Here is a 72,089-nt window from a genome sequence, read left to right as displayed (position 1 = left end):
GTTGAGTCTCTTCTGGTTGCCTCCCTCTCTGTTTTTATCTTATTTTTCCTTCCCTTTCCCTATATTCATCTGTTTTGTTTCTTAAATTCCACATATGAGAGAAATCTCATACTATAGATATTCTTTTGTGTTTGACTTCTTTTGTTCAGCAAAATGATTTTGACATTCACCCATGTTGTTGCTTTTATCAAATGGTTTGCTCCTTTATTTCTTTTTCTTTTTTTTTTGCATGTTTTTGTATCTCTTTCCATATATCCATATTTACATGTGATTTTTGCACTTTTATGAGGCTTATACTATAAATTAGTATTGAACATATTGATATATGATTTTTTTGGCCAGATATATAAACACAATATAAATGCAGTAAAAGTAATGCTCAGAGTGTTGATTTAAGGTGAAGAAAGGCCCAGGACCACAGAACCCAGAGGTTCACCGAATGTTTCTGACCACCTGCTACAGAGCCCTCGAGGAATCCCCAGGATGGAAGACACACAGACATGCAAACAGAAAGCAGGGACACAGAATGAAGTGTGTCATCTGGGAAATGTCTACAAGGAGAAGGGGTCTCTGAAGAACCCCCTACTGAGAGTAAACTGTCAGTGGTTTTTTTTATGATTTTTTAAATTTTTTTATTATGTTATGTTAATCACCATACATTACATCATTAGTTTTTGATGTAGTGTTCCATGATTCATTGTTTGCATATAACACACAGTGCTCCATTCAATATGTGCCCTCTTTAATACCCATCACCAGGCTAACCCATCCCCCCACCCTCTCCCCTCTAGAACCTCAGCTTGTTTTTCAGAGTCCATCATCTCTCATGATTCATCTCCCCCTCCGATTTCCCCCCCTTCATTCTTCCCCTCCTGCTATCTTCTTTTTTTTTTTTTTAACATATTATTTGTTTCAGAGGTACAGGTCTGTGATTCATCAGTCTTACACAATTCACAGCACTCACCATAGCACATACCCCCCCCCCCCACAAATGGTATTATTTGGCAGTTTCTAATAAAGTTAAATGGAATTCCATTGTATGAATATGCCATGTTTTTTTTATTCTACAGATGGGCATTTCTATTTTTGGCTATTTTGAATAAATCTACTATAAATAAGTCATTTCTCTTGAGTATATACCTAGGAGTGGAAATCCTGGGATATAAGGAAGGTGTATGTTTAACTTTATTAGAAACTGCCAAATAATACCATTTTAAACTCCTGTCAACAATTCATGAAAGTTCTGGTTTCACCATCCACTTCAAAAATTGGTATCGTTATGTTAGTCTTTTTAATTTTAGCCATTTCTGTGGATATATGTAGTGTATCTTCCTGTGATTTTGATTTGCATCTCCTTGATGAGTAATAATTTTTAGCACCTTTTCATGTGCTTGTCAATCACGTGGATATTTTGTTTTTTTAATTTTTAATTTTAATTCCAGTTAGTTAACATAGAGTGTTATATTAGTTTCATGTGTACAATATAGTGATTCAACAGTTCCATACATCACCCAATATGCATCATGACAAGTGCACGTTTTAATACTATTTAAGCCATCCCCCCACCTCCCTTCTGGTAAACCATCAGTTTGTTCTCTATAATTAAGAGTCTGTTTCTTGATTTGTCTCTCTCTCCCTTTCCCCCCATTGCTCATTTGTTTTGTTTCTTAAATTCTACATATGAGTGAAATCATATGGTATTTTCTTTCTCTGACTGACTTATTTTGCTTAGCACAATACTCTCTAGGTCCATCCATGTTGTTGCAAATGGAAAGGTTTCATTCCTTTGTATGGCTGAATAATATTCCATCATATATGTATATATATATATACATATATGATGTGATGGAGAAAGGGGATATATATATATATATATATACACACACACACACACCACATCTTCTTTATCCATTCATCAGTCAGTGGACACTGGGCTACTTCCATATGCCTTTGAATTAGTGCTTTTGTATTCTTTGGGTAAATACCCAGTAGTACTATTAATTACTACTATGATTGTAGGGTAGTTCTATTTTTAACTTTTTGAGGGACCTTCATACTGTATTCCCAAGTAGCTGCACCAGTTTGCATTCCCACCAACAGCACATGAGGGTTCCCCTTGCCAAAGGGGGGAACATCCTTGCCAAAACCTGTTGTTTCCTGTGTTGGTAATTTTAGTCATTCTGACTGGTGTGAGGTGATATCTCATTGTAGTTTTGACTTGCATTTCCCTCATGGTAAGTGATGATGAACATCTTTTCATGTGTCTGTTGGCATTTGTATGTCTTCTTTGGAGAAATGTCTGTTCATGTCTTCTGCCTATTTTTTAATTGGATTATGTGTTTTTTGAATGTTGAGTTGTATAAGTTCTTTATACATTTTGGATACGAACCCTTTATCAGATAAGTCATTTGCAAATATCTTCTCCCATTCTGTAGGTTGCCTTTTAGTTTGTTGATTGTTTCCTTTGCTGTGCAGAAGCTTTTTATTTTTAGATGGTCCCAATAGTTTATTTCTGCTTTTGTTTCCCTTGCCTCAGGAGACATATCAAGAAAAAAAGTTGCTACAGCTGATGGCAAAAAGGTTTCTGCCTGTCCTCTTCTCTAGGATTTTTTACAGCTTTCTGTCTCACATTTAGGTCTTTCATCTATTTTGTATGTGATGTAAGAATCATTTGGATATTTTCTTTCATGAAGTCTCTCTTCAAGTCTTTCCCCCCCCCTTTTTTCTGTATGGAAAAGTTCTTTATGTCTTTTGGATGTGAGTTCTTCATAACACATGTATATATATATTGCAAATTTTCTCCCAGTCTGTAGCTTTTCTTTTTACTTTCATAATGGGTGTTTTTTGATGAGTGGAAGTTTTTAGTTTTGATGAAGCCCATTTTTTTAATGGTTATTGCCTATGACATGTTTAAAAAATATTCACCAACATTAAGGTTCAGGAATATATCTTCCTATATTTTCTTTTAGACACTTTATGGTTTTAGCTTTTACATTTAAGTGTATGATCCATCTCTAATTTATTTTTGTATGGTATGTGAAAGAGTAAAATTTCCTTTGTTTTCTTTACAGATAGCTAGTTGTTCCAATACCACTTACTGGGGAAAAAAATCCATCCTTCTTTCACATTGAATTTTATCAACACCTTTGCTGCAAATAAGTTGACTATGTAAATGTGGGTCTGTGCACTTATTATTAAGTGCCTTTTCCCCCTGAGGGCCTGGTGAGCCAAGAGAAAGGGGAAAGACAGCAAATATCAGGTATCTTGCCAAGGAAGTCTAGATCCAAAGAATAAGATAAGTGGAAGGAAATGGTATATGGTTGTTAACTTTGTCCTTCTCTTGCCCCTAAGAACAATGTTCCTATTATGTATATAGGTCTGCTGTTGGTAAAGGCATTAAATACCATGCTTGTAACCAGTTATGTGGACTTAGAAGTGCTGTAGCCAAAATTGTGTGGCTCTCAGATTTCCATCCCTCCCTCAATCCCCTTAGATGTTACTGTACTCACCTATTTTCCTTATCTCATCTATTAAAACTTACTCTTACAAAAGAATCTGCAAATCTTTCACAAAAAAGTATAGATGACTAATAAGAATCACCCATAAATATTGACATTTTGGCTGAGATGAAGAAATATGATGGTGAAGTTTTATGTATGTGATAAACAAATACATTTTGGGAAGTAGAGTGTTCTTAGTGTCCATTGATCACATCAGTTTGGTGATCACCTATCTTGTTTACATGTTAAAGCTGGTGTTTCCTTGTTTCAAAAACTTATTCTGACTTTGTTAGACCCCATGTGTTTCTTCTACCACCATCCTTCCTCAGGGACCCATCTCTATCCGTTCCAAAAGTCTAAAGTTGGCAAAAGTTGCTCACAAGGAAGGAGGTAGTTTTATATTATAGAAAAAACAATGTTGGATTAAATAATTTTAGAGAATAGTTGAAAACTTAACAAAAAATGTATCTAACTGTCCCCAGGTGTTTATATTTACTTACATTTTCTCTAGATTATAAACTCTATTTAAATATACAATTTAGGGCGCCTGGGTGGCTCAGTCATTAAGCATCTGCCTTCGGCTCAGGTCATGATCCCAGGGTCCTGGGATCGAGTCCTGCATCGGGCTCCCTGCTCGGCAGGAAGCCTGCTTCTCCCTCTCCCACTCCCCCTGCTTGTTTTCCTGCTCTTGCTATCTCTCTCTCTCTGTCAAATAAATAAATAAAATCTTAAAAAAAATATATACAATTTAGTGATTGGTAAGTGTCTGCATTAAATCTTCTTTAATGGTTCTTGCAGCTTTGTTGAGGTATAATTGACAAAATTATAATATATTTAATGTGTTCATCACAATGATTTGATGTACATATACATTGTGAAAGAATTCTCACAGAAGTAATGAATACATCCAACTATCCATCACCTCAGACACACCTTTGTGTGTGTGACAACATTTAAGTTCTACTCTCTTAGCAAATTTCAGTTATACAATACAAAATTATCAACTAGTTACCATGTTATTCATTAGATCCTCAGATCTTATTCATATTATAACTGAAAATTTATAGCCTTTTACCAGCCTTTCCCTATTTCCTCCAGTCTCAGCTTCTAGCAACCATCATTTTAAAAAAAGATTTATTTATTTTAGAGAGAGGAGAGAGAGAGAGTAGGTAGGGGGCAGAGGGAGAGGGAGAGAGAGAGAGAGAATCTCAAGCAGACTGGCCACTGAGCATGGAGCCCAACTCAGGGGCCCGATTCCACAACCCTGAGATCATGACCTGAGCCAAAATCAAAAGCTGGATACTTAACCAACTGCGCCACCCAGGTGTCCCATCTAGCAACCATCATTTTACTGTTTCTATGAGTTAGACTTTTTTTTTTTTAGATTCCACATGTAAGTGATACTGTGCAGTATTTGTCTTTCTCTGTTTGGCTTATTTCATTTAGTACAATGCCCTCCAAATTCATCCATGTGCAGGGTTTCCTTCTTTTTAAAGGCAGAATAATATTCCTCTGTGTGTGTGTGTGTGTGTGTTCACATTTTCTTTGTCCATTCAGTTGTCAACAGACACTTAGATTGATTCCATACTTTGGCTATTGTGAATATTGCTGCAATGAACATGGGAACATAGATATCTCTTTGAGATAGTGATTTGTTTTCTTTGGATATATATCTAGAAGTTGGACTGCAGAATGATATGGTAGTTCTATTTTTAATTTCCTGAGGAATCTCCTACTGTTTTCCACAGTGGCTGTACCAGTTTACCTTCCTACCAACTGTACAGGGTTACTTTTCTTCACATCCTAGCCAGCATTTATTATCTCTTCTCTTTTTTCCCTCAGCTTTATTGAGATATTATTGACATACAATATTGTGTAAGTTTAAGGTGTGATGATTTGACATATGTACATATTTCAAAATGAGTATCACAATAAGTTTAACACAACCATCACCTCACATAGTTACTTCTTTTTTGTGGTGAGCATTTTAAACATTCACTCTCAGCAACTTTCAAGTATACAATAGAGTACTATTAACTATAGTCACCATGCTGTACATTACATTCCCAGAACTTACTAATTTCATAACTGGAAGTTTATACCTTTTAACTATTTTCATGCATCCACTCCTTCCCCCAGCAACCACCAATTTACTCTCTGTTTCTATGAGTTCCATTTTATTAAGATTACACATATATTGTCTTTCTCTATCTGACTTATTTCACTTAGCATAATGCCCTTGAAATCTATCCATGTTGTCATAAATAGCAGGATTTCCTTCTTTTTTTATGGCTGAATTATAATCTATTGTATCTCTTGTCTTTAAAAAAATTTTTTTTAAATAAGCTGTATGCCCAATGTGGGACTTGAACTCAAGAATGACCCCAAGATCAGGAGTCACATGCTCTACTGACTGAGCCAGCCAGGCACTCCTCTTGTTTTTTTGATAGTAGACATCCTAATAGGTGTGAGATGATCTCATTTTAGTTTTGATTTGCATTTCTCTCATGATTTGTGATCTTGAGTACCTTTTCAAGTACCCGTTGGCTATTTGTATGTCTTCTTTGGAAAAATGTTTATTCAGGTCATTTGCCCGTTTTTAAAATGGGTTGTTTTTTTGCTATTGAGTTGTACGAGTTCCTTGTATATTTTGGATATTAGCTCCTTATTGGATGTGTGGTTTGCAAATATTTTCTCCCATCCTACAGGTTACATTTTCATTTTGATAATGATTTCCTTTGCTGTGCAGAAGCCTTTTAGTTTGATGCAGTCTTATTTATTTTTGCTTTTTTAACGTTTGCTTTTGGTGTGAAATCTAAAAAATCATCACTCCAACCAGTGTCAAGGAGTTTACCCCCTATGTTTTCTTCTGAAAGTTTTACAGTTTCAGGTCTTATGTTCAATTTAATCCATTTTGAGTTGACTTTTATACATGGTGTGAGATAGGGGTCCAATTTCATTCTTTTGCATGTGGCTCTCCAGTTTTTCCAACACCATTTATTGAAGAGACTATTTTTCCTCATTGTATATTTTGGCTCCTTTGTCAAAAATTAATTGACCATGTACATTTGAAACTAATATTATACTGTATGTTAAATAACTGGAATTTAAATAAAAACTTAAAAAATTAATTGACCGTATATGTATGGGTTTATTTCTGAGCTCTCTATTCTGTACCATTGACCTGTGTGTCTGTTTTTATGCCAATACCATACTGTTTTGATTATTAGCCTTGCAATGTAGTCTTTAATTAGGAAGTATGAGCAGCTTTGTTATTCTTTTTCAAGATTGCTTTGGCTATTTGGGGTCTTTTGTGGTTCCATACAAATTTTAGGATTAAAAAATGCCATTGGAATATATTTTTTAAAGATTTTATTTATTTATTGACAGAGAGAACAGGGGCAGGGAGAGGGGGAGGGGCAGAGGGAGAGAGAGTAGTAGACTCCCAGCTGAGTGTTGAGCCTGATGTGGGGCTTGATCCCAGGACCCTGGGCCAAAGTCAGCCACTTAACTGACTGAGCCACCCAGGCACCCTGCCATTGGAATATTGATAGGGATTGCATTAAATCTGTAGATTACTTTGGATAGTTTGGGCATTTTAACAATATTAATTCTTCCAGTCCATGGAAACAGGATATCTTTCCATTGTGTCTTCCTCAATTTTTTTCATCAATGTTTTATACTTTTTAAGGTGCAGATCTTTCACTTCCTTGGTTAAATCAGTACCTCAGTATTTTATTCTGTTTGATACTATTGTAAATGGGATTGTTTTCTTAATTTCTCTTTCTGAGAGTTCATTGGTAGTGTATAGAAATGTGACTGATTTTTGTATATTGATGTTAAATCCTGCAACTTTTCTGAATTTGTTTATTACTTGTAACACATTTTTTGATGGGATCTTCAGTTTTCTCTATATATCATATCATCTGCAAACAGAGACAATTTTACTTCTTCCATTCCAATCTGGATGGTTTTTTTTTTTTTTTTTTTACCCCTAATTGCTTTGGCTAGGACTTCCAGGACTATATTGAATAAAAATGGTGAGAGTGGGCACCCTTGTCTTATTCCTGATCTTAGAGGGAAAGCTTTCAGCTTTTCACCATTAAGTATGATGTTAAATAATTATCATGAATTGAGCTGATAGTTATTCTTTTAAAAAGTAGAAGGTACAGGGATGCCTGGGTGGCTCAGTTGGTTAAGCATCTGCCTTTGGCTCAGGTCATGATCCTGGAGTCCCAGGAATGAGTCCCAGGATTATCAGACTCCCTGCTCAGCGGGGAGTCTGCTTCTCCTTCTCCCTCTGCTCCTCCCCCTGCTCTTTCTCTCTCTCTTGCTTGCCCGCTCACTCTCTCAAAAATAAATAAAATCTTTAAAAAAAAAGTAGAAGGTACATATGAAAGCATTTCTTAGCCAATCACATCCTAATTATTAGATTCATGGCATTCTAGCTTCTTGGAGTTTCCTGGACATCCCTAACTTCTCTGCCCATGGAAAATTCTTGAAACTGCACGAAAAATCTTTCCATTGCAAAAAGTAACAAAAATTCTAGCCAAGACAAGGCAAAGGAAAAAAATTTCTGGCCACAGAGGGCTCTGGCTTTCCATTGGTGGTGGTGGCCAGTAATGAGCAGAGAGTGAGATCCCCTGTAGAGAGCAAGATGGAGTCACTAAGGTCAAGCAGGGGCCTGTGTCAAGCAATGACTCAAGCAGCTAAGGGCATTGCAGCTAACACCAGATATCGAAGAGACCAGCACCAGCTGATGACACACTCAGAAGTGATAACTGGCAGAAATGGAAGAGGTCTGCAAAAGCCAAGATTGATTAAGTCCCTTTAAAAAAGAGAAGATTTTTGCAAGTCAGACTCCTCAGACACTGACCCCTCTGTGTCTGACCACTTCAGAAAGGGAGCTGCTGCCGAAGGCTCTGCCTGACTTCCGAAAAGAACAAAGATCTTTCAGTGCTTGAACATAAGAAGCAGTAAGTGCCAAGAGCTGATCCGTACCAGACTGAGGCCTTACATCAACTGCACGTCACAGACTGACTTTGCGTTTGGTTTGTTAACCTCCTATCCTCTGATCTATCTTGTTTGTTGTGTGACTTGTCTTGTGCTTTGCTTTGTGTGACATGTAAGAAGCCAAGTTAAACAGGTGGTAAAATGTCATTGAGTTTAAGATCCTGAACCCGCTTTATCATTATGTTAACTTTGCTTTACGACTAAATAAAGCAGACATTGTGGAGAGACACAACTCATGTGTGTGCCTTCACAGCATGTTCATGACATCCCCCAAAAGGTGAGTTCTGAACTTCATGAGTTAGAGGTGAGTATCTTGCGGTGGATTAGGCATGGAGATGCACTGGGGGTAGGGAAGGCTGGGATGGTGATATAAGGTGGCCTTTGACCCATATCTGCTTTTATGGTCCCTGACTTGGCTAACTTTGAAGAGGCTTATACAGGTGTGCTGAGACTGAAGGTGGGACTGATGCACTTAAAGCCAACAAGTCCGGGTGCCGTCCTGGCCCTGGGCACCCCTCTTGGTGCCAGGACACTAGGTGAGGTTGGGAACATAGTCTGGAGGGTTGTAGAAGCAAGGTTGTCATCCTTCAGGAATAAATCTTTCAGGAACCTACAGTTTTTCTCACTTCAAAAGTGAGTGTAACAGCAATCATTCTCCTCCTCCTTCTCCACAGGATAAAGGAACTGGTGATCTCAACAACCCCGGTGGCTTTTGGGTAGTCTCCAAACAATGCAGAAAAGCTTGTATGACTGCAGGCATCGTTCAGACTTTTGCTCAGTAGCCCAGTCTATGAGTTGGGTTGCACTTTTGCCCTTTGAGTGGAGAGGGAAGTGAATTGTAGGGGTCTACTCACTGTGGATATTCATAAAATGAACCGCGATACTGCAGTTGGCTCAGTCAATTTTTATGACTAATAATAAATGCCAGGGTGGAGTAGTATTAAGCAATCAGTGTTGCTGCACCTCTCCCTAGGGAGAAAATTCTGCCCCTGCCCAAACACACACTGGGATCACAGGCATCTCCCAACATGACTTTGTGTCAGTTTACACCCTGGGAAAAAGCGACTCATGCATACGCATAGGGCCATGTCTCAAAGGATTCTTGGGAAATGTTAATTTATGAGTTTGGCTTTGTGGATTGTATGGCTGGGTTCAACTTAGCAGTATTTCCCAACATATGATCTGAATCCCCTGGGACGCTTTCCGAGCCCTATCTCACATTTATTAAATTAACAACCCATGGGGGTGAGCCCTAGAATCTGCATTTTAAAGAAGCCCCCCTAGATGATTCTTGTGTGTCCTAAATTTAGAGTCCTAGCAACTTATAATGTCGGTGTCCTGAGTTTATAGATGCATTAGGGAGGTGCACAGTTGGAAATCCGGAAGAGCAGTTCATTGCTAGAAGGCAGCCATTTTTACAAAAGAGAAAACAAATGAAAACAGCCCAAGGAAAGAGTTAAAGCAAATGTTGGCAACATGTGGTATTCATATCAAGTTACATGCACGGGTTCTGGGTTCGTGTTGTGGAACATCCAGTGGGGGGCATGTAATGTGCCAGTACTTAAAAGTGTTTGTCTTAGCCCTGTGACCATGCCTCCAGTTGTAGCTGGAGATTTTGTGCCTGGGCAGGTGGAGCTTTTAATCAGAAGAGGACAGATGATCCTTACAACACTACCATGTCATCTATTAAAAACCAAACTGATCAATATTTCTCCACAACCTGGGGAGTCCTTTTGCCTTCTGTGTCATTTCCATTTGTTTTTTGTGCCCTATAGATAACCAGTGTGTGGCTGGATCAGTCCTGTGGTTCTTTCTCTTTTTTTCAGTCTGTGGTTCTTATTATGATGGCAAGACACCCTCAGCAACAGCATACTTTTTTTGGGGAAAAAGTATACCATTTATATATTCCAGTATCCTGGGAATTACATGACACGTGTGGGGCCGCACAGGAACGTCACAGATAGAGAGGTAGAGAGGGGGCATGAGAGAGTGCAAGTGTGTGCCTGGGGTTCTGCTTTTATTAAGGTTGAGCGTGAGGTTTGGGTCATTCTTTATTAGTGAATTTAAAACATAAGAGCAGGAATTTAAAGTGTGGTAAGAGAAAAAATAAATAACCCAAATGCTCAGTTGTTGAAACCAACCAAGATCTATAAAACAGAGGAGCTTTGGTGGGGGTGAGGGGTGGGAGGAGTGACCTGGCTCTTTATTTAGTCTTGTGGCTGGCAATGAGTTTATTCAAGATAGCCATCTTTGAAGTGGATGTTTCTTTGAAGTGGATGTTGCGGCAATCAAACCTTCTGTCAGGCACTTGCATTACAAAAAAAGAAAAACCTACTTTGGGGCTTACACGACACCATTTTAACCTTTCCAGTATTCCTTTTCCTTTGCACGGATCCAGCCACCCTGGGAAGGAAGGGAAGGCGGAGTTAAACTTTAAAACTCTTATATTACATTCATTGATATTTGGAAATACTATATTTTGATAGAGGGACCTTCTAAAGACTGAAATAGAATATTAGTAATATAAATCTTACATGAAACTGAATAAATGAGGTCTTGGCATAATACTTCTGAGATACTAGAAAACTCTATCTTCAAGGCTCAGTGCACAGAAATCCAGGGGTGATGTTGTAGGAACCCCTCAAATATACTGGCAGTTATGATTTCACAAGGTCTCTCAAATTCACCCTTCCTTGCTGTTTCATGGGTGCCACTCCATCAAAGCTTTCGTCACACCCTTACCAGATTATTGCTGACACTTTCTGGCTGGATCCCACCCTTCTAGATCCTCCGGAAAATGAAACTCTTTCTCAAACACTTAAAAAAAAAAAAATGTTGCTCCACAACTTGGGAACTTCCTGTAGTTTATCCAGTCAATCACTTTGCCAATAGGTTGTAACTCCTTCTGGTGTCCATCTACCTATTTGTGTCTCTGTAATGATAAAACACAATTTCACAGATGCAAGAATGGTAAGGGTCACATTTTTCTTTTCTTTCCCCTCTTTCCTTTTCTTTCTACAGGTAAGCAGAGCTTATATTTTCCAGATAAGTTGAGAAATATTTTCTGTATTTTCATACGGAAAATGGTTGTGCTCCAGAGAGACAAGCAGCTTACTGGCAAGAAAAGCAGGGCACCCCTGCCAATGGTGGGGAGCCAGAGCCTTGGCAATCTCTGTTATGGGTAACAACTGTGGACAAGCCAGGGACCTGGCCAGAATTGAGAAACCTGGGAAACAACTAAAGTGGGGTTTGAAGTTGCAAACAGAACCATTATTTGGCCCTGGTTATCTTTTTTATATATCTGTGTTTAAATATAATTCATACAACCCTAATCACAACCTTTGACTTTCTGTCTTGAACTGATTTTCTATTTTTACCCTGCAATATTCTAAAAAGGATTTGAATCAGCATGCCTAGGTGCTTCAAACACAGCAACAATATGAACTTGTACTGTATGTAATTGAGGAAATTGGGAATGGAGGAGAGAAGGAAAATAAGAGTAAGAAGAAAAAAAAAATTGAAACCAAGGTGTGGTTATTACACTAAATGTGGACTTTTCTAAGATAGGGTTAGTTGTCAGAGGCAAGCTACAAATTTGGATTTTAAGGTCGTTGGAGCCAAAGCAAAGAGGGAAACAAGATTAAACAATTCATGGAGGAGAGAAAGCAGTGACGCAGCTGTCTTTAACATATCCCTATGGTAAATGCAAGTTGTACAAGACTTAGAAATCCTTTATATACTGGCTGAAGGGCAGTTCAGCAAAAGCAATTTTGAGTAGTAAAATGATCAACATGAAAATCCCTTCAGCTCACTTAATTCAGAGATAAAATCTAAAGTATCCAGAACACTAAATTAATTGGATCTCCTTTAGACATTCTTCCATAAACATTTCTCACAGATGGGCAGCCTTGACGATCAGCTGGGCTTCAGATTCTCTGCTCTGCTGGCCAAGGACTGGTCCAGATGTTTGACAGTTTGCTCAGTCACTCATCTAATCTGTTCTTATAAATGAGTTGTTTGGCAGTCTGTATGCCTGGTCTGAATTCAGGCCGAAGGCCTAGTAGTTTGATCTAAGCTGGTACAGATATGAGGATGTGCCAAACAGATATGAGGATGCTAGGTTACACAATTCCAGGGGCATTATTCACACTATATTCTAAAATGGAGCTCAAGTCTGTGGGATATTTTTACTAAGGATACTTTTATTTTTCAGTAAAAATGTACATCATGGGCAAGAAGGCTTCTATGAGATGGATTTAAATTCATCCAAGTTTTCAAAGGAGAGCTCACTGGAGGTAGAAAGTGTAGTGGTTAATACAATGGGCTTTGGAGTCAGAGATGGCTGGGTTCAAGAATCTGTCTGGTTCTGTAGCCCTGGGTGTGTGACTTCACCCTTTTGAGCACAAGTTTCATTGTCTGTGAAATATAAATAATAATAACTACCTCACAGGGCTGTGAAGGTTAAATAGAAAATGTATGTGGAGCATTTCAGCCAGTGTCTGGCACATGTAGTGTCCCATAATGGAAGCTAGTAGTATTTTCATTTACAGATATCCTTACATTTTACATCCTCAGCTGCATCTTTGAAGGATCTAGAAATACAAAGAAAGATGAAGAAAACAAAACAGATGGGAAGAATGCATTTGGGTTTTTGGATTAATTTTTAATATTTGAGGTTGATGAGATTAAAAAGCCTCATCATTATAACCAAACCAGGCTGGGTAACTAAGTATTTTTTTTCTTCTTTCTTTTTCTGATATAAAGTGTGGTCCTTAGTGGAGCTATTGGGTAGGTAATGCTGGATGGTCTCTTGGTTGCAGGGTCTACTTCTGATGACCCCTTTTGTCTTCTGGTTCTTCTCCTTTTGTCTTCTGGTTCTTCTCCTTCCCTGTCCCCTGCCTTGGTCCTCCCATTTCCCAACTTGGAAAGATGGGTGTCACTCTCCACTCTGCTCACTCTCAACCCCCTCTTCAAGTAATCACCGTCTCCTGTCAGTTACTGTGGACTCCATCTACTTCTTTCCATCTGGATTGCACCACCCCCATTCGGACCATGATTATGTCTCTCCTGAATACTGCAATAGCTTCTCCGGTCTCCCCCCTTTGACCATGCTCTATCCTTATGCAACAGCCAAATATGTCTTCTAAAAAGCAAATCTGATCATATTGTTTTCTTAGTTAAAACCCTTCAATAGCATTCTGTTGTTCTCAGGATACAGTTGTCACTCTTTAACATGGCTTATAAGACCTTTCTGATTTGGTTCTTACTACTCCTAAGGCACCCTTCTCTTTGCCTCTTTGCTTATGCTGGGAACCCTTCTCTGCGCTTCCATTTGCCTGTCTGACTCCTCTTTATCTATCAGGCCTGTTACAGGCTACATTATGTCCCTCCTTCCCAATTCATATGTTGAAGCCCTAATCCCTAGTACCTCAGAATGTGACTGTATTTGAAGATTGGGCCTTTAAAGATGTGTTTAAGTTAAAATGAGGTCACTAGGGTAGTTCCTAATCCAATATGTCTAGTGTCCTTATAAAAAGAGGAAATTAGGACACAAACATACAGACAGAAGACCACGGAAAGACAAAGGGAGAAGATGACAACAGAAAAGCCAAGGAGGAAGGCCTCAGTAGAAATCAACCCTGCTGACACCTTGATCTCAAACTTCTCGCCTCCAAAATTGTGAGAAAACAAATTTCTGTTGGTTAAGCCATCCAGTGTGCTGTACTTTGTTCTGGCAGCCCTAGCAAACTAATACAAGGCCTCAGCTGAAATGTTCTTTCCCATCCCATCCGCCCACCTGCCTCAGACATCTGTGTTTCTCTGTTACCTACTCCTGTAGCACTTTGTAATTTCTCTATCAGACCCTTTAATACGGTGTATTAGAATGGCCTGTTTTTCTTTTCTTTTTTAAAAATTGTTTATTTTGCTTTTATGTTTTTGGTCTGTAGTGTCTAAACCATAAGCTTCATAGGCAGGGACTGTGTCTGTTTTGTTCAAGATTTTTTTTTTTTAAGATTTTATTTATTTATTTGACAGAGAGAGACACAGTGACAGAGGGAACACAAGCAGGGGGGAGTGGGAGAGGGAGAAGCAGGCTTCCCGCTGAGCAGGGAGCCAGATGAAGGGCTTGATCCCAGGACCCTGGGATCATGACCTGAGCCGAAGGCAGATGCTTAACGACTGAGCCACCCAGGAGCCCCTTGTTTAAGATTTTATCCCTGGTGCCTCACATAGTCTTACACTTCTGGGCATTCAATAAATAGTTGAATGAAAGTAATGAATGAATTGAGGGTGATTAAAATCCTGGAGGTTAAACTAATGTTAATCAAAGGTCACCCAGACCTAGATACCCAGGATGTAATTTTGAGTGTCAGAGTTGGTTAAAAGAATGTTAACCAGGGTATAGTTCTCAGCACAAAGAAAAAAACCATCCCCTTTCTATCACTCTAGTTACAAAGCAATGCTAAAACCAAATGGAAGACAGTGGAAGATGACATCGCTGAATGAAGCAAACCACTTTATAACTCCAAATGGAGCTAAAGATAACTGATTCAGATATAAGAAGAACTATAAAGTGGCCTGTAGGTTGAAATCAGACCCAGATTCAGGGATGACAGGTGGGTTCTTATCCTTCACATTCGTAATTCTTTTTTTTTTTTTTAAAGATTTTATTTATTTATTTGACAGAGAGAGACACAGCGAGAGAGGGAACACAAGCAGGGGGAGTGGGAGAGGGAGAAGCAGGCTTCCCGCGGAGCAGGGAGCCCGATGCGGGGCTCGATCCCAGGACCCTGGGATCATGACCTGAGCCGAAGGCAGATGCTTAACGACTGAGCCACCCAGGCGCCCCGCACATTCGTAATTCTTCACTAGGCATGCCTGGGTCAAGTTCCAATCCTCCTTCTAAGTACCATTGCTCTTCCTCATCTAACCTGCAAGCCTATGTGAATAGGTGGGGCTGTCAGACAGCCAGAGCAGAGCCTGGGGACAAAGGGTGGAGTCAGGAGTTATGAAGTAGCCAGACAAGGAGTCAGGACAAGTAGTCAGACTGGAATTTTACCCAACCTGTTCTTGATGACTCACTTAACCTGTGAACCAGGACATTGGAAACCTTTGAATATGTATGACATATTCAAGTTACTTCCTGCTTCTGCCGTCAACTGTGGGGAGATAGTACACTTGTAGTACAATCTCCTCTTTGGATCAGCAATTAGTGTACCCATGATTTGCAAGATGTATTTACTAAACATATTAATATCTGAGAATTAAAAAAAAAACAAGTAGTATATTTTCTATGGGATAGCCAAGAAATTTAATTATTTTAAAACATGTCTTTGGTGAGCAAAACAACTTAACCAGGGCTGAGATTATCTCAGTAGATGTTTCTTTTCTTTCTTATTCTTGTTGTTGAAGATCTCTGCTCTTATATATTTATTTTTTAAAAAGATTTTATTTATTTGAGAGAGAGTGAGCGCACAAGCAGGAGAGGAGCAGAGGGAGAGGGACAAGCAGACGCTGTGCTGAGCACAGAGACCCATGTGGGGCTTGATCCCATGACCCTGAAACCATGACCTGAGCTGAAATCAAGAGTTGGATGCTTTACTGACTGAGCCACCTGGGTGCCCCTGCTCTTATTTATTTTTAAAAATCCTTTTGTTGGGGCACCTGGGTGGCTCAGTTGCTTAAGTGTCTGCCTTCAGTTCAGGTCATGATCCCAGAGTCCTGGGATTGAGTCCCAAGTCAGGCTCCCTGCCCAGCAGGGGAGTCTGCTTCTTCCTCTTCCTCTCCCTCTGCCCCTGCTCATGTGCTCTCTCTCTTGCTCACTCTCTCTCTCAAATAAATAAATAAAATCTTAAAAAAAAAAATCATTTTGTTGAAGTATAGCATACAGGTGGTGCACAAATTATAAGCTCAATAAATGCTTTTGGTTTTTCAAATAACATTATTTCTCTGATTATGAAATCAATATATGCACATTGTGGAGACACTTTAAAATAATTATCATTAACAATCCCACTCATGGAGTGCCTGGGTGGCTCAGTCGTTAAGCATCTGCCTTTGGCTCAGGTCATGATCCCAGGGTCCTGGGATCAAGCCCCGCATCTAGCTCCCTGCTCTGCGGGAAGCCTGCTTCTCCTTCTCCCACTCCCCCTGCTTGTGTTCCCTCTCTCGTTGTGTCTCTCTCTGTCAAATAAATAAATAAAATCTTTAAAAGAAAACAAAACAAAACAAAAAACAATCCCACTCATAATACCACCAGACAGGGATCCTTTTTAACATTCTGGTAAGGAAATTTCCAGCCTTTTTCTATAGGTTCTATTCAAATATGTATTTTATAAAATTGTAATTGCATAGTTTATACTGGGTTTATTATTTTTATTGTGACTATTTCCCTATATCATCACATATTCTTCTACAGTTTGACATTTAACAGCTGCATAGAATTTTATCCTGTGATCTTACTCTATTTAAACAATTCTCTATTATTGAACATTTAGGTTGTTTTCAATTTTTGCTAATATAAATAATGCTGCATAAACATTGTTCTATATAAGCTCTTGCCCACATATATGATAAATCAATAAATGATTAGAGGATGTTACTATTCCCATTTTCCTTAGCGAAGATGATCAAATGCCCTGATTTTGTGTGTTGGATTTAGTTTATGTTTTCAGGTCCTAGGATCCTTAGTATTATGGAAACACAGGGCCACAGCAGAGAAATACTCAAGTGAGGAAAGTGGGGTTAGAAGTAAAAGTGAATTTACCAACTTATTTTAATTGGGATGCTAATAACAGATGCAAAAAAATTTTTTTAAAGATTTTATTTATTTATTTGACAGAGAGAGACACAGCGAGAGAGGGAATACAAGCAGGGGGAGTGGGAGAGGGAGAAGCAGGCTTCCCGCGGAACAGGGAGCCTGATGTGGGGCTCGATTCCAGGACACCCAGATCATGACCTGAGCCAAAGGCAGACGCTTAACGACTGAGCCACCCAGGCACCCCCAGATACAAAATTGTTTAAGAAAGATATCTGAGAACCCATGTAAATACTGAAAAATAAAAGTGTAGCCAGATAATATTTCAGGTACTTACCTATATTTTTACTATTCTTATACTTTTCCCTGCCCATTCAAGCTAGTGGTTACCCTGTCCTTATCCATCTCTCAAAGGAGGGTTGTTACATGTTAGAAAGCAGAAGTCTGAAAAGCTTTCTGGCTTCTAAGAGATTAAATTCTAGAATAGAGAGCAGGCAGGCAAGGAGTCTGTCTGAAATTGTAGTGAGAGGGGCGCCTGGGTGGCTCAGATGGTTAAGCGTCTGCCTTCAGCTCAGGTCATGATCCCAGGGTCCTGGGATCGAGTCCCACATCGGGCTCCCTGCTAGGCGGGGAGCCTGCTTCTCCCTCTGCCTCTGCCTCTCTTTCTCTCTCTCTCTCTCTCTCTCTGACTCTCATGAATAAATAAATAAAACATTTAAAAAAAAATGAAATTGTAGTGAGACTTGAAAATATTGTCCTGGCTAAGGGGAAGGGAAGTGATGAATGAACAGAGATCTCTGGGGCCTTGGAACAAAGGAGGATGGTAGCAAAACTTTAAAGAGGAAATAGTTTCAAGGTGCATTTGGGCATATGGATCCTAGGCAGCCTTGCAAAAGGATTCCTGTGCCTGGGTGTGAGGCACACTTGCTTACCAGAATGGTAGGCATCTCCACTGTAAACTGGATACACTTGCGAGTTGGAAGCAGATTGTGACTCCTATTCCCCATCTTTGGTACCATATAATGTTCTGAAACAATGGCATACCCAAAGTGAGAGAGGGAAAATAATTAAGCCAAAGAATTAAGGCTGTCTCCCTGTGAGATGAGAGCTCAAAACAGAAGCAGAAATTGAGAAAATCAAGTTCTATTTCTTTAATACTTGGGCTTATAGTTTGAGATTTATACCCACTATAATTTCTCTATTTTCTGTAAAAATTAATAAAATTAAAAAAAATCCTAACGAGAGTACTAATGGAAAACAGTGTCATTCTCAGTTACATTGCTTCAAATTCAGGTATATATTTTTATGAGGCATAAAGCTTTATGGGGGTAGAGTTGTAGGATACAATTCATACAAATTCTGATAGTATCATAGAGTTATTTAGAAATATCTGAAATTCCTTCATACTGTTTCAAAGGAATGAAGTAGTGATTTGGGCATTTTAGGAATTGATTTACAGTATTTAGAAACTTTAGATTTTGCCTGAGAACTTTAAAAGTAGACTTTAGTCTTTTATATTAACTTCCAGTGCAGATTAATGACGTCACACATTTTACAATTCAGTAAAGTCAAATAGAGGCTTAGAGTCTCTAATGCTCTGGCTTAATCTAAGAGTTAAGGTTGTAGTATTTAGAGCATGATCTCTATTCTCTCCAGTTATCCTTCAAAAATCACATTTCTCATACCTGGATTTGTGATAAGGATTGGACAGAGAACATTGCAGGTTATATTATCTGGTAAATTCTCAGTGGGCAGCTTCACTTTCAAGCCTTTTCACTTAATTTGATCGGCCAACTAACTCTCAGGGGACTTTAATTATTCAAACATAAGTGACCTAATGCTTTAAAAGGAGGAGATTTGGAAGTGAGACAGAAATAGAGACAGATATGAGAGGCAGAGAGACAGACAAACAGAATGAATGGATGAATGGGTAACTGCTTTTCTAGGGAGGTCTGAATTAGAGTCTTAGCTCTTCCTTGGTACCTATGTGACCTATGCGATCTGGGGTAAGAAACTTCTAGGCCCGGATTCCTCATGTGGCCCAAGGGTGCTAATAGTCTCTAGTGACTTCAGAGGGTGAACAGGAACTTCCTTTTTCTTCTGAGACTCCTTAACAGAGAAATACTTTTATATGGGAGAGGGGCCACTTTATAATCCCTGTCTCTTCCCAGAAGAAGTATGTTGTTTTTTGTTGTCGTTATTTTTCATTTTTTTTAAGTGGCAGAAAGATACTTTATTGAACCTCCCCAGTCCTAGTTCATGTTCTCCTGCATAGTCTTGGTTTCTCTGAGATGCCCAGTCCCCTGGGCAGCGATGAGACCCACTTTGCGGGGTGGGGGTGGGGGGCATCTTTGAGGAGGGTACCAAGTTTGCCGATGTGCTGGTAGTTGCCACCTCTGAAGGGATGCTCCACAGGGTTCATGGCCACACCCCGCATGCGGGGCTAGCAATTCCTCTTATCCTTATACTTGTGGTAGGCACAGTGGATTTCAGGATGGGCTTGTAAGTGCGGTCACCTCCGGCCACTACACGGACCACAGCTCTATTGGCTGAGGAGATGACCTTCTTGGAGCCCGAGGGCAGCTTCACTTGGGTCTCCTTGGTCTCAGGTTGCGGTAGGTGACAAAGGCGTTGTTCGTGGAGGCTCGGTCCAGCTTGCCTCCATCGCAGGCTTCTCCTCCAGGCAACACAGGACGGTGCATCATGTTTTCAGGAATGGTGCCCATTGGAGGCATATGGCCGATGCTGAGCCGGGCCTTCTGGCCGCGGTACACGAACTAGCTAATGTGGGTGCCCTTAGCCGTGAAGAACAGCTCTGTTTCTTATGGGGTAGGTATCTTGGAGGACCCCCTTAGCACCAGGAGTGCCTCCCCCTGCGGTGTGGATGACGTCCTTCCTGACGCCCTTGACGTAACTGTGCGGCCGGCGAAGTAGGTGCGCAGGCGCACAGCGCCTTTTGGTGCTACATACGCGTGCCCCGTGGGCTAGCGATTTTCTGGTTCCCCGCGGGCACACGCTGCTTGGCGTGGCTCTGGGCGTGCTTCAGGGGTATTCGTGGCCGCCCAGGCACCCCACTATGGCCCAGGGACCATTGCTATCCCTCAGAAGTTTCAGGGCTTCTTTTAGTCATGTATGGATTTAAAAGCAGGTAGCTTCTTTCCTTCTCTATACAGTTTGAAGATATATTTTTTTAAAGATTTTATTTATTTATTTGAGAGAGAAGGAGACAGAGCACGGGGGGGTGGGGGGGCAGGGGGAAGGAGGAAGCGGGGAGGGGTAAAGGGAGAGTGAGGGAGGGAGAAGCAGACTCTTGCTGAGCCCGGAGCGGATCCCAGGACCCTGAGATCATGACCTGATCCGAAGTCAGACGCTTGATGACTGAGCCACCCAGGCGCCCCCAGTTTGAAGATGTTTTGCACAGACTGACCGTACTGAGGGTTCCCTAAGTTTTGTTCTCGGAGCTATTGTAACCAGTTATATGGTTATCGAGTTGGTCATATCGGGTCTCATAGTCTTAGGTGACAGGGGAGAAGGACAAATACAGGAATTCTTATTCCCTCTCATACTTTGGATTCTGACCAGGTGGAAGAAAGGACTGAGAGGAAGTCAAGCGGAGGTCATACCTGGAACTGGTAGTTCCACGAAGTAAGTGGTAAGTTCAGCCCCCATTATTTAGAGTTCGTGGAAGATTGTTGTTCTTTAATAGCAGAAAGGAGAAGTGAGGTTTTTGGAGGGCTTTCCGACTTGGAATTTTCAAGTCTAAGCATCTGTAAGGCAGCGATCTTCAGATATGTGAAGACAAGTCTGGGAATCTCTGTGGTAAGAGGAGGAGGAGGACATGTAAAGTTTGAAAACCCATGATTGGATATATGTTTGGAACACCAAACATTACTGTTTTAAATAATAGGAGCTTCGTAAGAGAGGTAATCTTTTTAATTCCTTTTTTTTTTTTTAAGATTTGTTTATCTATTTATTTGACACAGAGAGAGAGCGATCGAGAGAGAGAGAGAGAGAGAGAGAGAGAGCACAAGCAGGGGGAGTGGCAGGCAGAGGGAGAAGCAGGCTCCCTGCTGAGCAAGGAGCCCGATAGGGGGCTAGATCCCAGGACCCTGAGACCATGACTTGAGTGGAAGGCAGCCACTTAACCAACTGAGCCACCCAGGCGCCCCAGTCTTTTTAATTCTTATTTAATGGGTATGTGTGTAAATAAAGCTTGAGAAACTGCTTTAGGCTGTAAAAGAGGGTGCCAAAAGTTGTAAATGAAGTTTAACCCCAGAGTTAGCTAAATAGGGAATTGATAGCAGTTTAATTAACAGAGACCTAGCCAGACCTGAGAGACAGACCATCCAGCCAAGGGATTGCCAATAGCTCCAGGAGCCAAGTCCAGGCTGGCACCTGATTTTTTAATAACCTGCTAGCTAATAATGGTTTTTACATTCTTAAGTAGTTGCAAACAAAAGAAGAATAATATTTCATGACACGTGGAAACTATGTGAAATAAAAATTTCAGTGTCCATAAAGTTTTATTGGAGCAGAGCAAAGCTCATTTGTTTATGTATTCTCATTTGCTGCTTTTATGCTGCAGGGACAGAGTTGAGTAGTTGTGACGATATATAGTCCATGAAGCTTAAAGCATTTATTATCTGACCCTTCACAGAACATATTTGCTGACCCTCTTGATCTTGTTCAGAAAGAAATTAAGGCTCTGTAAAGGTAACTGGCTTGGTCAAGCTCAAATGGTTAAACAGTAGTAGGTTCCTAATATTACTCATGGTATCTCTTTTCAGTGTGTCTTTTTAGTTATCATTACTATGTCAGCACTTCTCCTCCTCTCAACCTTTTCTACCTCCAAAGATCTTTCCTAACAATTTTCTAGAGCATATCCACAACTATATTTCTGACAGACAGGAGTTGTTTTGCTTTGCTTCAAATGCCCTTTTAAAATACTCAGCATTTTGCTGACCTTTCCAACTAAGTCAACTTGTGACCTGCCTGAAATGTCTTTATAAATTAGTTTCTAATTAATCAGAAGGCTGTTAATACCTTTAAAGGACTTTGTAGGCAATTAGGAGTCTATTGCCACCAAGTGGCCAATGGCATGTTGATTACGCTTGCCAAACTGAGCGATCATAGAATTATCACAGTGTCACAGGGTCTCCTGGTTGGAAGAGACCTGAAATTTCAACCACTTAACAATAAATTGTTAAGGAGATCATAATGCAGTCTAGTCAATTGTTAGAAATAAAAGTAGTTTTTTTTTTTTAAAAAAGGTAAGCATACATACTTACTTGGTCACTTTTAAAGCCACATATAAAGACATGCAAAATTACAAATGCACTTTGGTGCTATCCTCAGTCCTCAGTTGTCATTAATCATAGATAAAACTGGCCCTGCTGCTAGACTAATGACAACTTTCTAACTCATTCTATTATTGTCAATTAAATGGCCCTCAGAGGTGTTTTAAAACAGCCTGATAGTTAAAGCAACCCTTGTGGCTTGCTAGTATTTATCCCTCTTTTAAAAGAGAGGGTGGTGGCCTCTGTAACTCTGTGCACAGCTCAACACAACAGGAGCCTGCTCACCCTCACAGCCTTTTCCTCCAGCACATAATGGTGAATTGTGTATTCATATTTTTTTGCCCATTTTTTAAAAAAGATTTTATTTATTTATTTGAGAGAGAGAGAATGAGAGAGGGAGAGAAAGAACATGAGAGGGGGGAGGGTCGGAGGGAGAAGCAGACTCCCTGCTGAGCAGGGAGCCTGATGCGGGACTCTTATCCCCCAGGACTCCAGGATCACGACCTGAGCCGAAGGCAGTCGCTTAACCAACTGAGCCACTCAGGCGCCCCTTTTTTGCCCATTTTTATATTGCGTTTTTGGTTTTTGTTTCCTTTGATTTCTAAAAATAATTTCCATATAAGGGATATTACTCATTATCTGTGATATATGTTGCAAATATTTTTCTTGCAGTGAGTGATTTGTCATTTGACTTTACTTTTGGTATTCTCTTATGTGATGTGAGTTTTTAATTTTGTTTTTGTAGTCAAATTTATCAGTATTTTCTTTTACTGAATCTGGATTTTGAATCAGAAAAAGCCTTTTCCCACATTCAAATTATAAAGGAATTTACCATTGATTTCATCTAGTATTTATATGATCTTCTTTCTTTCTTTTTTTTTTTTTAAAGATTTTATTTATTTGAGAGAGAGAGAGATAGCAAGAGAGAACATGAGCAGGGCCAGGGGAGAGGGAGAAGCAGGCTCCCCGCTGAGCAGGGAGCCCGATGCGGGGCTCGATCCCAGGACCCTGGGATCATGACCTGAGCCGAAGGCAGACGCTTAACCGACTAAGCCACCCAGGCACCCCTGATCTTATTTCTTACTTTTAGAACTTCTTATCCATTTGGAGTTATTTTTGTGTATGATTTGAGGTATGGATCCAATTTTATCTTTTTCAAAATGCTTATCAAGTTGTCCTCACACCCTATATATGCCCCAGTGCTTTTTTGATACCACTTTGATCACATTCCAAATTTCCATATGTACTTAGGTTTAATTCTGGACTTTGTGTTCCATTACATTGATCTATTTATGTGCCAGTACCAAACTTTAATTATAGAAGTTTTATATTTTGATATCTAGTACAGCTACTTTTCCCTTATAGCTCTTCTTTTTTCATTTTTTAAAAAAGCTATTCTTGCATGTTTATTTTTCCATATGAACTTTAGTATCAGCTTTCTAGTTCTAGAAAAAAAGCTTATTGGTATATTTATGAAGAATCTTATTTATAAGTTATCTTAGGAAGAACAGACATCTTTTTAATATGAATGATCATATTTAAGAACATATAATGTCTTTCCGTTTGTTCAAGTTAATTTGTGGGTGTTTCAAGAATGTTTCAGAGTTTTCCTCATGTTGATTTTGCACATTTATTGTTAAGTTTATACCTTAGAATTTATCTTTTTTTTTGGTTGCTGTTGTAAATAGGGCTTTTTTTCCCTCAATTATATCTTGAAACTGATTATTGTTAGTGTATCTAAAGGCTGTTGATTTGTGTATATTAGTTTTATATCTTGCTAACTTTAGAATTCTTTTATTATTTGGTTAGTTTTACCATGGATTCTCTAAGATTTTGTGTATATACAATTATGTCATCTGTAGGATGCTGGGTTCAAGACTGAGGTGTATACATTTTATTACATTCCTGTGTTTTTGAGTGCTTTTTTTTTTTACATAAGGAATAGGTTTTGAGTTTTGTCAAATATTTTTTCAGTCTTTGTGGAGATCATCATATGATTTTCCTTCTTAGATCTATTAATATGGGGAATTATAGTAATTGATTTTCTAATAATGAACCACTCTTGTAGTTCCTGGAATAAATCCATTGGACCTGGTATCTTATTTTCTTAATGTGGCATTGGATTCTGTTTACTATTTTATTTTAGAATTTTTGCATCAACATACATAAATGATATTTTTCTGTCATTTTCTTTTTTTAAAAAAAAGAACGTGAATGCAAATTGGAACAGCCACTCTGGAAAACAGTATGGAGTTTCCTCAAAAAGTTAAAAACAGAACTATCCTGTGATCCAGCAATTGCACTACTAGGTATTTACCCAAAGGATACAGAAATACTAATTCGAAGGGGTACATGCACCCTGATGTTTATAGCAGCATTATCATCAGCAATAGCCAAATTATAGAAAGAGCCCAAATGTTCATTGACTGATGAATGGATAAAGCAGTGGTATATACATACACACAGTGGAATATTACTCAGCTATAAAAGAATGAAATCTTGCCATTGCAGCGACATGGATGGAGCTAGAGAGTATTATGCTAAGTGAAGTAAGTCAGAGAAAGATGAATACCGTATGATTTCACTCATGTGGAATTTAAGAAGCAACAACTGATCATAGGGGAAAACAAGAGAAAGGCAAACTAAGAAACAGATTCTTAACTATTGAGAACAAACTGATGGTTACTAGAGGGGAGGTGGTGGGGGAATGGGTTATACAGGTGATGGGGATTAAGGAGGGCACCTGATGTGATGAGCAATGGGTGCTGTATGGAAGTGTTGAATAACTATATTGTACACCTGAAACTAATATTACACTCTATGTTAACGAACTGGAATTTAAATAAAGACTAAAGAAAAAGAGAAACTGAGCCTGGTACTTTTTGTGAATAGTTCTTTGACAACTTTCTCTATTTTTTAAAATATGGACATTGGTCAGTTTAAGCTTTTTATCTCTGCTGGAGTCAATTTTGATAGACTGTATTTTAGTAGGAAATTATCCATTTCATCCAGCTTTTCAAATGTATTTGCATAGTGAGGTACAAAATATTAGCTTATGATTTAAAATATTTTCTGTTTTAATGGTTATTTCCCTTTTGGTATTTATTATTACTTTTCCTTATTTTTAAAAATTTTTCAGAGAACCAGAATTTTGATTAATTAGTTTTGCAGTTTTTTTGTTCCTTACCTCATTAATTTTGGCTTTTAGATTTATTAGTTCCTTCCTTATCCTTTCTTTTCGTTACTGTTTATATTTTTCTGGCTTTTTGAGTTGTGAATTTAATTCACTTGTTTTCATTCTTTAATTTTAATTACTGTAAGTGTTTAAGACTATGAATTTTCCTCATAGCACTTTTAAGTGGGTCCCATAGATTCTAATATGTAGTGTTTCAGTCTCATTATTTTTTGCAAACTCAGTAATTTCAGGGAAAACTAGTAATATTTTTCCTTTCGTCCAAAAGGTGTTTACTAGAAAGTTTCTTTTCTTTTTTCAAACATACAGTGTTATATTAGTTTCAGGTATAAACATAATGATTCAACAATTCTATACATTACATAGTGCTCATCAAGATTAAGTGTACTCTTGATGTCCTTTATCTATTTCACTCTTTACCCCACCCACCTTCCCTCTGGCAACCACCAGTTTGTTTTCTGTATTTAAGAGTTTTTTGTTTGTCTCCTTTTTTCTTTGTAAATTTGTTTCTTAAATTCCACATATGAGTGAAATCATATGGTATTTGTCTTTCTCTGAATGAGTTATTTCACTTAGCATTATACTCTCTAGCTCCATCCATGTTGTTGCAAACGGCAAGACCTCATTCGTTTTTTATGGCTGAGTATTTATATATAACACATCATCTTCATCCATTCATCTATGAATAAACACTTGGGTTGCTTCCGTATCTTGGCTATTGTAAATAATGCTTCAATAAACATAGGGTTTCATATCTTTTCAAATTAGTGTTTTCATTTTCTTTGGGTAAATACCCAGGATTGGAATTATTTGATCATATGGTAATTCTCTTTTTAATTTTTTGAGGAAACTCCATACTGTTTTCGACATTGGCTATAACAGTTTGCATTCCCACCAATAGTGCACAAAGGTTTCTTTTTCTCCACATCACCAGTACTTGTTATTCTTTGTGTTTCTGATTTTAGCCATTCTGACAGATGTAATATCTCACTGTGGTTTTGATTTGCATTTCCCTGATAAGTGATATTGAACATCTTTTCATGTGGCTGTTGGTGGTCTGGATGTCTTCTTTGGAGGAGTATTTATTCATGTCCTCTGTTCATTTTAATCAGATTATTTGTTGTTGTTGTTTTTTTTTTTTGGTGTTGAGTTGTATAAGTTCTTTTATGTGCTTTGGATATTAATCCCTTATCAGATTTATCATTTGCAAATATATTCTCCCATCTTGTTTTCTTAATGGTTTCCTTTGCTGTGCAAAAGCTTTTTATTTTGGTGTGGTTCCAGTAGTTTAATTTTGCTTTTGTTTCTTTTGCCCAAGGAGACACCTAGAAAAATGTTTCTGTGGCCAATGTCAAAGAAATTACTGCCTATGTTTTCTTCTGAACATTTTATGGCTTCAGGTCTTGCATTTAGGTCTTTAATTCTTCTTCTTTTTTCTTTCTAGAAATCTTATTTTTTATTTTGTTTATTTTTTTATTATGTTCAGTTAGCCACTGTATAGTATATCATTAGTTTTTGATGTAGTGTTCAATTTGAGTGTATTTTTGTGTATGGTGCAAGAAAGTATTCCAGTTTCATTCTTTTGCATGTAGCTCTCCAGTTTTCCCAGCACCATTTGTTGAAGAGACCATCTTTTCCTTATTGTGTATAGTCTTGCCTCCTTTGTCATAGATTAATTGACCATGAGTGTGAGTTTATTTCTGGGCTCTCTATTCAGTTCTATTGATCTGTGTGTCTGTTGTTGTGCCAGTACCATGAGTTTTTGGTGATTACAGCTTTGTAGTATATCGTGAGACCTGGGAGTGTGATACATCCAGCTTTGTTCTTCTTTCTAAAGATTGCTTTGGCTGTTTGGGGTCTTTTGTGTTTCCATACAAATTTTATTATTCTTTGTTCTAGTTCTGTGAAAAATGTTGCGTTAAATCTGTAGATTGCTTTGGGTAGTATGGACATTTTAACAATATTAGCTCTTCCAATCGGTGAGCATGGTATATTTTTCCATTTGTTTGTATCCATCTTCATTTTCCTTCATCAGTGTTTTATGATTTTCAGAGTACAGGTCTTTCACTTCCTTGGATAAGTTTATTCCTAAGTATTTTATTATTTTGGTACAATTGTAAATGGGTTTGTTTCTTAATTTCTTTTTCTGCTATGTTTAATAGAAGGCTTCTTAACTTCAAGGTGGAATGGCCTTTTTATTTTTGGTTTTGCCATTAATGTCTAGTTTTATTACATTGAGATTATCTTAATTCTCTTTTTAAATAGTATCCTTCTCTTTCTCCATTGATTTATTGGAGAAACCACGTCATTTATCTCATATGATGTTACATATCTTGGATTTGGCTGCTTGCTTCCTCATATTGTCATTTAACCTATTTTTTTATATGCCATATTTTCTATAAATTGCTAGTTACAACTCAGGCTTGATTAGATTCAGGTTTAATGTTTTATGCAGTAATACTTCATGGGAATGCTATCTACTTCCCATTGCAATAGATCATGAAACATGTAATATTCCACTTCAGTGATACAGATATTATTCACTGGGTTTAGGTGAGTAAGCCTGATACTCCATTATAAACCTGACTATCAACCTTTTGTGTAATAGTTTTAGCATCCACTGATGTTGTACCCTTGACCTGTTATTTTATTAGGTGTAGCAAAATGATTTTCCTGTCATTCCTTTTGTTATCTTTGGTTATTGTGGTTCTATTTATTTTTTGATAGCTTTATTGAGGTAATAATTGATGTGTAATAAAATCTATGTATTTGAAGTATACAATTTAATTAGTTTTGACATATTTATATACTTATACTGATGATTATATAATTCATTATTACACATTGATAACTAAATTTTTCTATAAAGAATTTTTCATCATCAACTATTAGATTACCCTAAAATTCAGTGAGTTCATATAGGAAGAGTCAAGCTAAATGCTTGATTCTTTCACTTAATTTATCAGTTAACAGATAATTATTTGATGCCCTAGAAACTTCCATTAGTAATAATTAAAGTTTTTTTCCCCACACATTTTGGGGGGGGAGTTTGGAAGGGTATTATGAACTCATGCATTTTTATGTACTTGAAATGTTTCAATCAATTAAAGTCACTGTCTTTTTATTGGTGCTTATGTTGTGCCACCTTAGGCTATTGGGAGCCCCTTCGAGCTGGCTCTTACATCTTTTTGATAGAATGTCAGTAGTCTTTGATAGCTTCTTTGTTTTGTCACAAAAAGATGTCATAGATTCATCTTGTATATTTCCTTCCACAGACCTGGAATAAACCATTTTTCTAAAGAGTCCTGGTTCCTTTTAGTGGGGAAAGGTATTTAGAGCTATGAGCTTTTCTTTACGTTTTCATTTTTAATCTTTCTAAAATGATATATTGGTTCATTACTAATGGTATACATTAATGACATACATTATTGAATTAATATTTTTCATATTAATTGTTTAAGCTAATAGTGTTTAGGTTTGTTTTTAAATATCAGAGCTAAGAAATAATCTATGGTCATTTAAAGTAACATATCTTTCCTATTATCTTTACTCATGTAGTCAGATTTTATTTTATTTTATTTTATTTTTTTAAAAGATTTTATTTATTCATTTGACAGAGGGAGAGAGAGAGCACAAGTAGGCAGACAGGCAGGCAGAGGGAGAGGGAGAAGCAGGCTCCCCGCTGAGCAGGGAGCCCGATGTGGGGCTCGATCCCAGGACGCTGGGATCATGACCCGAGCCGAAGGCAGACGCTTAACTGACTGAGCCACCCAGTCAGATTTTAAAAAAGATTTTATTTATTTATTTATTTATTTATTTATTTATTTATTTATTTATTTTAGAGCATGCAGGAGGGAGGAGCAGAGGGAGAGGGAGAGAGAGAGAATCCCAAGCAGAGTGTAGAATCCTATGGGGGGCTTGATTTCATGACCCTGAGATCATGACCTGTGCCGAAATCAAGAGTCAGATGCTTAACCGACTAGGGCACCTAGGTGCCCCTGTAGTCAGATTGTACTTATCACAAAGACTATTTAAAAAGGGCAGTGGTACCAACAAGTTGGGAGACCTGGGGACTCAGCCTCACTCTATGGGTGGTATGAACTTGAATGAACCACCAGCTCTCTTAAATTTCTGACTCCTCTTTACCTAGGCAGGGGTAAAGACAATGGCCTGAGAACAGCTGATGACTGTATATGCTATTGGTATATACTACCCACTTATTGGGCACTGACAATCAGTCTAGCCAGAAGAGTAAAGGCAGCCAAGAGAGGATGATAAGAGTGGCCAGATAAGTTAGAGACACTTGTTCCTTTTCACCTTTCCAGACCAAGAAGAGGGAGAGGGGTAGGAGTGAAAGAACAGACCATAGCCATTTCTCATTCTGAGTCTCTCAAGCCAAAGTTGGCCTGCTGATGGGATGAGGAGAATGTGTGATCATTAAATTGGATTTGAAATTCAAATTTTACTAATAGTAGAATTTTTAATAAATAAAAGTGACTGGAAAGACATAAATTCTGCCCAAAATGTTGTTTTGGGGTGGGAAAAAAAGATTCAGCAAAGCGGCCAAAGACAGTGAGGGATGGCAGAAAAGCAAACTATTTGAGTACATAGCCCATTGTGTTCAGAATGTGCGATAAACTGGGTGTATTTGGTAATCAGAATGGGAGAAGTTAATTTTTTTGTGTACATCAATAGAAGAAACAGAGATTCAGAAATAGAAAATTTAGAAGGAGTTTCTGTACTTTATTTTTATTATTTTTATTATGTTCAGTTAGCCAGCATATAGTACATCGTAAGTTTTTGTTGTAGTGTTCAACGATTCATTAGTTGTGTATAACACCTAGTGCTCATACCAACACGTGCCCTCCTTAATACCCATCACCTGGTCACCCCAACCTCCCACCCCTCTCCCTTCTGTAACCCTCCATTTGTTTCCTGGAGTCCAGAGTCTCTTATGGTTTGTCTCCCTCTCTGATTTCTTCCCATTCAGTTTTCTCTCCCTTCCCCTGTGGTCCTTCGCACTATTCCTAATGTTCCACATATTAGTGAAACCATATGATAATTGTCTTTCTCTGCTTGGCTTATTTTGCTTAGCATAATCCCCTCCAGTTCCATCCATGTCGATGCAAATGGTGGGTATTCATCCTGAGATACCACCTTACACCAGCTAGAATGGCCAAAATTAATAAGACAGGAAAAACAAGTATTGGTGAGGTTGTGGAGAAAGGGGAACCTTCTTACACTGTTGGTGGGAATGCAAGCTGGTACAGCCACTCTGGGAAACAGTATGGAGGTTCCAAGACGTTCAAAATAGAGCTACGCTATGACCCAGTGATTGCACTACTAGGTATTTGCCCCAAAGATACAGATGTAGTAAAAAGAATGGACACATGTACCCCAATGTTCATAGCAGCAATGTCCACAATAGCCAAACTGTGGAAGGAACCGAGATGCCCTTCAACAGATGAATGGACAAAGAAGATGTGGTACATATATACAATGGAATATTAGCCATCAGAAAGGATTTTCTGTACTTTAAACTAGAGATTGATCATCTCCCCTACCTCTCAGGCTTTTCCTGTAATTCAGTCATTCTCCACTAGGTGGCAGCAGATATCTTGGTTATGCTATCCACAAGCTCAAATTTTAATTTTCTGCTCAGATTTCATTGTAGATTTTAGCTGTATATTTTTTAAATAAAAACTAACATCATTTGAGTATTTTTTTAAGGAAAGACCTTTTCTTTTTTTTTTTTTTAAGATTTTAGTTATTTATTTGAGAGAGAGTGCGCACGTGAGAGAGCAGGAGAGGGAGAGGGAGAAGCCGACTCTCCACTGAGTAGGGAGAGCTGGATATGGGACTCTGATCCTAGGAGGCCGGGATCATGACCTAAGGCGAGGGGAAGGCAGCCCTTTAACCCTCATTTGAGTATTTTAATAAAAACTTTAAGTATTGCTTTAATACAAATAGGAAATTTGGATCATTTTTAAAAAAAGTCTAAGAGGCAAACTACATAGAAGTGTTTTTTCATTGTATTGCTAACTAATTCTTTTCTTATCTCTAGACTGACTAGAATGATATTAATTCCCTCTGATGTCGTTTTATAGTAATGTGTCAATGGGAAATGGCTGGCACAGTTCTGAGACCAGTTAAATTGGATAACACAAATTTATTGCAGTTTCCCTCTGCTACTGGTTCTAGGATGTTGGGGTTTAGGGAATAATTTTTGTGTCTTTTTTTTTTTTAACTTGTCCATAAGTTTCCATTTCTTATTTTCAGAGTTTCATTTTTATCCCTTTTCTTGGCAAAAGCAAGAAATGAAAATCTCTGACCTGCTGAGACCAAAAATCCCCATTCTACCAGGTTACTTTCTTCAATTAGAGGGCAGTAATTTTCCACTGATTCATAGAGTGACATCACTTTTTTTCCCATCAGCTTTCTAACTGGAAACTCATTTAAACTACTTTACATATGATAGTTATCTTGCCATATCCTAGCCACAACTCTGAGTTCCTACAAATAATTTTAGAATGTCTATACACAAAGGACATTTTAAGCCAAAATGTAAAGTTTCTGAGCAATAGTTCAACAAACATTTATAAACAGTTCTAAAAAATAAATTCCCAGCTTTTTATTACAAAGTTTCTAAACATTCAGAAAAATTGTGCAGTAAATTATTCTATACCACCACGCAGATTAAATAATATTTTGCCACATATTTAAATATATATCTTTTTTTGGTGAAACATTTTAAAATTGCAGATACTGTGACCATTTACCCCTAAAGAGTAGAGTCACATCCCCTAAAATGAGGACATTCTCTTACATAACTGTATTATTACCCCTAAGAAAATTAACAATACTTCCTTAATTTTATCTTATAACCAGTCCATATTTACATTTCCCAAATTTCCCTCAAGTTCAAATTTAACACATTACTTTTGGTTGCTGTTTAGAATATTATAATTTAGAAAGGTTTAAAAAATTTAAAGTAACAATACTGACGTTTTGAAGAGACCAGGACAATTGTCTTATAGAATGTCCAATATTTTGGATTTGTCTAACTTTTCTTTAGAGTGTCACTTGATTCTAAGAGTATCTAGTCATATTAATTTGATGACAACCAATTCCTATTATCATGTGAAAGTTTTCAGAAGTTGCAGTGGTTTGCAGCCACAAAATGATTTTACCTACTCTTCTGTCGTTCTGGAAGACTTGCAACCAGCGAATGTCAGAGCAGGAAAGCCAGCCCCAAAGGACTCAGTATAATAGGTTCCTGTAACTGCTGTATGGCCGCTGTAACAAGTTACCACAGATATGGTGGCTTAAAACAGTGCAGATTTTTTCTTGCCATGTTCTTAGGTCCCAACTAACAGGGCCACTTGCATGAGCAAACAGAGAAACCAGAAATACTGCAGAATGTTTGGGAGTGAGGAGAGTGCATCACCCACATTAAGGAACCTGCAGGAGAGAGGTCCCCAGCAATGGAGGGGGGTCTCTAAGGAACTAGAAATACTCATGAGCGAGAGTAATCTGAAAACATCTGCTGGGTACCAGTCAGTATGGGGACTTCCCTGCCCAGTTTACTTTTTCTTCCTCTCTGTGCCCCATCGTTGGAGAGGATAGCCATGTGTGTGAGGAGGAGAGGGCGTAGCACCTGTGGGATAAAGAGGGAGATGGCTGACCATAGCCCCTTAGCTACTAATGGCTTCTCTCTCTGCAGGAGGCCTGAGCTGAGGAAAAGGGAGGGGGACTAAATTAAGCCAAGAGCTTGACTCTAACAAGAAACTAGACATTTGAATTACTGATTAGGACCTCATACCACGTAACAGTTACCAGAAAAGTCATACTCAAGTTTTCCACTTAGAGAAAAGAGACCTAGCTCCATGGAGCAGATTTAGATGGATAGGGAAACAAAAATAGTTACTTTCGGATTATATCCTGTGAGTTTTGCTTTTTTTTGATGTGATTGTTACAGTTGTAAAAGTTCAGGACATAGATGTCTGGTGCCTTAATTAGCATGCTGGGGGTGACGGGAAATGTCAGGAGACTGGAAAAGAGATTGAGGGATGCTAATAATATTGTTTGTTTTATATTTGGGTTAAAATTTACTTACCCACATCTGTATAACAAAGAAAGTGTGTTTTAAAATTATTTTTTGAATGCTTTACCTTCCACCTTATTTTTTTAAGTTTTTTTCTTTTTTTTTTAAGATTTATTTATCTTGAGAGAGAGAGAGCGCGCGCACACAAGTGGGAGGGTCAGAGGGAGAAGGACAGAGAACCCCAAGCAGACTCTGCAATGAGCGCTGAGCCTAACATGGGGCTCGATCCCATGATCCTGAGATCAGGACCCAAGCCGAAACTAGGAGTCGGGTGCTTGACCGACTACGCCACCCAGGCGCCCCTAAGTTTTTTTTTTTTTCTTAAAGAGCACGCAAGACAGCATAAGCATGGGGGGAGGGGCAGAGGCAGAGTGAGAGAATCCCAAGCAGACTCCTTGAGTGGCTCCATGCCAGGCTCCATGCAGGGTTCAACCCCATGACCCTGAGATCATGACCTGAGCCGAAATCAAGAGTCTGATGCTTGACCGACTGAGTCACCCAGGCGCCCCAACCTTCCACCTTATTTAAGGTCACTTAATATTGGCCAGGATGTAGGGAAATGGATTAACACTCTTTTGTAGCTTATCCAATCAAGAATTCTGATGGATTTAGCTCAAGAGCCCACAAGTGATTTCTTCTCATCTACTGTCCACTATAATCTTGGCTTTATCAGTCCTTATATTGTAGCTAAAATACCACAGGTAAGGCTGTGTTTCTCTTTCCCTCCCTCCCTCCCCCTTTTCTTCCTTCCCTCCTTTCAGTGATGTTATATAGCATTGCAAAAGAAAGAAGCAAGTAGACAATACTCTATTTTCCTTCCCTGTGTTTCCTCTTCTTCCTTTTCAATGAAACTTGAAACTTCATTTGTGTCATTCTGTGTGGACCCGGATTCTGTGTCCTGCTCTCCCCCTTAACATTGCTTCTAAACTTGATGATGGGTTTTGATATAGTACACACACTTGCCATATCTGTTGTTTGTGGGCTCTCCCACGATAGGATTATAGTGTAATTTCCTTAGCCGTGCCCTGGATGCTGGGCATCTGGATTCTTTCCTGTTTGTGTCCCAGAACCTCAGCAGTGTGTCAGTGCTCCCTTGGGTGCGGGCTCTGGGCGTGTGGCTCCGGTGTGTTCTCATGTAGCTGGAACATGGTGCTGCTAATTAATTAATTGGATTATTTCCTTGGGAGTGTATACATAAAAGAGAAATTATTGCCACAAAGGCTGAGAAAGATCTTTATAAAAACTTTTAAACCTTTTGCCAAAGGACAGTCCAGAAAATGAACCAGCCAGAAGTTAGTTCACCAAAGGATAGATCCTAATAGAGGATGTTGGAAGATCTAGAGGGACTGGTCTTTCATCAACCTCCAAGAAGGCCTTTCTGATATGCTTCAAGGAATTACCTTTTGAACTTTGTTGTAAAGGTCTTAATTTTATTTAAATATTTTTGCTTTTCAACTAAAACTTTAGCTGCTTGGCAGACTTTCAGGTTCTTTTTGTTTGAATGTTTGATGGACTGACTTCTCTTGTGACGAACTGGGGCCGGTCAAATCACTGAAATTCTGTTGTGTGATTTTTTTGGCTGATGAATTCTTTCTTATTTTTTTGGCTGATTTTTTAACATTTTCTATTATGGAAATTTAAAAAACTTAACAAAAGTAGAAGGAGTAGAAATATGGAGCCCCATGTACTCATTACCCAGCTTCACAACCATTAACTTTCTGTTGTTCTTTCTTTTCTCCCTATATACTTTTTCTTCCTCACGTTGTGATATTTTATTTTATTTATTTATTTTTAAAGACTTGTTTTAGAGAATGAGAGCACATGAGTGCAGGGGTGAGGAGGGGCAGAGGGAGAGAGTCTTAAGCAGACTCCGTGCTGAGTGTGGAACTCAACGTGGGGGCTCGATCTCATGACCCTGAGATCACAAACTGAGCTGAAAACAAGGGTTGGATGCTTAACCAACTGCACCACCCGGTACCCGAACACATTGTGATATTTTAAAGCAAATCCCAGACATCATATGATTTCACCCATAAGTACTTCACCCTACATCACATCTTATTAAAGGATCACAGTGCTTATGGCAAAGCAGGAGAGTTAACAGTAAGCAAATTTGGGTAAAGGGATATGCGTGGTCTTTGTAGTACTTATTTTTACAAATTTTCTGTAAGTTTGAAATTATTTCTAAATAAAAAGTAAAACAAATAAAACAAAAAAACCACCCAACCAAACAAAAAACATGACCATGATGATATCACATTGGATAATCCAAGAACAGTTTTTTCTTGTTTTACTCTAAACCATGCTCTTGGAAAGAAAGTAAGGGAAAAAACTCAGATAAATATTAAAAAGAAAATAAAAATTACTCATAATTCTAACACCCAGACACAATCACTGTTTAATGATTATGTATTTTTCTCCAGGCTATTAAACAGACACAGATACACCCAAAATATGCCTATCATTTAGAAAGTCAAATAGTCTGATGGGTTTATAATCAAGCACATAATTCCTATCATCCAGTCTCCCTACTTCTCGTGTGCTCGCTCTTCTCTAATGGCAAAATAGCAGCTGCAGCTCTGTTTTCAGAGTAGTACCTCCTTATCTGTCACAGCTGTTAAGATGAAAGGGAATCCTGTTTCTCTTGCTTTTTCTCAGGAGAATGGGTTTTTCGTTTTGTGTTTGATCTTAAAAATGCTTTGTTTGTGGGCACTGTGTACTGCAGATTGGCTTGTCCATCATCCGCTTTGACCTCCTCCTAGCAGGTCTTCCTATACTGTAGAGGCTGGACAGCAAAAGCCACACTTCCAGACTCCCTTGCAGCTTGGGTTTTGCACATAGCCAGTGGGAGGCCTGGAAGGTTGATGTGAATGGAGCCAAGCACAGTGGCAGAAGGGTTTGGTTCCTCCAGCTGCAGTGAAGAGTCCAGTGTCAGGTCCCCTGTGGCCTGGTTGCTAAGTGGAAGGCAGGAGAAGGAGCGAGGTTTTTGCCAGAAGAACCCCATGAAGGGATTAGATATTTCTCCTGGCTGCATTGTTCCTGATTGTGTAGCATCCCAAGCTTGGATTATCCTAAGTTTATAAGCATCTTAATATCCTATAACAGATCTTTTTTTTTGCTTAAACTAGCTAGAATGAATTTTATTGTGTCCAACTAAGAAACTTGTTAGAAGAAATTATTGAACTCTATGATACTTCTTGAGATTCTAAAAGCAAAACCTCCAAACTTTAGTCATCTGTGGTTTTAATGATTTTCTATATTTTTCCTATACCCCTGAAAGGGGGGATACTCAGTTATTTTATTTGGCAAATAACCAATTATGGCAGGTAATATTGTATCCTCTTTACATAAGAAACTGAGACGAATGAATTTGGACATTAACTACTTCACCTAAGGACATATATAGTTTATCTGTTATGCTGTTTAGAAAACCACACCTGGTGTTTCACTACTCCAATACTTGACCTATTAATGACTAACAATGAAAAATAGTCCCTAAGAGTCCTGGAACCAATTATAGTGCTAGCAAAACTTTATAGGAGTGGCAACTGACCTAACTGGGTAATTCTTATCTAATATAGTTTGCTTATCTGTTTAAAACGTCACTCATGGCAATTTTCAATTATTTTCTTAATTTTTCTGGTACAATTTTGTGCTTAGTGTACAAAATGTGGGAACTATAGATAATTCTAAAGAAGAAATGATTAGTCCACCACAAGCAGCAATGTCTATTATTTGAATGTTTTTCATAGGTCAGATAGAAACAAAACATTTAAAGAAAATTGGGAGGTTTGGAGCAATAACCACATCTTTGGGTTGATGTCAAGAACAACACATTCTTCCAAAAACATTTTCTGATATTTCTGTTAGGGATCAAATCCTGTACTGACCCTGAGGGTTATTCTTGGGCTTTGATCTCTTACCTATTTCCATTATACTCACAAACATTTGCACTCCATGTGCTGGGAACTCAGTCCTAGAGTTAATTGTTTTATTGGTTCTAGCCTCCTCCTCTAGCTAGTTATCCAGGTAGCTAGTGCCCCAATTTCAGAGGAAGACAGCTGGTAATAATCTCTGTTGCTCCCGCACCCACTTCCTCTAAGCCAGCTCTTGGTATATACAGGTATCCTTACCTCCACTCCAAACTCCCCCCACTCTTGTGCATGATTCAGGGGAGGGGACGGACGTGGTGGTCATTCTAGCACAGGAGGTGGTCCCCCTTGCCCACTTAATGCCGGGGTCACAGTTGTCCTGCTAGTCCCTAAATACACCTTCTGCTCGTTCTGCCCAGTCTCCTGCCCCTACTTGGCTTCTTCTAGTAATTCTCCACTTATACCCCTAGCTGAGTAGCTCCCCTCAAGGCGAAAACTTTTCTCCCTGTCCTTGGAATGCACCTTTGTTCCCGTGACTCATCCTACCCTGTACTTGTTGTATTCCTGACCCCTACCTCACTCCTTGCATGATAGCAAAGTTCTCATCCAACTGCTGGTATTTCCCCATGATCCAGGACAGGAAAGCTAGGGTTTCCTGGACACCAGTGATCTCATTACAACAACTTTCTTCCACCTTCAAGATACACCTTTATCTCCAATGGACTCCTAAAATGACCATCCAGGCTCAGACCAGGGGTGATTAACCAGCACGCCCTATTAATGTTCTGTTGCTCTGCTAGCTCAGATGTGTACAAATGCAGCAGATAACAGAGGAAACCTGGCTCTGTGCAGCGCTAGCCCACAGCTTCTAGGACTTTAGCCAGGCCCAGAGGGTAAATAACATTACCCGGAAATGCAACTTTGGGAGAAAGACGGAGGGAAGTCTGATTTCCCCAGAATTGAAACTAAGGCAGTTAGACAACTTCTGGTGATCATAGGGACTTTCAGAGTGATAATGTTACCTGCTGATTATTACCTGTGAAGTTCTCATGTAAATTCTTAAAATCTTCTAGGTAACACTTGCATTTGAGTGAAAATCCTTCATAATTGTATGATTCATTTTTATTTTCAAAAGAAAGATAAACAGTTTCCCATTGCCAGTGGACTCTAAAGAATCTTTTAAAAAACTCTTCTTTTTTTTTCTAAAGATTTTATTTATTTATTTGACAGAGGGAGACACAGAGAGAGAGGGAACACAAGCAGAGGGAGTGGGAGAGGGAGAAGCAAGCTTCCCGCCAAGCAGGGAGCCGGATGTGGGGCTCAATCCCAGGACCCTGGGACCATGACCTGAGCTGAAGGCAGAGGCTTAACGACTGAGCCACCCAGGTGCCCCTCTTTTAAAAAACTCTTGACTGACTTTATACAAGAGAGAAAACAAACCCTTTTTTGTTGAAGCTACTGTTTTTCCAGTTTCTGCTACTAACAGATAATAGATTGAGAGCAAATGGCTGTTAATTATCTAAAACTGAAACCCAGAAAGACTAAGAACACAAGGTTTATACTTCCCCAAATAGATTTGAAGGAATAGAATATAGGACAGAACTTTCTTTTGGGAGGAGAGAGACAGAGCTAGTTGGTGGGGAGAGCACTAGAGTGAGAGCAGGTGGACCTCTGAGAAAGGCCTTGGCCTGTTCCCTGAGTTGAAAAAGCTCAGGAAAGGGAGGACAGTAAAAATGGATTAGTTTTCCATTGCTTCTGTAACAGTACCACAGACTTAATGGCTTAAAACAACATACATTTATTATCTTACAGTTCTGAAGACCAGCAGTCCAAAAAGGCTCCCATTGGGCTAAAATCAACATTTTGACAGGGCTGGTTCTTTCTGGAAGCTCTGGGGAGAATTTGTTTTCTTGCCTTTCCCAGCTTCTAGAAGCTGCCTGCGTCTCTTGGCTCATGGTTCGCTTCCATATTCAAAAGCAGCAATCACCTGTGGAGTCTTTCTCACATCACATTATTCTGACACTGATTCTCTGCTTTCCTCTGCCACTTTGGAGGAGCTGGTGATGATATTGGGCCCCCCTGGATAATTCAAAATAATCTTCCCATCAAGGTCAGTAAGGTAAGCAACTTTAATCCCATCTGGAACCTTAATTCACTCTTGCCACATAATTTATCATTATAGGTTCTGGAGATGAGAATGTGGACATCTTTGGGGGACTGTTAGTCAGCCCTCAACAGATTCCTGTACAGATTTGGAGACACATGCTCTGTTTTCCCTCTGGCACCTTGAAAGCCAGTCACCATGAATTCTCCACACCAGCACAGGGAGGCAGCAGTGAAGTAGAGGTCAGGAGGGAAGGGCCTGGGAGCTGCCTGGCAGTCCCCAGGCCCCAGTGTTCTCTATTCAGGAGAAAGCTGGCAGGCCTGGGAGGAGCCTAGCGGTTGGCACAAAGTAATGCAGCTGTGAAAATCACTGTGGATCCCATGACTGGGGACCATATGGGGATGCCAGGCCTCAGAGGATGCCAGTGGAGAGGCGTAACCATTACTGAGGGCCCGATAAGAATGTTCTCAGAGATGTCAGTTGGAGTTGCTGATGTTTGAGGAACACCACCTCCCTTTTCACTAAAAGCTCTCATGGAAGAGGGAGGGAAGAAACCTCTGAACTGACCCCTGGAAATGTGAGTTGATTCAGAAAACTCTGAAGTTACTGAGAAAACCCCAATCTAATTAAGATGAATTTCCTGTCGCTAGGCTGAATGGGAATTTGAGATAGAGACTAAGTTGTTACAGAAAAATAAAGTTCATGTTTTACACCCCTGATTTTGTCTGAGAGCTGTGCCTGCAGTGTGTAAATGAGGACAACGATGTCGAGTCTCCCATTCTGACAAGAATATTGGGAAATACTACCTTACTTGTAAGCACGTGGTGAAATGGAGCTTAATGTAAATGTTGCATGTTTTCCTTGATGAGCCTCCTCCAGATCAGCAACATGGGTGAGCTGCATGTTGAAGGATGAGCGTGTGACATTGTGCACAGCGAAGTAACTGTGTTTCTACGTGGCTGTTTTGACAACATAAAAACCAAGCCCTCAAACTTTTCAACTTCCTTTTTTTTGTTTGTTTTTGTTTTAAGGTGAAGTAAAATGTCAAATTTAAGTCTTCACTCAGCTCTGTGCCTTGCTCAGAGGCATGACGAGGGCAGGAGGAGCAGGTGGGGCCCGTGGCCGGTGCCCTTCCTGGCTCGGGGAGCAGGTACCTCACCAACATCTTCCTGGGTGAGCCCTCCTCGGTGTCTTACAGTCACGCACCCACATGGTGCCCTTGAATGCCTTTTCATCCAAATGAACAACCCTCACATCAACAAGTTACTTTAAAAATCATGGAAAGGCAGCCCTTTGGAAGAAAGTGGTCAGAGGAAGCAGTCATCAAGAGCTGTGAAGTTGAGTCCTCACACAGACTTACTTGCTATATTTTGGCTTTGCTTAAGAGCAGCATTTAGAGCGATCTGGGAACCTGCTGCCAAACTGGTGACAGTCTTCCCTTGGTGCTGGAACCAGAGAAGCAGAGCATGGGGACCTCTGGGGGTCTGATTGACTGTTTGGCTTTGTCACCAGGAGCCAGTGTTGCTAGGACTGACCCCTTGAACCGGGTCCCAGAGTTCTTGAGGTTATTATGAAGAAAGTTTTTGTCATCAGTGGGCTTGTCATTAAAATCTGGGTAAACAAATAAGGTTTGTTTTATATTCTAAGCAAGTGAAAAAAATAATTGCAATATCAGTAATAATATTAACTAATATTTATTGAGTGTTTACTATGTGCTAGGCACCATGCTAAAGTACTTTACATACATTATCTCATTTAATTCACGTAAGCGCTCTGAGGGAAAAGAACGATTATTACCTCTATGTTAGAGACAAAGAAACTGGGGCTTAGCGAAGTTAACGTTCCCTGCCTATGGTCACCCAACTTGTAAGTGACTGGCTTGAACTCAGGTCTCTCTGGCCTCGCAGCCTGAATGCTCAGAAGTATGCCATTCAACCACTTTAACCACCCATGGGCAGATTCCCACTGCTGGAGGGAATACGTGTCTGGCATTTGGGGGGTGTGTGTGTGTGGCGGGGGGAGTGCCAGGCTAAGGTCCTGCGAGAGCTCTCTTGGAATCACATTTTCTGACCCCAGCAGCTGGTAGAGGCTAACGATTGGAAGCTTATTCTCCACAGGGTCAGGTGTGGATCTGGCTTCAGAAAGCCTTGGGGGCAGGATGGGGGCAACTTCTGGATTCCTGGGACTCACTTGGGCTTAGCTCATGGAGGTGAGGGTGGTGGGGTGGGCAAAGTTGGGTAAGGCGCTAAATAATACTGCCTTATATTAATCAGACTGTGACATTTTTTTTTTCAGTTTATATTGTCCACGAACTATTATAACAGAAGCATTTTCTTAAAGATAAAACTACATATTAGCAATATTAATTACAGATACAGCTCATTGGATTCATGCAGTCCCTTGCCAACAATTTGAGGTGATTCTTGTGCTCCTGGAATCTAAACATGGCATCGTTATCACAGTCTTGACCAAATGCAGTTGGTAGAGGAGGGATGCTAACCTTCTAGATGTCACATGATAGCAGCAGCAAGTAGGAGACCAAATATCTTACGGTTTTCATAAATAGGAGGAGACATGTTCACCTTACGGTTTTGAACATTTGAAGTTCTTCCCATTGTCAAGGTGCTGGGCAGCACTGGTGACATTCTGTCTTTCAGACTCTTAAATCTGGTGGTGGCCAGTCTGATGTTTTGTCACTCTGCACACTTCTGTCTCTGGGCCAGGGTGTCTGCAATGTTCAGGCAGGCATTTCAGTGCTAAGAACAAAAGGAGGGAACAGGTGGGTTGCTTACAGCTTTGGTTTCATCTCTGGGCTGTTGGGTGGGATAGAACAGAGGAAGAAAACAGAGAAGGGACACGAATGGCAAATCTTATCATGGTGTTCTCAGTACTCTGACGTATCCAACCACAGCATCACGTGGCTCTTCTTTTTTTTTTTTTTTAATTTTAAAGGCAACATTAGTCAATTCACTGTTCTTTCCAACAGTGCAACTGAGTTTGAGGTGTTTGGTGTGTCTTATGCCTCCTTCCACAGAAGAAAGGAGTCGGGGGCGATTCCTCATCCCTGTCAGAGGACGCATGCCCAGGAAACCTGTGCGGATCCTCCCTGACTGGCCACCTTCTTCCATTTTACGAACGCAGCATGTTTTCTGTGACGGTGCTGCCTGCGCTGCTGATGACAAAGCTTTGGGAACTGGACACGACGAGCGCCGGGGCCATGTCTTCAGGCTCTTCCGTCTCTGGTCGGCGGTCCCCCCCCACAGGCCCTTGCAGGCCCGTGTCCTGCACAGTCAGTTCTGAGTCCGCGTCCCCGCACTGCAGCGGGAGCAGTGCCTGGTGTCTGGTCAGGGTCTCGTTGCCTCTCTGGGCCTCCAGGGAGTGCTGGTGCGTGGAATTCCTGGGAGCCATGGCACTCTTCCGAGGCTCGTCAAAGCTCAGTGAGAAGGTGACGGTGCCACTGCCGAAGATGACCTTCTGCTTGCATCTGGGCTGCGGCCGTAGGGTCAGGGGTTGCCGTGGCGGCGGCTCTTGCTGGGGCAGGGCCAGTGGTGGCTGCTGCAGCTTCTGCCTCTCGGGCTGTGGGAAGGGGTCCTCGCTGTTGCTCTTGCTGCTGATGGAGGAGGAGGGCGTGGAGCCCGTGGAGCCCCCGAGGCTGCTGGACCGCTTGCGGGAGACGTTGCTGCGGCGCAGCGTGGCCCGGGCTGCCACCTTGAAAGCATGAGCAGCAGTGCTGCAGCGCACCTCCTCGATGGTGTTACGGGATGGCTTGAAGAGGATGATGTAGACCTTGTTGAAGAAGATGCAGGCCAGCAAGCCAAAGCTGGCTGCCAGGATGGCGATCACTTCCACGGCAGAGACAAACTTGCCGTAGGTGCTGGCGTAGGCTGGAATGAAGGAGATCCAGACGATGAAGAAGATGAGCATGCTGAAGGTGATGAACTTGGCTTCATTGAAGTTCTCTGGCAGCTTCCGGGACTTGAAGGCAAAGAAGAAGCAGATGGCAGCCAGCAGGCAGGTGTAGCCAATCAAGAAACCCAGTGCCATAAGGGAGCCCTCATGGCATGTGATAAAGATGATCTCATCCTCCAGCTCATGGTTGCGGTAGCTTGAGGGTGGGGCAGTGTAGAGCCAGATCACGCAGATGACAATCTGCATGAAGGTGCAGAGGAAGACCAGCAGGAACTGCAGGTTGAGCCCCCACCACTTGCGGTGGAAGCTCGTGGGGATCTTGGCCTCAAACACCAGGAGGACACGGTTGGTTTTCACCAGGATGCATGATATGCAGAGCACGAAGCTGATACCAAAGGCTGGCTGGCGCAGGCGGCATGTCCAGTCCTGGGGCTCACCAATGAAGAACAGGGAGCTGGAGAAGCAGCAGAGCAAGGAGAAGAGGAGGAGGTAGGAGAGCTCTCGGTTGGTGGCCTTGACGATGGGTGTGTTACGGAATTTGATGAAGACACCAAGCACGAAGGCTGTCAGGAAAATGCCCAGCACGGCAAAGAGGGTGAGTGCAATCCCAAAGGGCTCTGTCCAGGACAGAAACTCAATCTCTTTGGCAATGCAGGAAGTGTGGTTTTCATTGGACCAGAAGTCATCGGGGCACTTGTCACAGGCACTTGCATCTGTAAATTATTCCAGGGAAGAGTGTTACTGTGTGGCACAGACTATAATTTGTGAGTGTGAATGTGGTGGTAAGGGTATACAGGTTATTGGATGTGGTCACTTTAAATTTTCTTTGTTGATGAAATAATTGTGATTTTTACATTACAAACACATTGAACTTTGACTTATGTTTAATAGTGTACTTATTTAATTTTACGTAATTATAATAGTTCTCTTATTTCTTTCCTTCGTACACGGTGAGGGGTGGTGCTACATGTTTCCTTTAGCACTACTTGCTGATGGCTTATAGCAGAGAATGATCAATCTTGCTGGACAGGTTGCTTCCTACACACTAGGGGTCTAGCATCGTTCATCACCTTTCCATAGTGATTCGCACTCAGCCTGACTCATTTTGGATATATGGATGGGCTTTGTGGACATGCCAGAGCAGACTTCCTCTTAGATCAAGGCAGAGTACCCCGCACAAATGACTTGTGCCTTCCTTACTCCACATCGTGGCTTTCCAATGAGGGAGGCTGCAGACTCATTCAGTCAATAGATATTTATTAAGTCTCTGCTATGTCCCAAACAGCATGCAGTTTTGGGGAGTGAAAGGAGCATGGGCTTTCAGTCAGAGATTTGAATGGGAATCCTGGCTCTGCCATTTACTAGCTGTGTGACTTTGGTCAGGCTTCTTAACCTCTCTGAGCCTCAGTTTCAATCATCTCTGTAATGGAAGCAATAATCCTTTTATTGTGGTGAGGATGATAGAGAATAACAATAATAACAATTATAGTTAATATTTATAGGGTGCCTCCAATATGTCAGGTAAGGTTTTTATTTAACATTTATCTAGAACTTAACACGTGCTATACCAATATTAACTCATTTAATTCCCCAAACTCTATAAAATAGATTTTTTATTCCCATGTTATAGTTGAAGAAACTGAGGCACAGGAAAAGCATAAGTAAGACAGCAAATACAATGCCAGGCACCCAGCAGGCAATATATCATGGCCTATTAACTCTGTAGTCTGGAACAGACAGGACTTTGTCTATTCAGGGTTACTGAGCTATAAGAAAAGGATTACAATATTGGAGAGTGGTATCAAAGTAAAAGAAAGATGTCTAAGCTTTTATAGTATTACAAGACATCTAATATTTCTTTTCTGTCCCCCTCAGTGCCCGGCCCAGTGTGACTCTCAGACATACCTTGTTAAATGAGAAACTGTGCTAAGTACCTTCTCAGCCTAGCCCTTTCAGGGACTTCGCTGACCCCAGGGCCCCCAAGTGGACCAAGCCTTGCATTGTGTCCATGAGGGCATGTTCCTTTACCTGTTTCATCACTGTACTCCCCATCAGGACACTCCACACACTCAAAGCAGCAGGTGGGCTCCCCCTCAATGATTCCTTTCCTGGTTCCTGCCAGGCAGTCTCGGCTGCAGTTGGAAAATGGCACCTGGAGAACCGAGAGCACAAAAGTGAAGGGCTGCAGCTGCGGGATCAGTTTCACAGCTCCTTTGACGTAAGTACAGGGGAGGAGTTTGTACACAAGGACCAGTACAACAGACTTCAGGCCCATTCCAGACAGAGGAAGCTCCAGAGATCCGTGTTCCTGTTATCTATGAAAGGGAGAGATGTCCATGGGCAAGTGGCTTCACATGCGGATGCACACACACACACACATTCATGGGATTCTGGGAAGATGAGTTGTTGTGACTCTGCACAGTGACCAAAATCCTCCTTAAATAATCCCCCGTTCCATTCCCTCCAAGTCCCAGAATGGCACACCTGTTTACTTTCCATGGAAACAGAAGTTTAAGACAAACTAAAAGATACGGGGACATGGACCTACACACAGGACATTACAAGGGGAGATGCTGAGATGAGGAGAAGTTTGTTTGAAATAAGACTTTGAACTTTGCAGTGAATTGCAATTCCTGCAATTTTATTTTAGGCTTTATAGGGAGACTTCTGAGATACTTGCCACCATTCAGCAAGGCAGGCAGGACAGGCATAAAGGGGTCAAAAGTAAATGGATCAGAAAGATATGTCAGGCAATTACTATCCAAAAGAAATCTGCAATAGCTACATTAATTCAGATAACAGAGATTTTATTTGTTTGTTTGTTTATTTATTTCCGTAGTGGACTTCAGGTGCATGGAATTTGATTGATCATAATCCTTGGTTTTTTCCCATCATTATTTATTCATGTTTCAATCACTTTTAGTCAGTCATTTTTAATGATTACCATCCAAAACAAAAGCTAGGACCAGAATAACCTACATGTAACTGTATGCTTTCCTCCACCCCTTGCTCCCCACCCCCCACCACATATTCATACCCAAGATGACCACTATTCTGTGTTTACCACAGGCAAATAACACTAAACTTTCAAGGAACAGATGAATTTAATCTTATGTGACCTCTACCAAAGGTTTAAAGAAAAAGAAGGAGCACCCTCTAACTCATTCTTATAAGGCCAATGTAACCCTGATTCCAAAACCAGACAAGAGCAGTATGAAAAAGAAAAAAAAATTACAGGCTCATCTCCACTACTTTGTCTTCAGAGGCATACCTGAGTTGAGGATCTGTGTACAAGTAGTTTATAAAGAAAGTTCTCTCAAGGGAACCAGGAAGAGAATGGAGCAAGTCAGACACAGAAGGGAACAAGACAGCAAGGGTGTAATCTTGAGCAAAGACCCTCAGAGAGTAGCTTCTGCCTGATCCCACAGGAGAACTCTGGACTGTAAGTTGTTCCTCAGAGCTGTCCTGACCTGAGGAAAAGGGAGCCAGAGATTTCATACTTTCACACCCCCACTCATTGTTAAGGGTCATCTTAGGGAAATGTAAATTCCTAGGCTCTTTTGCCTCTCTGAGCCTGTGAGCAAAGTGGGTTCCATTAGCCTGCTAGTAGTCTCCTGAAAAAGAGTGGTGAGTTTTGGTTATTGGAAGCAAAAATATATAGAAGTCCTGGAGGTATATATAAAGTATAGGAATCTGAAAGGACCTGGAAAGAGTACAACTATTTTTTACCACTTGAAAAAGATGAAAAAGACTAAAACAATTAACAAACTCAAAGGACATAAGAAACAATATATACCATGATCCTGTTGGGTTTATGCCAGGAATGCAAACAAGTTTATCATTAGGAAATCTATAAATGTCATCCCCTGCATTAATAAATTAATGCAGAAAAGCCATATGATCATCAGTAGATGAAGAAAAAGCATTTGATGAAATTCAACAAAAACTTATGATTAAAAACTGAACTGAAAAAGGAGTTAGGAAGAAATATCTTTAACTTGCAAAGGGTAATATAAAAAATTCTTAAACATCATTCTATATGAGAAAATATAAAAGTATTTCTTTTAAAACAAGAATGCCCACTATCGCCACTGTTATTAAACATTGAGTTCATAGCTAGTGGAATAAGACAAGAAAAATAAGGGCATAAATATTGGAAAGAACTCAATAAAACTAATTTTATTTGTAGATGATATGATTGTCCACATAGAAAACTTACAAGAAACAGCAACCAAATTATTAGAAATAATTGGGGAGCTGCCCCAACCTAAAATGCTACGGACTTTTCTTACCCAAATTTCATTAGTTTTTCTTAAAAAGACACTTCACCTTTTGTTTGCTTTTGGTTGATTGCCAGATCCTTAAATGGTTGTTTTTGACAGTTTTGTCCAGTTTATTGCTTCACCATTTCAGAAGCTCTACTTCTGTCTCATTCCATATGATCATGTCGGATAACATGGAAGGGCTCATACTATTTCCAAAATGTCTCTTTAATGAGACTCTTCCCTTCTCTTCCCATCTACCTGCTTGGTTTGGAGACATCTTACAGAGTTAAATGCATGGAAAACAATAAAATTTCTTTGCTTTAACAGAAAAGAAATAACTGGTGTGACAAGAAGTTTTTTAAAAAACTTGAAGATGATTGGCATTATCTTCTAATGAAAAAGGGATAGAAAGGGCAGTATTGGACCTGATGATCTCTAAGTTTCTTGGGGCCCTGGGGCTCAGGGAAAGGAAGGAAAAGAAATAGTGAAGGACAGAACACATTAGCACTCTGAACCATAGTAACACAGTACTCTCAGAGATTTTCTTTCCCAGGTTATCAACCCATTTGATCTAAGAAATTGTCCTTTTGATTTATAAGTCAATTGTTTTTGATTCATAAGTCCTTGAGCTATTTGGATGACAGGGAACTAACTCTGTGTGAATGAATTGTCCAGGCCCTGCCTTGAATGATGTTTATGTTTGCTTAAATATTTTGCTCTAGTTGGGGAAAGTTTTAAGTGAGGAAATTGTTAGTCATTTAGTCAAGGAGTCAGATTTATAAAGAATAACAAATTTTCCAATATAGTAAGTATGGGGCTCAGGTTCTGAGGATTCTCCTCTGTACACCAAACACTGATGGATTTCACAGGGAACCTTGGCAGTGCAGAGTTAGTGAGTTGAGGGAAGTGGACTTATCATTTTTCAAGTCCAGTGGTGAAGCCCAAGGCTCTCCCAAAGCCCAGCACAATTTCTTCCCCATGGTGGAGGCATCTGTTGTTCTGATGGACAGCACATACCTCCCTGGAGAACCCACTCCACAGGATTTTCTCCTCATTGATGAAGAGCCTTTCTCCTTTCTTGGCATAGACGTTGTAATATCCGACTTCCTTAAACACTATGGAGCCATCCTCTGGGGAGAGGTGCCAGTTGATGATGGAGTAGTTCCCCATCAGGTCACCGCATTCATCGAAAGTCACCTGCTCCCCCATATTGTTGGTAAAGTTTAGGTGCCGTAGGTGCTTCAGGACCTAAAGAGGAACAGAGATTCTGAGAACAAGCCACAGGGCTTCCATGTATGGTTGAATATGTTGGGTACTGCACAAGGACAGTAAACTATCTTGTTCTAACAAAGTGGAAGGAACATAACTTTTAGGAAGAGGCACCTTTTTCTAATTTACAGTAAGGTACTTGCATGTGTTAGCGGCAGCCCTGGTAAGTCTTGGGCTTTACTTGGTATTCAGATGGTAACTGGGGTAAGAAACACTTTCTTGAAGTCAGGAAAGTAAAATGGGTACATCTCACTATGGCCCCTGGCCAAATCAAGTCTTCTGCAGGAACATCATCAACTGGTGGTGCCCTAGGAGGGGCAGGGTTTGTAAGCCAGAGCCATCTGTGGTGTATTCTAAGATGGGTTTTGGGAAAGGAGTGGAGGCATGAAGTACTCTTATGATTTGCACCATCTTTATGCTACTGCCTCTGTGGAAGTGTCTTGCTGCCAAAGATCACAGAGGTGGTGGGTGGAAGGAAGAAAGAAATGAGGCTGTGGGTGGAGCCCTTGCTATATATGTCACATAGCTCTTGTGCAAAAAAATAATAATTATTATTATATCTTAGTAGTCATTTTACTACATTTTAGGCACAAATGCTAAATACTTTATATTCATTATCTAATCTTTACAACAAATAGTACTATCACCCCCATTTTATTGATGGGGAAAGTGAGGCATAGAAATGGACGTATCTTATTTAGGGTCACACAGTTAGCAAGTGGTGCAAAGCCTGCGCTCTTAATGGCTGTGCTTTGTTGTAGCATCATTAGGTTCCTGGCTTTGCTTCCTGTGTGCCCCTGACATGAATCAGGAGGAGGCAGGGGATGCTCAGCTCCGTTCATGTGGGACGTGCCAGGGGTCACTGAGCTACCAAGAGAGATTAAGACACGGTCCAGCCTGTGAATGTAGGGATGCTTGCTTCTGCTGCACCTCACAAGTCACTGGGCTTTATCACTTCCCAGCTCTGAGCATGTTTCCTCACTTCTGTAAGGAGAGTGTTGGGCCAGAGAGGCAGCAGGGTCTCTGCAAACTCTAGCATGGACTTCTGTTCTGTGGTTTGGTGGTCCCAGAAGTACATCTAGAGGCACCTCTCCCTTTTATCATTATTTTTAAGGTACCTAAAAAACCAATATCTAATCTGACACTGGGAACAAGTTTGGGTTGAGTCTGTCTAATGGATGGCCTTACTGAGGCCTAGCACCCATTATCCATATTAATATGCATGACAGACTGAGCTGACTGAGCTAGACCTTTAATGTTCCACTCCTTGAGGGCACCTTTAATGTTCCACTCCATTCCAGAACTGACACTGCTTTTTAACAATATATATCGGTCTTGAGTTTATTTTCAAATAAACATTTATTATAAGGAAAATTAAATGGGGAAAAGGAGTTACCTGAATTTGCTCATAAACAACTCTGGGACAAGTCTAGGGACAGAGTCTATGGGAGACCACATATGCACACAAACACACCACCCTGGGTGCCTCACCTAACCTTCTGTGTGTGATTTACTCCCTTAGTGTCCTCTTTGCTACCCTGGTAGACTCTGGCTGCCCTGACTTTTGCCCAGACCTATGGTGGAAGAGGGAGTGCCTCACTCCTTGCTATCTGTTCTTCTGTTCTGCAACCAGAACTGCCTAGCTATCCTCAAAAAAGATTGAGAATGAATCCTACTAAGGATTAATGCCACCTGTGTTCTCCAGAGCCTTCCTCAGTGGTCATCAGTCTTCTATTTTTTCCTTTATTTTTACTGAGCTCTTAAACCTGTCTGCAGAAGGGTGCCCCATATATGCTCCTTCTTTATACCTCCAGCTCTCCTTCCTTTTCCTCCTTGCTCTTGGAATGATCTGGCCTCTTCCTATACAGAGTGATGTTTGTGGTGTCACTTTTGCCTCTACCCCAATGCATCCCTGTCCTGACACAGCTTTCTTTCCCTGAGAGGAACATACAGTCCTTCTACTCTGTAAGGCTGACCCTCTCTTGCAGCACTTAGAACCTCATTCCTCCCGTCCACTTTGGAACCTTTCTGACATCGTCAATCTACGCTTCTCCATTCCATAATCATACTCTTCCCACATCCTGCTGGAGACCTATCATGGCTCAGATGAAATATGCTTCAAACTTCTCTAGGTAGCTTCCAAAACCTTCCATACTTTGGTCCCACATACCCACCATTACTTTTCAGTGCAAGGGTTTTATCCTAATCGTACAGTTTCCATGGTCCTTTCCACAATTGTGCTAACTCTGTCTTTGCTCTGATGTGTGTAAAAGGAGATGAAAAGAGTGGAGAGGCAGGGAACTACCTCTTAGTTATACTTCTGTGTGCCAGGCATTGTACTAATGCTTTACACAGTATCTCATTTAATCCTCACAACAACTCTATTATTATCTTTATTTTATAGATGAGGAAATGGAGGAATAGAGACGTCAAGAAACTTGCCAGTCATAAGCTAGGAAGTTCTTGAGCTTTGATTGAAACATGAGCTTTTCCTACTGCACCATCCTGCATCCAATATAAATTGTTTAGAGTGTCCATGGCAAGTATTTGTCAGTAATATTTCCTCATTAAATATATTTTTAAAAAGCATCACTCTTATTTGAAGAACAATTTTAAAAGCACATATAGCAGTAAAACTAGAGTATCTAGTATAAATTTACTTTTTATTCAGCTTTGATTCCTTGGTTCTCAATAAGCCAGGCATCAAGCTTCCTCTCTCCTTTTTTCTGTCTATAGGTTCTCTGCAGTGAAACTCTCTAGGCATCCGTGGGTGAATAGAGAAGGGAACAGGGACAGTCATTTTATAATTAAATGGTTTTCTTCTGCATTGATCAGATTGGACAGAATAGTGACTCAAAGATCACCAATGGCTATAATCCTTTTGCATCCCATTGCTATTGGCATGGGAATGGAGATTTCTACCATAATCTTGATTTGAATGAAGAAGGAGTTAATCAAAAACCATTTTCTTAAAGTTTCCATTAAAAAACTCATTGTAAATACAAGGTGAGATTTGTATGCTGTTAGAATCAATCAACAAGTAAATATAGACTACCCACTATGTTCTGAACTAGGCTGCAGTAGTATAAGGCATAGTAATATAGTCCTCATGGAGTTTACAAATGGGTTAGGGATATAAGGAATAAGATATAAATATTGGATGAAGTGACAAACCATGTGAGATAAAATATAGTTAAGTGCTAACTTATGGGGTATCAGCTCTAAATACAGCTAAAGTTAGGAGAGATGGAAATTAAAAAGGACTGAAAAGGTCAATACAGGCTTGAGGCATGGTAGAAATTTGGATTGGCAAGGACAGAAGGAAGGGTGGTATTAAGAACAGTGGGAATAGTATAGACAAAGATCAAGTTAGGAATAAACATGAAGTGTTATGGGGGCAGTAAAGAAACCAGCTTCTTAAAATTCGTGTATGTGCTAGAGAACAAGGGGAAATAAAGTAGATAGGTAAAGAGGAGCCAAGGCAAAGAGGCTAGATTTCATAATAAAAGGCACAGGACTAGATAATAATGGGTTGATGAGAATGTAGAGAAATCAGAATCTTTCATACACTGCTGGTGGGGATGTAAAATGGTGCAGACACTTCGGAAAACATTCAGACACTTCTTCAAAAAGTTAAAAATAGAGTTACCACTCAACCCAGCAATTCTACTCTTATGTGTCATCCCAAGAAAAATGAAAACATATATCCACACAAAAACTTGCACTCGGCTGCAACAATTTCTTGCAAGACACGTCTCTAAAGGCAAGGGAAACAAAAACAAAAATGAACTATTGGGACTTCATCAAGATAAAAAGCTTCTGCACAGCAAAAGAAACAGTCAACAAAACTAAAAGGCAACTTATGAAATGGGAGAAGATATTTGCAAATGACATATCAGATAAAGGGCTGGTATCCAAGATCTATAAAGAACTTACCAAACTCAACACCCAAAAACAAATAATCCAGTCAAGAAATGGGCAGAAGAGATGGACAGACATTTTTCCAAAGAAGACATACAAATGGCCAACAGACACATGAAAAAATGCTCCACATCTCTTGTCATCAGGGAAATAGAAATTAAAACCACAATGAGATACCACCTAATACCAGTTGGAATGGCTAAAAGTAACAAGGCAGGAAACAACAAGTATTGGCAAGGATGTGGAAAAAGGGGAACCCTCTTACACTGTTGGTGGGAATGCAAACTGGTACAGTCACTCTGGAAAACATTATGGACGTTCCTCAAGAAGTTAAAAATAGAGCTACCCTACGACCCATCAATTGCACTACTGGGTATTTACCACAAAGATACAGATGTAGTGATCTGAAGGGGCACTTGCACCCCAATGCTCAAAGCAGCAATGTCCACAATAGCCAAACTGTGGCAAGAGCCAAGATGTCCTTCAACAGATGAACAGATGTGGTTTATATATACAATGGAATATTACTCAGCCATCAGAAAGGATGAATACCTACCATTTACATTGACCTGGATGGAACTGGAAGGTATTATGCTAAGTGAAATAAGTCAAGCAGAGAAAGACAATTATCATACGGTTTCACTCATATGTGGAATACAAGAAATAGTGCAGAGGATCATAGGGGAAGGGAGGGAAAACTGGGAAGAAATCAGAGAGAGACAAACCATGAGAGACTCTTGACTCTGAGAAACAAACTGATGGTTGCAGAAGGGGAGGTGGGTGGGAGATGGAGTAACTGGGTGATGGGCATTAAGGAGGGCATGTGATGTGATGAGCACTGGGTGTTATATGCAACTGATGAATCATTTAACACTACATCTGAAACTAGTGATGTACTATATGTTGGATAATTGAATTAAAAAAACTTGAACACAAATGTTTATAGTAGCATTATTCATAATAATCAAAAAGTGGGAACAAGCTAAATGTCCATCAATTGGATTAATGGATAAACAAAGTGTTATATCCATATAATGGTATACTATTCAGCCATAAAAAGGAATGAAGTACTGATACATGCTCAACATGGATGAACCTTGAAAACACGCTAAGTGGAAGAAGTGAGTCACACAGACCACATATTTTATGATTCCATTTATATGAAATGTCCAGAAATATCCAAATATATAAGATAGAAAGTAGATTTGTTGTTATTTAGTAATGGGGGGGGTGAGGGGGGGAAGGAGTGATACCTAAAGGGTATGAAGTTTCTTTTTGATGTGGTAAAAATGTTCTAAATTGATTGTGGTTATGGTTGCACAGCTCTGCAAATAATATCAAAAACCACTTTAATAGGTGAACTGTATAGTATGTGAATTATATCTCAATAAAGCTGTTTAAAAAAGGAGGTATGGAAAGGGATTTCAAATATCCAAATATGACTTCATTGGTGGAGCTGATATTTAGCAGTTGTAGAGACCTTGACAACAAGGTAACCTTGAGCATACTTGGTGTTGAGAATTTACTAATGAGACATAGCAATTCTAGCCTCAAATGGGACAGGGAGATAAGGATAGGCACAAAGTAAGAGCAGTACAAATATCTTATCCAGAAGAGGAAGCACCCAGAATCTTTGTGGCTAAAAATTTTATACCTAAGATTAGACAAATTTCCTCTAAAGAAGATTTATTCCTTTCTGTATCCCCAATGATTTGTAGAGGGCCTGAACTTTAATGGATACTCAAACTATGTCTGTTGAATGTTTGGTTAATAGTGTGGGCATTAAACTAATACTGTTGCATTTGTGAGGTAATGTCAAACCATGATGAGGTTTTCACCAGTCTGAGGATAAATAAGAAAAATAAGGTCAACATGGTTTCTGTATTAGTTAAAAGAGCAAGTAAGTAGAAAATCAATAAAGATATAAAAGACTTGAATGATACTTGATCAATAGAATTGACTTAATTGCTATTTATAGAACACTAAACTCAATAGAATACACATTCTGTTCAAGGGCACATAGAATATTTACCAAGATAAACCATATTCTGGATCATAAAACAAGTTTCCATAAATTTAAAAATATTCATACAAAGTATGTTTTTTGACTCCAGAGGATTTAAATTAGAAATGAATAACAGAAAGATATTTGGAAAATCTCCAGGTACTTGGAAACCAGTAACACACTTCTAAATAACCTATAGGTTAAAGAAGGAATGAAAAGGAAAGTTAGAATGTATTTTGAATTAAGTGAAAATGAAAACATAACATATAAAAATTTAGGGGATACAGCTAATGCAACATTTAGAGGGAAATTTGTAACACTAAAATTACTAAAGTTCTCAAATCAATGATCCACTTTCTAAGTTAAGAAACTAGAAAAAGAAGAGCAAAGTAAATTCAAATAAAGCAGGAGAAAGGAAATAATAAAGATCAGAGAAAAAATCAGTGAAATAGAAAACAGAAAAATAGAAAGTCACTAAAACAAAAGCTGGTTCTTTGGGAAGATCAATAAAATCAGTGGATCTCTACCCAGATTGATCAGAAAAAAAGGAAAAGATGCATATTTCCAAAAAAGGAATGAGAGAAGTGACATCACTAAATATCTTTCAGACATTATAAGGATAGTCTGAGAATGTTATAAACAATTTAATAAACAACATCCTAAACAAATTTATGCCAATAAATTTGACAACTTAGACACAGTCTTTGAAAGACACAAACTATCAAAGCTGTCTTCAAAGGTAACTAGAATAGCCCTGTATTTTTTTTTTTGAGAGAGAGAGCGAGTGTGTGTGTGCATGTGGAGAGCTGTGGGGGAGGGACAGAGAGGGAGGGAGAGGGAGAGAACTTAAGCAGGCTCCACACCCAGTGGGAGCCTGACACAGGGCTTAATCTCACAACCCGGAGATCATGACCTGAGCCAAAATCAAGAGTCGGATGCTTAAATGACTGAACCACCCAGGTGCCCCAGCCCTGTAAGTATTAAAGAAATAATTTGCAGCTCAGAATTTTCCCACAAAGAAAACTGGGCCAAGCTGGCTTCACTGACAAATTCTGCCACTTATTTAAGGATGAAGTAATACCAATTCCACACAAACTCTTTCAGAACATTGAAAAGGAGGCAGTACTTGCTAACTCATTCTTTGAAGCCAGTATTACTCAGATACCAAAACCAGAACATAGAAGCAAAATTTCCTAAACGAATGTTAACTGTCTACAAAAAGGTTACACTGTGACCAAGTAGAGTTTATCATAGGAATGCAAGGTTGGTTTATTTTTTTTATTTTTTTATTTTTTAAAGATTTTATTTGTTTATTTGAGAGAGAGAGAGAGAGAGAAACAGCATGAGAAGGGAGAGGGTCAGAGGGAGAAGCAGGCTCCCCGCTGAGCCGGGAGCCCGATGTGGGACTCGATCCGAGGACTCTGGGATCATGACCTGAGCCAAAGGCAGTCATTTAATCAACTGAGCCACCCAGGCGCCCTGCAAGGTTGGTTTAACATTCAGCTACATTAACATACTACAAAAGGGAAACCATATGATCATCTCAATAAATAGAGAAAAAGTAGTTGATAACATTCAATCTCCATTCCTGATAAAAACTCTCCATAATCTAGGAGTAAAAAGGAACTTTCTGAATCCTATAAAGGACATCTATGAAAACCCTACAGTTAACATTATGCTTAGTGGTGAGAGACTGTTTTTCCCCCAAGATCAGGATCAAGACAAGAATGTCGGGACGCCTGGGTGGCTCAGTCGTTAAGCGTCTGCCTTCGGCTCAGGTCATGATCCCAGGGTCCTGGGATCGAGCCCCACATCGGGCTCCCTGCTCTGCGGGAAGCCTGCTTCTCTCTCTCCCACTCCCCCTGCTTGTGTTCCCTCTCTCGCTGTGTCTCTCTCTGTCAAATAAATAAAATCTTTAAAAAAAAAAAAAAAAAAGACAAGAATATCTATTCTCACTGTGGCTATACACTGTTGCTACAGAATGGAGGTTCTAGCCAGTACAGTTGGGCTGAATTCAGCTGATTCAGACTGAAAAGATGAAGTTCTAAGTTCTATACACAAACAAAAACAAATAAATAAACAAACAAAAGAACTTTCAAATAAGGTGAAAAGACTTAGGATTCACTTTTTGAAAAACTTCATTGAGGACCATAAAAATTAAGGCTTTTATATAATCAGTTGTAACTTAAACCTGTTTTTAAAAGCAAAATACTTAAAATTATACTACAGGATAAAGGGCCAACACATTTTTCCCTTTGAGATATAACTGTAACTTAAGTTCTTACATTCTGAATTAAAAAGAAAGACATTCCAGATTTAAAGAAGCAAACAAAAAATTGCACACAAGTGAATAGGGAAATACTAGAATTTGTTTTAAAATGTGCTAGAAGATTTTACTTAAGAGTGGTAGGGAAGTCGTATTAGAAGAATTATAGTTTTCAGAGAATCAAATGTCAACCTCTTCATAGAGGGAAAAGATCCTTTTTTTCCCCCCGTGGGGGAATATGTCTTTTGTGTTCTTTTTAGAAAGCTGCAGCTAGATATTATATTTTGCATGTCATGTTTTTGGTTACAGGCATATATTTAATTCTAAGTAAACATTCAAAACATGGGAAAAATGGATTCAAAAACTTCCACCACTTTCTTGAGGAAAAAGAAAGTTGGAATCACCATAATGTAGTAATGTTGGTGTAACAGCTGGGAGTGTCCTGAAGACAAGGGTCAGTCCCCCAAACAACTGTTCCATGTAAGACTGATGACAGAGTATGCCAGAAGGCGAAGGGAGCAGCCAACACCTGAATGTAGGGCTGACAGTCCCTTAATAGACAACCAAAAATGCCAAAAGAGATTTTTTAAAAAAGTTTCTTTCCTCCTTTTAGGAATATTCATTGGTACAAATTAGGCTAAAAATTGTTCCTGATCAGATTCTTAGGAAGCCTGTGTCAATTAAAAATAAGAATAAAATTTAATGGTTTCCGTATCTTCATGTCTCAATAATCCTATTTACGCTCTTTTTTTATACTCTTAAAATACTTATTGAAGTGGTATTTTCCCCATCATTTATCTCATTGATAATGAAGAGGTAAGTTTCAGCCCAAATTTATGAAGTCAGAATTTTTTTAAAAGATTTTATTATTTATTTGACAGAGAGAGCACAAGTAGGCAGAATGGTAGGCAGAGGGAGAAGGAGAAGTAGGCTCCCCACTGAGCAGAGAGCCCGACATGGCGCTCAATCCCAGGGGGACCTGGGATCATGACCTGAGCTGAAGGCAGATGCTTAACTGACTGAGCACCCCTGAAGTCAGAATTATTGTGGGTCTTTTTTACACGAGCGTTTTCTGCTGACTTCTTTCAGAGCACTCACCTTCTCTTTTATCTGTGCCTATGTCTCTGTACTGTTTTGTTGTTACCCACTTAACCCCTGCCTTCTCTCAGTATTTATGATTGTCCCATTCTGTCTCTTTCTTTTTTCATTCAACAAGTATTTATTAAGTGCCTAATATGGGCCAAACAGGCACTTTTAGTGACAAGAGATACAATTATATTCAAGATGGACAGAGGGATGTTTGGTATACTCTAATTTGGTCAGTTGTGTCCACTCTTATTTGCACACTGTACTTTGTCTTTGTGTCTATATATGAATCAGTTTCAGGACGGTTGGTTTCCTCTGATGATCACCCAGGTTGAAGGTAGGGACCACTTTCTTCACTGTGAAACCATTGGCTGACCCAGCAGCCGCTTAGGAGCTAGAAAGCATATGCCCAGAGGGACAATTGGGTACATGGTTCTCTTAACAGTAATCTTGGTGTTATCAGGGGAACAGACTGCCTGGGGCAGATGTGGGCTTTCATACTGGCTAGACATATGACTTTGGGCAAATCATTTTGGCTTCTTTGGGTGAGAAGACAACCAAAAATGCCAAAAGAGATTTTTTTAAAAAGTTTCTTTCCTCACCTACAAAAGAATAATACTCAAGACTAATATTTATTGAGCACTTATTATGTATAGACAGTATCCTAAGCACTTTATACATATTAATTAATGTCATCCTTATAATGAATTTATACATTTCATTATCTCCACTTTTCAGGTGAGGAAGGTGAGGCACAGGCCCATTAAGTGACTGCCCAAGGTCATACAGCTGTTAAGTAGCAATTGGGATTTAGATCTAGTTCGTTTGGCTCTAGGGTCCAAGCTGTCAACCATTACACTATATACTATCTACTCAGGTGTAGGAGTCAGACTAGATGTCTACCTATTACATTGTCTGTTGCTAGTTACAACAGGTTAACTAGTGTAATATTTAGGTTGAGATGATGGGCTTATTTTTAAAATGGGATCATGGAGACATGGTATAATGCTTGTGGCCACACAAGAGGTCTTAATCGGAAAACTGGTCCATACTGAACAATATCTGTCTCCATGCATGGCCTGAACTTTCCCACTCCAGGGACTTTTCATTGTTTTATATTTTTAATCAACTATATTGAAGTATAGTTTACATAGGGTAAAATATGCCTATTTTAAGAGGATAGTTCTGAGTTTTGGAAAATATGCCTGTGTAACCACCACTACTATCATCCCAAAAGGTTCCCAGATGTCCCTTCCAAGTTAGTCCCCACCCCAACTTGGAACCCTAGGCTACTGTGGATCTGTTTTCTTTCCACCATTAGACTAAGTGGATCTGTTTTCTTTCTATCATTAGAGAAAGGATATCATATAAGTGTAGTAATAAAAGAGTATGACTTTTTTTTTAAGTCTGGATTTTTTCGCTCAGCATGATGTTTTGGGGGTTTACCTACATTGTTGTGTATTTTCCTTTGCATTTGACATTTTCTCCAAGGAATAGACCTTTTCCAAAAATCTTGTCTGTCCATCCCTCAAGGCCCATCTCAGATGATATCATTTGTTTTCATCCTTACTTCAAATCCTAACCTGTGTAGTATTGTTCTGTTTCACCCTCACAGCAGGTATATAAATAAAATCATGAGTATTGAATTTTTCTAGTCAAAATTTATACCTTGTCCATTAATAATCAATTATTTGTTTTCTAAGTCATATCTTTAAGTCATCTTTTTAGATATTTTTAATGTTTCTTTTGGCATGTTGACTTTCAAGTTTTGCCTTTGAACACTTAATTTTCTACATTAATACCTTGCATAACAGGGAAGGTTGGGATGGAAACTGTTTCACCCTTAAAAGCAATGATAGGGAATCTTTAAATTGATAATCATTGACCCACAAAAGAACAACATACATTACAAAATAGTTTAAATATTTTCCCCAGAGAGAACACTCTTCTTTTGGAATTTTAAAAGAAGGCACTAATAGTTCCGTTAAAAAAAGAAAATATAAAATCTTACTTGAAATTACAATCCAGTATAATATGCCTCTAAATTATTTTACTTGGGGAGAAATGTGAGAAAAATAAGAATAAATGAAGGGGAAGAGAAAGGAAAACGGATAATGAAAAGACTTAAACATAAAAGATAATATACAGACAGAAACTAGCTCATGAAGAAAACTAAATACTGCAAAAGATGTAGTAAAAGAGGGACAGGTACTTACAACGTGCACACACTGAGATGGTCACATACTGTGTTTTATGTGGTACTATTTCCATCTTGTGGCCTTTTAGGGTATTTCCTCCAAAGGATTTTAAAGTCAAACTGTTGCTCATTATAAGCGTAAATGGGAACCACCTCTTGGCACATACTCTAATGTTTAATTGCTATAAACCAAAGATTAGAAGAGACTAGAAACCCCCCACTGTTGTCTAGGATTTCCAACTCTTACACATGGCATCATAGCACAGAGGGAAAATGGGATGGGATGTACAAAGCACCCCATCCACACAGGGGTGAATGAGGGATGGTTTACACAGGTAAGGAGACTATTATTTCTTGCCCACTTCTTGTACTAAGAGTGTTGGGAAGATCCAGGACTAATTCCCTTCTCTAACCTCAACCATATTTCCTTATCTACCCTCCATCTCTTCTGGTTTTCACCCCAATTCACCCCTCTCTCCAAATCCCAACAGTACTAGCAATTCCTGGAAAGATCAATTCCATCTGACTTCTGTTACCACCATGGTTCTGTCATTATGCATACCTATTTTTTGACCAGTGAGTGGTTGGTATAAGGTAGGGGAAAGTAGGAAGCATGCCTTATGTACAATCATCCTGAGAGAAGGAAGAAGGTGGTTCCACACTTCCTTACGTGAGGTTCCATACAAATTTGATTGTTGGGCATGTGACACAGGCTTATCTAATCAGAGTCTAGAGTACTTGGACCAGAGTGATTGATTCAAGGATGGGTTGTTGGGTTGAACACTTTCCTGCAAGGACTCTAGTTGTCAGGCCAAATCAACTAGATTTCGATTCTTTCTTTCATTTATTCTACACATACTCAGGTGTCAAATGTTCTGGAATAGTGCTGAACAGTACAGTGGAGGAGTCAGAGTGAAGAGAGAGCTAAGGAGCAGTGAGAAGGACTTGGGTTCTCTGAGGAGGTCAGGAGGGAATTGTGTGTTGTGTGCTCATAAATTATCTGTTAGTGATACTTTAAGGCATATGAATTGATGGACAAATTTTAGGGGGAGCAAAGGTCAACAAAAGAAAAAACTTGTGATTGACCTAATTTAACCAGAAGTTTAATTAATAGAACCTATTTCAGTCAACTGAAGAGTTACGGAAGCTTAAGTTGAGTATGTAAATGGCAAAAATGAGGAAGAAAGAGTGGCCATAAAAAGTGTGTGTGGGAGTATGACTTGCAAAGACTTCTAGGAGAAAGTCAGTTTTGAGAAAGAGTTAAAACTTTGTGGTAGACAGTGGATACAGGAAACAAAAATTGATGGCCTTTCAGGTGTGGGATATGATCTAAGCAAAAATACTATGCCAAAATCTCATAGATGCTTTTGTGGGGGAGGTGTTAGGCAGGTTGGCTTAAAGGAGAATTGAGAGAGATGGGGGTGGAATTCCAGGCTGAGATCTTTGGATTAGATTATATATAATGTAAGGTGATAGGTTTCCACGTAGGTCTTCATAATGAGAGTGAATAATTGTCGGTCCATCTCCTGATAGAGACAAGGCTTAAAGGAGACTTACGGCAAGTACACAGGACGTTTTGGCCAATGACCACATGTTATTCCTCCCTAGAGCTGCAACCCTATTTTCCTATCTGTCTCCTCTCCTGGAGGACTTGTGCCAGACTGTGTGTGAGCCAGGATGGCACATCTTAACCTGTACTTAACCTGTCAGCTGAGGTGTCTGTGTTGGATCTTAATTTTGCCTGCTTTGCCTCTCTTTTTTCCTCCTTTTGGTAACAGCATCCTGATTTCCCTTTGGGGATCCACTCCCCTTCTTACTCTCAGTCTATATAGTTTGAAAGGATTCCACTCCTAGCTTCAGGGATGGATATGTGATCCTGGACTGGTCAATCAATGTGGTTTCTGGGACTTTTACAGGAGATCATGGGAAGTAAGAGCCTAACAGTAAAGATTTTATGAGCCTGAAGCTACTATAGAGGCTGAAAACTACTAACCATGAGGAATAAAGAACAGAGATGGAGATGAAAGCATCTACTTGTATCTGGAATACTTCTCCAATTTTCAATATTATGAGCTGCTAATAATATGAGTTTCTTCTGCTTAGGCCAATTTGGTTTGGGTTTTCTACTGTATGGAACTAAAAGTCCCAGTCTTGACTATAGCCTCCTTCTTACAGCTTTTTTCACATATGCCCAAGGTTTGGTCTTGACCATCTGGATCTTACTTCCTTGTTTGGAGAGGAGCCACTGAAGAACAGAACTGTCAAATTATGTACTGGAAGCCTCTTTCCCCTTCAACCTCACCCTCATCCTGTAGGCTTTTCAAGAGCTGGAGTCTTCCTTTCAGGGGACATGGAAGGAAAGGGAGGAAAGACAACAGTATTTACTAAAATATTGTCCTTTTATTCCTCCCTCTTAAAACCACTCTTTATCATTATGGCTCCTGAAGTCTTTTTTGTTTTTGACTATCATTGGAACTCCCCCCCGCTTTGTTTTTCGCTAGGGTGCAGGAAAGGGGTGGTGCAGTGCAAGGAAAGAAACTTTAAGTACCTCATAGAGATGAGAAGCTTTAGCCAACAATGACATCTGAATGAGATTTTCTCTACACAAGAAGGGTTAAGAAGTACTTGTGGTCCTGGCTCATTGTACCACCCTAGGCAGTCACTCCTGATCCCATGAGAGTCTCTAAAATGACTGACATAGGTTGTACATTCTTTGTTTCTTGGTATCTTTTCCCAAGGGTCTGTGGTAGTTGGTTTCTACATACACAGTTGTTGTAGTTACCATTTTTTAACCTAACTGATAGCTTAATTAGAGGCATATTGAAATACTACTATAATAATCACCATCTATTTAAAGTTTGAAAATTTATAAATTGCTTTCACATATGTCATCACATTTCATCTTCAAAAGAACCTTGGGTGAAAAAGTAGGCTAGATATTAGGGCCATTTTACAGATGAAGAGACTGCCTTAAAGCAGTGGCTTGCCAGGGATGATGCAGCTAGTATATGGGGAAGCTGGGGCTGAAGCTGGAGGCTGGGTCATTCAACTCATGTTCAGGAATGTGCCCTTCCCTCTCCCTAACGATCATGCACTCTCTGATAGGTCAGTCTAGAACTGAGGAAAATACAAAGGGAATGTAAAACAAGGTTTGGTTGAAAAATCATGGTATGCAAGACATGGACAGCTATGTAGGATTTAAGTCAGGCAAACTTTTATCTTCAGAAGTTCTATGAAATGAAAAAGATTATGATGTCTCTTTTATGTGTAATTCAAATCAAAAATACAAAATAAGACTAAACCATAAAATGAGGGTAGGAGTTCCACCTTCATCTAATCATTTTCTATGATAACTACTTCAGTATTTCTTTTTGAAATATCCAATATCAAATCTTTTTAAGAAGAGTTTTTTTTTTTTTTTTCCTATGCCCTTGATTTGCTAGTGTCTTAAGCTTAGTTGGCTTACTGGGTGGTCCAGCACATTATATTGTAAATAATATTATGGTAATAGTGGCTAAACACAATAACACTAGTTTTATGCCCCTTAGTGCATGGAATATAATAGGTACTCAACAAATACTTGTTATAAGGGAACAATATCTGTAATTTAAGCATTGTAAAAATACTCCATACAGTATTAAATCTGTTCCAGGATATTTAAAAGCTTTTAGGGGACATACTCTAGGTATTCTGAACCACTGGGCTAAAGATCCAAAGCTTTAAACAGATAATCAAATTAAATGACTATTAATTTTGCAGAAGTCAGTTGCTCAGATGTTTGAAAAGGCAATTTGAATCCAAAGCTATGTATAGCAATGTCATTTAGATACTGCCTTTTTGAGGTACCACTTTATCTGTCTTGCCTGAATCCGCCCAACTCTGCCAAAATACACAGTGAACTGCTATCTAAGTGAAGGATGTACCTGCCAAGCCTCAACCTTCTTGATATCTGCACAGGAACCGTTGGTGAAGAGCCCTCTTCCAGGTAAGCATGTGTATATATCTTGCAGGGCATGAGCAATGGAATAGACCGCTAAGTAGACATTGTAGGAAATTCGTAAGTGTGTATAATCCATATAAGGGGTCTCCACGCTGCTGATGTTCTCATCCCCTGTACAAAGAGGTCGGAAGGCAGTGGAGCTGTTGCTTATCCTGCCACCACCTTCTTCGTGACCTCTCAGGAAAGTGTCCATGGACAAAGGCCCTTTAGTACCTTCTTGGAGGTGGCAGTTAAATGTTTCTTCCCAAAACTCCTTGGCAAAACCATTGTGGATAGACTTCCTGGGATGGACTTTCTGCAGGAATTCCCGGAAACCTGGGATCTGCCCAGCCTTCAGAGCGAATCCAATGGTGCCTCCAACCACATGGAAGTACTCGGGCATGGCGATCAAGGAAGAACTGGCCCAAGCCTCACTGGCCAGCCAGATCCTCCCTGTGATATTGCGCCGGACGATCTCCTTGATGAGGGGTTCAAGGTCTGGGCCACTGGAGAAAACAACAATGACTTTGGCTGTGGAATTCTGGATCACCTCCACCACTTGCTGGATCTCTTCCTCATCAGAATACTGGGAGATGAGTTCACTGAAGTCAATGCAGATGTCCCTCTCCTCCGCTTCCTCACGAAACTTCTCAATCCCTGGCCGTCCGTAGTCATCATCAGCTGCAATTGTGCCCACCCAGTTCCAGCGGAAATACTCAATAATGTCTGCCATGGCGGTGGCCTGGTGTTCATCATTGGGGATGGTACGGAGGAATGACTTGAACTGATTCTTGTTGCTGAGGAGTCTGCTGGAGGAGGCATAGCTGACCTGGAAAGAACACAGGATGAATGAGTGAGTGAGGTACCAGTGAGGGAGGCTGTGCGGAGGTGGTTTTTTGAGCATTCATGAATTTAATTTATCAAACATGCTGTTCATGGCAGTTGGGATGAAAGGGTGAAGACAGGCAGAATCTGTTATCTCCAGGGTGGGTGTGAGCACTCAAGCATCTGTCATTCAGGGAGCACCATAATTCCCAGTGGGTGATTCTTCACAATGCTACCTTCAGAAATGGGTCTGGCCATAAAGTCAACCCAACAATAGTGGAATCTACTTATACTTTCAAGGAGAGTCTTTATATACTGTTCCATAGTCGCTCCTAACTTCCTCTGTGCTGCCTCATTGGTTATAATATATCCATGAACACATCTTTTTCCTGTTAGGTCCAGGTTCTGACCTAAACGTTTTAGCTTCCCCTTCACTATGACGAACACTTTGTCCATGACTTACTCCTGGAAGGAATGAGGTTCCCTGTGGGTTATAAACCCAAGGCTCTTCAGAGGAGCCCCAAGGGTCCTCTTTCCTATTCTGCCTAATTTCTCTCTCCCAGTCTCCAGTTGTTCCCTCTCTTGGTAATGCAAGAGTGTTTAATATCTCTTGTTCTCCAGTTTTCTAGAGAGATTTTAAAGGAAACCAAGTTGAAAAAATTGGGGGGAATGTCCTTTTAATATTTCTCACCAGTTGAAATAGTTTTCTGTGTTCAATGTTTTAAAATGAATTTTCCTTTTTTAGATCTTTTTTTAAAATTTAAATTCAATTAGCCAACATATAGCACCATTAGTTTTTGACGTAGTGTTCAATGATTCATTAGTTGCATATAACACCCAGTGCTCATCACATCATGTGCCCTCCCTGAATTTTCCAATATATTCCTTCTTATCAATGAATAGTTTCTACATCAAAAATATGAAAGACATTGGTGTATGAAAGTTCAGGACCAGGGCACCTGGGTGGGCTCAGTTGAGCTTGTGTCTCTTGATTTTGGCTCAGGTCATGATCTCAAGGTTGTGAGATCTTGCCCTGCATCGGGCTCCATGCTGGCCATGGAACCTGCTTAAGATTCTCTGTCACCCTCTCCCTCTACCCTCCCCTCTCCACTGCCTCTAAAAAACAAAACAAAACAAAACAAAACAAAACAAAACAAAACAAAAAACACCCACCAGGGCCAACTTTGCTAAGGGGGCATGATTTTTCTGATAAGAGCTTTGATTTTGGAAGTCATAATATGAAATTGACAATTTTTTCTTTTATCAGAGTAAGCCCCTTCTTGCTGTTATGAGAGTTCATGAGGTGTAGGTAGTTAGATTAAGTAATTTGTTGAGATGTTACTGTTTTTACAGAGCTCTACTTGCAGACCCAAACAGCAGGTTTCTGAATCAGATGTTTGCAAATGAAAAACCTACTCAGACATTTTGTAAATTCATCAATTATTGCTTACTTCTTCTTTTGAAAAGTGGGCTGAAAAGCACTTTAAAAGGATTAACATTACAAACAAATATATCTACTATGGATATGTTTCTCTTAAAATGCATTTATAATATTTGTCCAGTTTTTAAAAAGAAACCATAAAAGTGGGGATAAGTACTACTTCATTACCTGTTCTCCCCACCAAAAAACAAAACAGAACAGAACAAAACAAAAAACCCTCAAAAGCACACAAAACTTTTTTTATTGTAAGAGCGGAGAATTTCATGAATGATTCAGAGAACTTTTAACCACAACTGTTCTAGCTGGTCTGCTTATTCCATCCACTTGGAGGCATGAGTGGCATAAGAAATACCGCTGGGCCTCTGCCCCCACCCAAGAGAACAGTGACTCCCAACTCTGCTGCAAATTAGGATTACCTCGGGAGCTTTCCAAAACTCCTGCCACCCAGGCTGCATCTCATATCAATTAAACCCAGATCTCTGGGGTGTGAAACCCAAGCATCGGTATTTTTAAAACTCCCTGTATGATTCCAACATGCAGTCACAGCAGAGAACCACTGCTGTAGATACACGTGACATTGTTTTGACCGAGAATTATTATAGTCTTCACTTTTATAATTCAAATTTAGCTTAACCTCATCTTTCATCCAAACCACAAAGAATTAAAACCTTTACTTTGGGTTCTTTATTTACTTGGTGGCAATTACATCTTATGCCTATTGGCTACAACAACTCACTTTAACTGTGTATTTAAAAAAAATTCTGTACAATATGCCAAAATTATAAGATGTGTATTTGCATATTGCCCAGCACATTTACTGATAAGGGCATTGTTAGATCATTTTGCGAAAAAGTTATAGAGCCAGGGCTTCCCCATGGGAAACACCTTTAATTCCCTGAAGTAAGGATTCGGGAAATGATGACAAGACTTTTTTTAGTTGCCATATGTATATAAAACGATAATGTCTATCACCAAAGAAATGGAGACTCCCAACATATAAATGTGAATTTATGAAAGGTACTCTTACAAATTTTAAATATTAAACATCAAAAATGATAAATCAATTATCATTTATAATTGAATTTTAAAATTGTTATAAAGGACGTTCACAATTGAGCTGATTGTCCCATCCGTGGACATTTAGGTTGTTTCCAATTTTTCACTATTATAAAATGATGTCATAAATCTATGAATATTAACATGCAAAAAGGTTTACTTCACGGGGGGAAATATGCAACCTTGAATAAATGTTTATGATAGCACTTGTTTTAGTGAACTGTTTTCTAGAATTTGAAAATACAGACATCTCCTCACCGAGGTTGAGTTCCTGCAAAGTGGACACTATTTATTCATGTATGGTCTATAAGTATTTGTTGAATGAAATAGAGTATTTTCCATTTCTAGAATGTGCAAGACAATGATTAAGTTCTTGTTCTGTGAGAAAGTACACTCTGCTTCCCCCTGAGCTAAACTCTCAGCCAGAAGGTAGAGAGGTAGACTTTTAAGGGAATAGGATTAGGGACAGATATTTTGAGTTTGAAAGGTGGGATTTACATCACATGGTCTCATTTCTTTTAGTAAAGGCAGAAGAATGGCATTTTCTAAAGGAAGGGGATGAAAAATAAATAACTGAACACTTTGACAAAAAGGACAAAGTTTTATACACGGTATGTTTAAAAGAATTTTGGAAGAGTCTTGAAGGTTTAGTTGACATGGTTGATGTTGGGGTCTCAGAAATCCCAAATGGTCATGGTACAGTGCCCCGACTAATTGGAAGGTCTTCTATGCTAACGTAAAGCCAGAGGTAGGAAAATAACAAGCTGTATGGACAGTGGGCACGGCAGCCCTTTGAGTCCTGATCCCTGCTTACACTGCTGCCCCATCTAAGAAGGTACATGTACCTGGGGGATGTAGAAGAGGCCCAGCAGGTTTGCCACTGCCGTGGAGATGCCTGAGCCAGTTGCTCCCACCACAGCAATGGTAGAGGGGATATGCTCTGAGCAGTTGCAGAACTCGTCAAGGTTCAGAGAATCAATTTTATTCTGTGCCACAAAACTCAGGGTGGCCTCCAAGGCTTTAGAAACGGTGTTGCAAGTGTCAAATATTCTGTATCCCAGTGTCATGTTGGGAAGAAGGGCTGGGCTGCTGTTGATTTCCTCGATGGCAAATATCATTGCTTGTAACCAACGAAACCCGCGGAAATTGTACCTGGAAGAAAGAAGAAATGGAAGAAAATGGGAGGCTTTCTGATCAATCGCTTGAGAGTAGGGACTGGGCAAAGCTGGGTTTGAATCATGGCTCTGTTACTCTGGTTTCATGATGTGTCTCTCTCTGTCAAATGGGGACAGTGCCTACCTCATATGGTGGCTGTGAAATGAGATAATTATGCAAAATTCTCAGAATGGTGCCTTACACAGAGGGAGTGATGATAGCAAAGATTGTTATTAGTAATAGAATGAATAATTTGTATCTGCTTCATCCAGCAAAGAGTTTGAAGTTGCTGATGTGAAGTATTAAAAATAATACAGAGATTAAAAGAAAGGATTAGGGAAAATATAAGTAAGATTAGAATTTTAGTAGGTGGGAGCCTAAAAATAACTTCAGGTTGGCCGAGTCACAAATTTAGGTTATGACATTACTGGAGGTCAAAGGGGAAAGGGAAATGATGGGCCTCATCTTCGTAAACTAACAAACATATATAGGAGGGCTGTTTACAAACAGTGGTTATTTCTGGGTGGGGGAGCAATGGGTTTTAAAATTGTGAGCTTTTGCTTTATTTATGTATTCTGTTTTAAAAAAATGAGCGTGTATTGCTTTTCAAAGAACATTATTTTAAATAAATATCGAGCAAATTTAACAAAGAGAAGTAGGGTCAGTGACATAGTTTTCAGTCTCCCAGAATTAGGCTAGATAAGTGTGAGGGCTAGATAAGTGTGCTGAATCAGTGCATCAGTGCCCAAAGGAAGAAATGGAATAACTCCGCAGGTTCCCTCTCCATCTGGTAGGTTACAGTGACTCAATGACAGGAGGTAAGGAATACAGTTTGCTATACTCCACTGCATTGTTTAGGTTCCTAACTTTTAATGTGACATTTTCTCCTAGTCATTTTCTTTATGTTTCCATCATTTTTTTTTTTTTGTTTAGCTATTTGTTTTAAACCTGCAAAGTTAAGAGAGATTATAGAATATTTCTTTACATAAAACACTTATACTGCTTTTGCTATCTTTCTTTAATATAATTTAAAATATAGTGTATTTCAGGGCTTCTTGCTTGATCTTACATATATACATAGCACACGCACAACTCTGTCCAGTAGAGCACAACAAAAGGATATTTGTCCACATGGGTTATATGAGGGATATAATCAGCATAATTGAAATTCTGTACTTAGTTTTTCTGTATTCATGAGAAAAATGTGAAAATGTTGTCTAATTTTCCAGCTTTCATTAGAAACATGAACAGAAGTCAGTTTTGTTGGTGCAATTGTAGTTTTCATTTTCATTTTACAGCAATCAGGAAGAGCAGGAAAAAAATGCTGGATCCCTTCTGAACATTGCAAGTCTTAGAGAGAAAGTGGTATTTTCTCTTAGAAATTGGGTAAAAACTTGGGGTGCAGTCATGGTCTCCAGTATCCTGGTGATGGGAGGTGATATACAGTCCATTCTACTCTGCAGAAGTCAGATCTTGTTTGAAGGAATTGTGCCTAATTCTAGATGCCGTATCATAGTCATGATAAATTAGGGAGCATTAGATGGAGGGCGATGAGAATGGTGAGGGGTCTAGAAATCATGTCATGAAGTAATTGTTCAGAAAACCGAGACTGAGGCCTGGAAATGAAGTGATTCAGTGGGACATGTTAGCTGTCTTCCAATGGCTGAAGAGAGAGTTCAGTGAGACACTTAGATAGATTCTGTGTTTTCTTCATTGGTGTTAGACGTATCTGTGTTAAGAAGCAGGATTTCAGCCTTCTATAAGAAGGACTTCCACAATCCTGCAGGCTGCATTTTGAAGATGCCTGGATCATGCCAACCACTGAGGTTTCTTTCAACTTTAAAATCCTTTTTTAAAAATAGTGAGAGTGAGGCAGCCAACACTCAGGTATTACTGACCTTAACACCTAGGGCACTTAAGGTAAATGGGAGATTTTACTACTTAGGTTTGCAAGACCTATAATAAATTTCCTTCTAGGTACTTAGTCTTTCGTTCAGCAACACTGCTGCCAGATGAACAATGACAATTCAGTTACCAAGTGACTGGACACATACCCCCAACAGGCCATGGATTTTTTTTACTCAACATTTTTGACATTTTACTATTTGAAAAATTTCTTTTAAAAAGGGCTGGTGGTGGAATAATTTCAGCATGACTACCAATCACCATTTTTGAAAAGAGAGAACCAAGTTTGAAAAAATTACTTTGCGTTTGGTACAGTTTTTCTACAACCACCAGAAGAGAAGAGACTCTTTCACATGGCTCCTTTCCTTACCTGATACATTCCACAGATTCCGGCCTTGACTTTAGATCTTGATCTTTGGCTGCTACTCCAAAATGAATAGGAAAGAGCCCCCCGAGGATAATGTCCCCTTTCTTCTGGGCTCGTTGGTCAGGCCCATAGGCAGAAGTGCACCAGGTAATTGCCAAGAAGATCAAACAACATCTATTAAACGCCATAGTTCTGCTTTTTCTCCAGGGGGAGAGACAAGAGTGTTGGTGGTTTGGGGGCCCCTGGAACTTTCCCCCTTGGTGCGGTTCACTCTCTGTACTGGGGGCACATGTCTACAGAGTGATTAATAACAGAACAGAGGCTGTGGGGTTTGAATATCCATTTCTGCCTTTGCCATTGCAGACTAGTAAGATGGGTGGTCCTTGAGTCTTTAGAAGCCACATCATGTAAAGGGTGTCTGTGATGCTTTCTAAAAGAAAAGAGAGACAAAATGAATTCAGCTAAGCCTAAATCCCATCTCGTTATGATGACTGCAACTGACATGGCTTAGAATTTCCATTTAGAGAGGCTGAGGGGTAGCAGGAAGGGAAGGCATGACTTAGAGTCTCATTTTTATAGCACTTAGTGTAAGATACAGAAAA

At 39.6% G+C, this 72,089-nt stretch overlaps 1 protein-coding gene and 1 pseudogene across 2 annotated transcripts; both read right to left on the bottom strand.

Moving 5' to 3' along the window:
• Positions 1-19,460: 19,460 nt before the first annotated feature.
• LOC118536689 (large ribosomal subunit protein uL2 pseudogene) lies at positions 19,461-38,365 on the bottom strand (annotated as a pseudogene).
• A 4,174-nt stretch (positions 38,366-42,539) lies between these two features.
• CASR (calcium sensing receptor) lies at positions 42,540-71,675 on the bottom strand. 2 transcript variants are annotated; one of them, XM_078060338.1, is made up of 6 exons: positions 71,491-71,675; positions 68,906-69,212; positions 64,683-65,567; positions 49,033-49,263; positions 45,779-45,932; positions 42,540-44,463 (listed from the first exon to the last, which is right to left on the bottom strand). In XM_078060338.1, the coding sequence occupies exons 1-6, from the start codon at positions 71,673-71,675 to the stop codon at positions 42,971-42,973; spliced, it is 3,255 nt and encodes a 1,084-aa protein (XP_077916464.1). In that variant the 3' UTR covers positions 42,540-42,970. The 2 variants fall into 2 exon arrangements, with proteins under 2 accessions (XP_077916464.1, XP_035949606.1); XM_036093713.2 differs by having other exon boundaries at positions 45,779-45,902.
• Between the last annotated feature and the right edge of the window lie 414 nt (positions 71,676-72,089).

The sequence above is a fragment of the Halichoerus grypus genome, chromosome 1 (assembly GCF_964656455.1).
Source record: "Halichoerus grypus chromosome 1, mHalGry1.hap1.1, whole genome shotgun sequence".
Taxonomy (NCBI): domain Eukaryota; kingdom Metazoa; phylum Chordata; class Mammalia; order Carnivora; family Phocidae; genus Halichoerus; species Halichoerus grypus.
This window is presented reverse-complemented; position numbering and strand designations above follow the sequence as displayed.

What these genes read in the sequence shown, in the direction of transcription:
- CASR (XM_078060338.1), bottom strand. Translation starts at nt 71,675, where the DNA reads ATGGCGTTTAATAGATGTTGTTTGATCTTCTTGGCAATTACCTGGTGC. An exon ending in GCCTCTTCTACATCCCCCAG is followed by an intron (nt 65,568 to 68,905) that starts GTACATGTACCT and finishes TGTTCTTTCCAG; the next exon opens with GTCAGCTATGCCTCCTCCAG. An exon ending in GGAGTGGGTTCTCCAGGGAG is followed by an intron (nt 45,933 to 49,032) that starts GTATGTGCTGTC and finishes CCGCAGCTGCAG; the next exon opens with CCCTTCACTTTTGTGCTCTC.